The following is a 72,089-nucleotide window of genomic DNA, read 5'->3' as shown; positions in this document are numbered from 1 at the left end:
CCGACCTTGGTCTCAACAATTCTCTCTCATATAAACCCTCCTCATTCTCGCTAATTGGACTCCCAGAGATCCACCTGGGGCCTAGTCATGGATCTCTGCCTCCAGGTCCATCAGTAGTTGGATGAGGTTTCTAGCACGACAATTAGGGTGTTTGGCCATCCCATCACCAGAGTAGGTCAGTTCGGATTGTCGCTCGATCATTGCCAGCAGTCTGTTGTGGGGGTATCTTTGTGGATTTCTGTGGGCCTCTCTAGCACTTTGTTTCTTCCTATTCTCATGTGGTCTTCATTTACCATGGTCTCCTATTCCTTGTTCTCCCTCTCTGTTTTTGATCCAGCTGGGATCTCCCACTCACCCAAGCTCTCTTTCCCTCGACCCTCGCCCTTCACTACCCCCACTCCTGTCCAGGCTGTTCATGTAGATCTCATTCCATTTCTCTGTCGTTGGGCGATCCCTGTGTCTTTCTTGGGGTCCTGTTTTCCAGGTAGCCTGCCTGGTGATGTGAGTAGCAGTCCAGTCATCCTTGTTCCACATCTAGTATCCTGTTATGAGTGAGTACATACCATGTTTGTCTTTCTGAGTCTGGGATACCTCACTCAGGATGATTTTTTCTAGATCCATCCATTTGTCTGCAAACCTCATGATGTCATTGTTTTTCTCTGCTGAGTAGTATTCCATTGTGTATATGTACCACATTTTGTTTATCCATTCTTCAGTTGAAGGGCATCTAGGTTGTTTCCATGTTCTGGCTATTACAAACAACGCTGATATGAACATAGCTGAACAAGTGCTCTTGTGGTGTGGTTGAGCATTCCTTGGGTATATGCCCAAGAGTGGTATAGCTGGATCTTGGGGGAGATGGATTCCCAATTTTCTAAGAAATCGCCATATTGATTTCCAAAGTGGTTGTACAAGCTTGCATTCCCACCAGCAGTGGAGGAGAGTTCCCCTAGCTCCACATCCTCTCCAGCATAAGGTGTCTTCAGTGTTTTTGATCTTAGCCATTCTGACAGGCGTAAGGTGGTATCTCAGAGTTGTTTTGATTTGCATTTCCCTGATGATTAGGGATGTTGAGCAATTCCTTATATGTCTTTCAGCCATTTGAGTTTCCTCTGTTGAGAATTCTCTGTTTAGTTCTATAGCCCATTTCTTAATTGGACTGTTGGGCATTTTGATGTCTAATTTCTTGAGTTCCTTATATATTCTGGATATCAGTCCTCTGTCAGATGTGGGATTGGTGAAGATCTTTTCCCATTCTGTAGGCTGTCGCTTTGCTTTGTTGACCGTATCCTTTGCCCTACAAAAGCTTCTCAGTTTCAAGAGGTCCCATTGATTGATTGTTTCTCTCAGTGTCTGTGCTACTGGTGTTCTATTTAGAAAGTGGTCTCCTATGCCAATGTGTTCAAGACTACTTCCTACTTTCTCTTCTAGCAGGTTCAGAGTAGCTGGATTTATGTTGAGGTCCTTGATCCACTTGGACTTAAGTTTTGTGCACGGTGATAGATATGGATCTATTTGCAGCCTTCTACATGTTGATATCCAGTTTTGCCAGCACCATTTGTTGAAGATGCTTTCTTTTTTCCATTGTGCACTTTTGGCTTCTTTGTCAAAAATTATTTGTTCATAGGTGTGCGGATTAATATCAGAGTCTTCAATTCGATTCCATTGGTCCACATGTCGGTTTTTATGCCAGTACCAAGCTGTTTTTATTACTGTAGCTCTATAGTACAGCTTGAAGTCAGGGATCGTGATGCCTCCAGAGGTTGTTTTATTGTACAGGATTCTTTTGGCTATCCTGGGTTTTTTGTTTTTCCATATGAAGTTGAGTATTATTCTTTCCAGGTCTGTGAAGAATTGTGTTGGTATTTTGATGGGGATTGCATTGAATCTGTAGATTGCTTTTGGTAAGATTGCCATTTTTACTATGTTAGTTCTGCCTATCCATGAGCATGGGAGATCTTTCCATTTTCTGACATCTTCTTCAATTTCTTTTTTCAGGGACTTAAAGTTCTTGTCATATAGGTCCTTCACTTGCTTGGTTAGTATTACCCCAAGGTATTTTATGTCATTTGTGGCTATAGTAAAGGGTGATGTATCTCTGATTTCCTTCTCCGCTTTTTTGTCCATTGTATATAGGAGGGCTACTGATTTTTTGGAGTTGATCTTGTATCCTGCTATGTTGCTGAAGGTGTTTATAAGCTGTATCAGTTCCTTGGTGGAATCTTTGGGGTTGCTCAAGTATACTATCATGTCATCTGCAAATAGGGAAAGCTTGACTTCTTCCTTTCCAATTTGTATCCCCTTAATCTCCTTATGTTGTCTTATTGCTCTGGCTAGAACTTCAAGTACTATATTGAATAAGTATGGGGAGAGCGGACAGCCTTGCCTCGTTCCTGATTTTAGTGGAATTGCTTTGAGTTTCTCTCCATTTAATTTGATGTTGGCTGTTGGCTTGCTGTAAATTGCCTTTATTATGTTTAGGTATGTTCCCTGTATTCCTGATCGCTCCAAGGCCTTTATCATGAAGGGGTGTTGGATTTTGTCAAATGCCTTTTCAGCATCTAGTGAGATGATCATGTGGTTTTTTTCTTTGAGTTTGTTTATATGGTGTATCACATTGACAGACTTTCGTATGTTGAACCATCCTTGCATCCCTGGAATGAATCCTACTTGATCATGGTGGATAATTGTTTTGATGTGGTCTTGGAGTCTGTTTGCCAGTATTTTATTGAGTATTTTTGCATCAATGTTCATGAGGGAGATCGGTCTGTAGTTCTCTTTCTTTGTTGTATCCTTGTTTGGTTTGGGAATCAGGGTAATTGTAGCCTCATAGAAGGAGTTTGGTAATGTTCCTTCTGTTTCTATTGTATGGAACAATTTAGAGAGTATTGGTATTAACTCTTCTTTGAAGATCTGGTAGAATTCTGCACTGAAACCATCTGGTCCTGGGCTTTTTTTGGTTGGGAGACTTTTAATGACTGTTTCTATTTCGTTAGGGGTTATTGGACTATTTAAATAGTTTATCTGGTCTTGATTTAATTTAGGTATGTGGTACCTATCCAGAAAATTATCCATTTCTTTTAGGTTTTCCAGTTTTGTGGAATAGAGGTTTTTGAAGTATGACCTGATGATTCTCTGGATTTCCTCAATGTCTGTTGTTATGTCCCCCTTTTCATTTCTGATTTTGTTGATTTGGATGCTCTCTCTCTGTCTTTTGGTTAGTTTGGATAAGGGCTTGTCTATCTTGTTGATTTTCTCAAAGAACCAACTCTTTGTTTCATTAATTTTTTGTATTGTTCTCTTTGTTTCTATTTTATTGATTTCAGCTCTCACTTTGATAATTTCCTGGCATCTATTTTTCCTGGGAGACTTTGCTTCTTCCTGTTCTAGAACTTTCAGGTGTGCTGTTAAGTCACTAGTGTGAGATTTCTCCAGCTTATTTATGTGGGCGTTTAGTGCTATGAATTTCCCTCTTAGTACTGCTTTCATAGTGTCCCATAGGTTTGGATATGTGGTGTCTTCATTTTCGTTGATCTCTAGGAAGTCTTTAATTTCTTTCTTTATTTCTTCCTTAACCCATTGGTGATTCAGGTGGGTATTGTTCAGTTTCCATGAGATTGTAGGTTTTCTGTAGTTTTTGTTGTTGTTGAAATCCAACTTTAGACCATGGTGGTCTGATAGAACACAGGAGGTTATTCTAATTGTTTTGTATCTGTTGAGATTTGCTTTGTGACCAAGTATGTGGTCGATTTTAGAGAAGGTTCCATGGGGTGCTGAGAAGAAGGTATATTCTTTTTTGTTAGGATGGAATGTTCTGTAGATGTCGATTAAGTCCATTTGAGTCATGACATCAATTAAGTCCTTTATTTCTCTGTTAAGTTTCGATTTGGGGGATCTGTCCAGTGGTGAAAGTGGGGTGTTGAGGTCTCCCACTATTAATGTGTGGGGTTTTATATGTGATTTAAGCTTTAATAATGTTTCTTTTACATATGTGGGTGCCCTTGTGTTTGGGGCATAAATGTTCAGAATTGAGACTTCATCTTGGTGGATCTTTCCTGTGATGAGTATGTAATGCCCTTCTTGATCTCTTTTGATTGATTTTAGTTTGAAGTCTATTTTGCTGGATATCAGGATGGCTACACCCGCTTGTTTCTTAAGACCGTTTGATTGGAAAGTCTTTTCCCAGCCTTTTATTTTTAGGTAGTGTCTATCTTTGAATTTGAGATGTGTTTCTTGTATGCAGCAGAAAGATGGGTCCTGCTTTCGTATCCATTCTGTAAGCCTATGTCTTTTTATAGGTGAATTAAGTCCATTGATATTGAGGGATATTAATGTCCAGTGATTGTTCATTCCTGTTATTTTTTGGTGGTGATGTGTGTGTACTTTTCTTCGTTGGGGTCTACTGCTGTGGCTTTATCTATTGCCTGTGTTTTCGAGGTTGTATCTGACTTCCTTAGGTTGGAATTTTCCTTCTAGTGCTTTCTGTAGGGCTGGGTTTGTGGATAAATATTGTTTAAATCTGGCTTTGTCATGGAATGTCTTGTTCACTCCATCTATGACGATTGAAAGTTTTGCTGGGTATATTAGTCTAGGCTGACATCCATGGTCTCTTAATGTCTGCATTACATCTGTCCAGGACCTTCTGGCTTTCAAAGTCTCCATTGAGAAATCGGGTGTTATTCTGATAGGTTTGCCTTTATATGTCACTTGGCCTTTTTCCTTTGCTGCTCTTAATATTCTTTCTTTATTCTGTACGTTTAATTGTTTAATTATTATGTGGCGAGGGGACTTTTTTTGGGGGTCTAGTCTGTTTGGTGTTCTATAGGCTTCCTGTATCTTCATAGGCATTTCCTTCTTTAAGTTGGGAAAGTTTTCTTCTATGATCTTGTTGAATATATTTTCTGTGCCCTTGAGTTGGTATTCTTCTCCTTCTTCTACCCCTATTATTCGTAGGTTTGGTCTTTTCATGGTGTCCCAAATTTCTTGGACATTTTGGTTCATGACTTTGTTGACTTTAGTGTTTTCTTTGACTGATGAATCCATTTCTTCTATTGTATCTTCAATGCTAGAGATCCTCTCTTCCATCTCTTGCATTCTGTTGATTATACTTGCATCTGAAGTTCCCAATCGTTTTCTCAGATTTTCTATTTCCAGCATTCCCTCTGTTTGTGTCTTCTTCATTTTTTCTATTTCCCTTTTCAGGTCTTGGACTGTTTCCTTCATTTGTTTCATTGATTTTTCTTGATTTTCTTTCAGTATTTTATTGTTCTCTTCCAGGACTTTATTGATTTCTTCTAATTTGTTTGCCCTTTCCTCTAGTTGTTTACAGCGTTCTTCACATTTTTTTGTCTTTTCCTCTACACGAGACTCTAGCTTCTTCATGATGACATTCATAAGGCTATTTTCTTCTGCTTCTTCAAATTTCTGATGTTCAGGTCTAGGTGTTGGAGGAGGGCTAGGGCCTGGTGATGGTGTATTACTATTCATTTTGTTGTATGTGTTTCTGCCTTGACGTCTGCCCATCTCCTTGTGGTTCGTTCCTGGCCTTATTCGCACACTTGGTTCAGAGCTGACAGATTCAGGAAGTCTCTCTCTCTTGTCCAGATGGGAGCTCTCTTGTCCAAATTGGAAGTCCGGGACAGGATGGAAGCTCTTGTTCAGAAGGGAAGTCCGGGGGAGGATGGGTGCTCTCCTCTCTCTCTCTCTCTCTCTCTCTCTCTCTCTCTCTCTCTCCTCCAGATGGGAAATCCACGGCAAGATGGGAGCTGGGGGCCAGCCTCTAAGTCTCAAGAAGAGGCTTGGGGCTCAGGCGGATGGGCGTGGGGGCAGGGCGTGGAGACTGCAGGGTCTGCCAGGGGTCTTGGAGAAGGGGATCCTTCCCGGTGGGGCTAGAAGGGCACCTGCCCAGGGACCAGAACCTGGGGCCAAGTTGGGCAGGTCTTCCCTGGAGTTGCTGGTGCCCAGGGATGGGGTCCGGGGCAAGCTAGGGCACTCACCTGTGCTTCAGAAGGGAAGTCCTGGGCAAGATGGGAGCTGGGGGGCCTGGCCTCTAAGTCTCAGGAAGAGGCTTGGGGCTCAGGCGGATGGGCATGGGGGCAGGGCGTGGAGACTGCAGGGTCTGCCAGGGGTCTTGGAGAGGGGGATCCTTCCCAGTGGGGCTAGAAGGGCACCTGCCCGGGGAGCAGAACCTGGGCCCAAGTTGGGCAGGTCTTCCCCGGAGTGGCTGGTGCCCAGGGATGGGGTCGGGGGCAAGCTAGGGCACTCACCTGTGCTTCAGAAGGGAAGTCCTGGGCAAGATGGGAGCTGGGGGCCGGCCTCTAAGTCTCAGGAAGAGGCTTGGGGCTCAGGCAGATGGGCGTGGGGGCAGGGCGTGGAGACTGCAGGGTCTGCCAGGGGTCTTGGAGAAGGGGATCCTTCCCGGTTGGGGTAGAAGGGCACCTGCCCGGGGTCCAGAACCTGGGCCCAAGTTGGGCAGGTCTTCCCCGGAGTGGCTGGTGCCCAGGGATGGCTATATTATGCTTTTTAATTGTGCTATATTTTGTGGTTATCTCTTAGAAGCCTGTTCTTTCTAACGAGAGATAGAAAGGGTATATGGATCTGAATGGAAGGGGAGGTGGGGAGGAACTGGGAGGAGTAGAGTGAGGGGAAACTGATCATGATATATTGTATGAGAAAAGATTCTATTTTCAATAAAAATATATTCTAGATGGCTTAAAAGTAATAGTGCACATATAACATGTAAGCAATATTGGGCAAGGATAGTGGATAGGGAAATTACAGATAAAAATGTCTCTTAAAAGGCATACGTGGGGGGCTGGAGAGATGGCTCAGCAGTTAAAAGCACTGGATGTTCTTCCAGAGGTCCTGAGTTCAATTCCCAGCAACCACATGGTGGCTCACAACCATCTATAATGAGATATGGTGCCCTCTTCTGGCATGCAGGCAGAACACTGTATACATAATAAATAAAGGAATGAATGAATAAATAAATAAATCTTTTTGTAAAAGGCATATGTGAGAACAATAGCCTTTAAACCATGTGACATATTTTGACAAGAAATAATGATGGCAAGTTCAGACTTTCCTTTGTCTTTTGGTGGTATCTGTTACTCACCAAGTAGATTTCTCACACAACCAAACATATCCCATCATATTCTATCATTTAAGGCAACAGAATATGGTTGTGACTTGCTACCTATATTAGTCACTCTTCCTGTCGGTGTGATCCTGACAAAACAACATAAAGAAGGAAAGCTTTATTTGGCTCATAGTTCAAGTCCATCATGGCTGGGAAGATTTAGCTGCCTGAGGTTAAGGGACTGGTCACAGAGCATCCACAGTCATGACACAGACACATGACAGAGATCACTGGTTGCTGGATCTCAGCTCATTTTCTCCTTCTTAGTCAATTCAGGACTTTGACCTAGGAAATGGAGCTGCAGGCATTTAGATAATCCCTCAGAGGTGTGCCCAGAGGCTTGTCTCCTAAGTGATGCTCCATCTTATCAAGTTGACAATCAATATTAACCATTACACTACCTGAGTGACCTCAAACAGCTCACTGAATTTCAGTGTTCCTCAATTTTCTTGTCTATAATATATCATAGAACTGTTAAGGGAAATAAATTAGCTAATACCTTTTAAGGACTTGTAAGATCCTCCTATATAATAAGTAACATGGATGTTCCAAATTTTTTTTTAAAAAAAACAAGTCTTCCATGAAAGATTTAAAAAAGGAGCAGTGTGGTGGTTTGAATGAGAATGGCCCACTTAGCCTCATGTGTTTGAATGCTTGGTCACCAGTTAGTGGAGCTGTCTGGGAAGGATTAGGAGGTGTGGCTTTGTGGCAGTAAGTGTGGCATTGTTGGACGGCATGTGTCACTTGGAGGAGATTTGAAGATTTCAAAAGCCCATGCCATGCCTAGTTCCCCTCCCCCTTCTTCTGCTCCCCACCACACACACCCCGCCTGCTGCCAGCAGTTCAGGATGTAAAGCTCCAGCTACTTCTCCAGTACTGTGCTTCCCTCCTGCCATACTCCCCAACGTGATGATAATGGACTAACCCTCTGAAATTGTAAGCAAGCCCCCAATGCTTTAAATGATTTCTTTTATAAGAGTTACCTTGGTCATGGTGTCTCTTCACAGTAAGAAAACAATAAATCACACAAAAGGGAAGCTTATTTAAATCATAAGTTCATAAAGTTTAAAATATGTCACAAGCACTTTTCACACACACACAAATTCATATCCTTTTTTATGTGTATAGATGAGTGTTTCGCCTGCATGTACATTTGTGTGCCACATGCATGCAGTACCTGTAGAGGCCAGAAGAGGGCATCAGAATCCCTGGAACTGAAGTTACAGAAGCTTGCCAGTCTTCATGTCGGTGCTGGAAACCAAATCTTGGGACCACTGTAAGACCACTTCCTGCTCTTAACTGCTGAACATCCAGCCATTCATATCCTTTCTGGTATATTAATCAGACTTAAGACATTAAGATGGGCCGGGCAGTGGTGACGAATGCCTTTAATCCCAGCACTTGGGAGGCAGAGGCAGGTGGATCTCTGTGAGTTCAAGGCCAGCCTGGGTCTACAAAGCGAGATCAAGGACAGGCTCCAAAAAGCTACACAGAGAAACCCTGTCTCGAAAAACAAAAAAAAACAAAACAAAAAAAAAATTAAAGACATTAAGATGGTAGGCATCCTGAGGTATAAGTGGTTTGGGGACATCAACTTCAGGATAGATGACTAATTTTTAAAACATATTTATATACATTCCAGAGTAATTCAACTTGCTAGATTTGAAAATGTCTCGAGGCGGGAGGTGGTGATGTATGCCTTTAATCCCAGCACTCAGAAGGCAGAGACAGGCAGATCTCTGAGTTCAAAGCCAGCCTGGTCTAAAACAGAAGTTCCAGGACAGCCAGAGCTACAGAGAAAAAAAAACTGTCTGTAAAAAAGGGAGAGAGGGAGAGAGAGATGTAGTGGGTTCAGCTCACTATTTATACAGAATACATTACTTGCCAGCAGACAAGACAGGAAAAGCAAGCAGAAAGAAAGGAGGGAGGGAGGCAGGGAGGGAGAGGGGAGGGGAGGGGAAGGGGAAGGGAAGAGAGGAAGAAAGGAAGGAAGCAAAGAAGAAGAGAAAAGAAAAGGTCTCGAATCATTTTCTTACATACAGTGTGTGGGGTTTCAAACCAAAAGTTCCCTGCTTTTCTGAGCAGTTTTTCTCCCTTTCCTCAAAGAGTTTTCCCTTCTGAAAATCAGGCCATTTAATTTCTATCTGGTGCTGCACCAAAATAAATACCAGATGAATTAAAGATTAAAATATAATGGACTATAGTTTCAAGTGTATGAAATATACTGTTACTGTTATATAATCTCTGTGCTGTTAGTCTTACCAAGCATAGCCCCAAGCTCAGGAAATCCAAAGAAAAATTATTTGTTAGCTATAAATGTATATATTCTGTCAAAAATACCACAAATAAAACTTAAAACTGAAAAACAAGCTTGGGAAAATATTCACAATGTGATTATAAATGAATAATCTCCTCAATGTATAATCAACTCATAAAAATCAATAATAAAAGATAAATAGCCCAATAGAAAAATAAGCAAAGTCTATGAATAAGCAGTTACAAAAGAAGAAATGCACATGAGATAGAAAAGCCATGCTCTGGGCTGGAGAGATGGCTCAGAGGTTAAGAGCACTGGCTGCTATTTCAGAGGTCCTGAGTTCATGGAGTCTGTTTGCCAGTATTTTATTGAGTATTTTTGCATCAATGTTCATGAGGGAGATCGGTCTGTAGTTCTCTTCCTTTGTTGTATCCTTGTTTGGTTTAGGAATCAGGGTAATTGTAGCCTCATAGAAGGAGTTTGGTAATGTTCCTTCTGTTTCTATTGTGTGGAACAATTTAGAGAGTATTGGTATTAACTCTTCTTAGAAGATCTGGTAGCATTCTGCGCTGAAACCATCTGGTCCTGGGCTTTTTTTGGTTGGGAGACTTTTAATGACTGTTTCTATTTCCTTAGGGGTTATTGGACTATTTAAATAGTTTATCTGGTCTTTATTTAACTTAGGTATGTGGTACCTATCCAGAAAATTATCCATTTCTTTTAGATTTTCCAGTTTTGTAGAATAGAGGTTTTTGAAGTATGGAGGTCCTGAGTTCAATTCCCAGCAACCACATGGTGGCTCACGATCATCTACAATAAGATCTGGTGCCCTCTTCTGGTTTGTAGTCATATATGAAGACAGAACACTGTATACATAATAAATAAATAAGTAAATAAATAAATAGATAGATAGATAGATAGATAGATAAGTAAATAAATTTTTTAAAAAAGAAAAAGAAAAGCCCTGCTCTCTAACAATCACAAGTGAAAATTAAAGCAACAATAAGCATTATTTTTCTATATAAAATTACCAAATGTATTTATATGTCACAAGAGAATGTCAGAGTCAGGCACACTCATACCTTGCTAGTGGCCTGCCCCCACGCCCATCCGCCTGAGCCCCAAGCCTCTTCCTGAGACTTAGAGGCCGGCCCCCAGCTCCCATCTGGCCCCGGACTTCCCTTCTGAAGCACAGGTGAGTGCCCTAGCTTGCCCCCAACCCCATTCCTGGGCACCAGCCACTCCGGGGAAGACCTGCCCAACTTGGCCCCAGGTTCTGGTCACAGGGCAGGTGCCCTTCTAGCCCCACCGGGAAGGATCCCCTTCTCTAAGACCCCTGGCAAACCCTGCAGTTTCCACGCCCTGCCCCCACGCCCATCCGCCTGAGCCCCAAGCCTCTTCCTGAGACTTAGAGGCCGGCCCCCAGCTCCCATCTGGCCCAGGACTTCCCTTCTGAAGCACAGGTGAGTGCCCTAGCTTGCCCCCGACCCCATCCCTGGGCACCAGCCACTCCGGGGAAGACCTGCCCAACTTGGCCCCAGGTTCTGGTCACAGGGCAGGTTCCCTTCTAGCCCCACCGGGAAGGATCCCCTTCTCTAAGACCCCTGGCAGACCCTGCAGTCTCCACGCCCTGCCCCCACGCCCATCCGCCTGAGCCCCAAGCCTCTTCCTGAGACTTAGAGGCCGGCCCCCAGCTCCCAGCTCCCATCTTGCCCCGGACTTCCCTTCTGAAGCACAGCACAGCACAGCACAGAGAGCTCCCATCTGGATAAGAGAGAAAGACTTCCTGAATCTGTCAGCTCTGTCTGAACCAAGTGTGCGGATAAGGCCAAGAACGAACCACAAGGAGATGGGCAGACGTCAAGGCAGAAACACATACAACAAAATGAATAGCAATACACCATCACCAGGCCCTAGCCCTCCTCCAACACCTAGACCTGAACATCAGAAATTGGAAGAAGCAGAAGAAAATAGCCTTATGAATGTCATCATGAAGAAGCTAGAGGCTCGTGTAGAGGAAAAGACAAAGAAATGTGAAGAAAAATATGTAAAATTCTCACCTGCAATAAATCAATATACATATTGTTGGAAAACATATGATTAAATGATAGGAAGTTGTATAAGATGAACTATCAAATAAAAGCCAAGACTAATGGCTGAGATGTAGTTCAGTTAGCAGAGTGCTTATTTGCCTAGCATTCATAGGTACAGGGCCATGAATTCTATCCCCAGCACTTCACAAAACTACACATGATGTGGAGGTTCAGAAGTTCAATGTCATCCTCATCTAGATAGCAATTTCAAGGTGAATCTGGACTCCAGGAGACTGTCTCCAAACCAAATAAACAAAAACATTGACAACCAATTGCAGGACAGATCTTTTCAGACTCTTGCTTAAAACTGTTCAGTTCTTTTCCATTATTCTTAAACAAAGATTATAACTAAAACCCTGTAGCATCTGTCTGGGTCTGGCCTAATATTCAGCCTCACCGTTTCTCACATTCCTCTTTTCTTGTCACCTTCGCTTTGAGGTCTCAGAAAAAGTTTCAGCAAGCACCTTCTGTGAAAGAACAGAGAACAAATATTTTAGGTCTTCCAATAGGGCCATATGGTCTTTGTGGGCAGAGCTGAGCACTGCAAATTCTCAGCTCTGCAATTCCAGCACCAAAGCAACCAGATCATCAGTAGATGAATCAGCACAGTGTCATCAGATACAATTTCGTTTACAAAACCTAGAAATGTTCCGGTCAGAGTCTGTCACCCCTGTCCTCAATCATCCCATATCCTCTTCAGTAATATACTGTCACTTCTATTTAGAAAAATCTTTCCTCCTCACCTTCCTTTTCCCAATTGCTCCTTCCCAAGGTTGACCTGAACACTTCTTAATCATCTTTGATATTGCAATTCAAATGGCTGAGACAGTTCAAGGGAACTCACATCTCCCTGGGGCACTGGGCAGGTGGTGTGCACTGTTAGCACTGTTAAAATCATTATTAGCTTTTATGGTAAGTTCTTTATGTTTACACGGCAAGCACGCTTTGGAAAGCTTGCTTCCCTGTACACGATCAAAGACAATGGGGAAACGGAAATTTAACTGCCTAATGAGCAGCTGTTGGACTCTCTCTTTGCTGCCCGGGCAGCCTTAGCCAGCTGGACCACCATTATGCCAGCACCAGACCTCTGGAATACTCCAGGGATGCTTTGGGAAAACTGTAAGATGATCACAGCTGATTTCCCCAGCTCCTGAAGACAGTCTCAGCCAAGGCTGTTTGAAGCTATTTGGAGCATTTTTTTCTACTGCAAGGCTAAATAAACTTTAGATGACTGTGCAACATTTTCCACCTCAGCCAGAGCGGGAGCACTGTCCCTGATGATCTAGAAGAGGGACTATTGTGACTAGTACTAAAAGACAAGGCTGTGATTGGTCCAAAACACAAGTCTCCTCGGCTGTGATTAATGCTAAATGGCAAGATTAGGATTGACCTGAATAAATGGCCAATTGGTCCAAACACCCTTCTAGGACTATGCAGGTATGCTGCTTAGGTTCACACAATAAGTCAATGGGTTAGTTGGCTGAGAAACAGTCTCCTATGCTGCCATTCCAGATGTTGCAACATCAGGCTCCACAGTGACTTCTCTGGAGTAGTTGTTTCTTTTTACTTTTAGTAGTGTAAGCTGAGCTGGCAACATGGGAGAAGCAGGAGCAGAGACTGGCCGAGGCAGCAGAACAGCACAGGCATGAGGACGGAGGTGGTCATAGCTGAGCAGTTATCAGGCCACACTGTAAAAGTTGCAAAGCAGCCAACTGATTAACAGCTGAAGATAGTACATACACAGTTCAAAAGCAGCCAGAGCAGAAAGAGGGCAGAGAGATGAGGCTGCAGACACAAAGGCTGTGTGAAGAGAAAATTAAAGGTTCGGATGACCAGAAGCGTTTCAGAAACATATCATCAAGTCGTCAGACCCAAGGGTCTCAGGGCCCAGATTTAGAGCTCTAACACAGGCTTCTTATGGGAACCAAAGGTCACCACACCCAAGGCCTGCATGCAGAGTGTAACACTTGGAAGGCTGAGTGCCAGGATCTAAGGCCTACAAAGAGACTAGAACACGTGTCGGTGCCAGTTGTTACTGCTTCTGTCACCTACTGCCACCATCACTGCCGCCAAATACTAAACGACGGGAAAGCTGCTGGTGGCCAGCGCTGGAGAACTTCTCCTTGCCTACCGTGATCTCTAAGTAGAGTAAAAGAATCTTCAGCCAGATGATTAGTGAAAGTGCCTTGTCAGAAATGTCCTCCTTATATCTAGTGCCAGATTGGTTCACTTTCTTAAACATTCTTGTGGCAAAGCGTATCTTCGTGTCATAGCATGTAAAACAATTTGGCACTGCATGTTTAATTTTGTGATAATGGAAAAATCCTCGTTAGATTATAAGCTCCATGGACGCTGTTTTGTTTACTATTATACTTCCAAAGCTTACCCATGGGACAATAAATCATTGCTCAATGTATAGTTGATAAAAGAATGAATAAATGATATACACCAAAGGGTTACCTTTAAGGTTATGGGTGAATTGTTGCTGATTACTCCTCATTTGGCTTAAATGTGTTTTGTGTGTTATATTCATATTTCTTCAGTGGGAGTGGAAACAAACTTTTAAAGCAGCATAAAATCAATGCATTTGTTGTAGGGAACCTCGAAGTCAGCTCAAGACACCCCAAGACCAAGTTCTCAGCACAAAGGAAGTTTATCTGTCCCAGAGGGACAGAGGGCATGGATAAGGGACAAAGACAGGAGACAGAGGATGAGGGAGAGGGGGAGGGGAACAGGAGAGAGAGTAAAAAAGGGCAAGGGAGAGGGGGCAGGGCTATTTGTCCTGGAGGACAAAGGACTGGCCCTGGACAGGAAGGAGACAAACGTGGCAGATTATAAAGATACAAGGCTTTGAAACCCTGTTTTAGGATGAGGTGTCTAGTTTTAATTGGGTGAGCCAAATGGGGGGGGGGGAGTTGATTGCTGGACTTTAATATTTTGATAGCTAGAGCTTGGTAGTCAGCCTCAGGAGGAGGAACAGACCTTGAGGGTTAGCATTAGGAATGTAATCTAACAGTTTTTAGCAAGACAGAGAGAATGGGGGAGAAGGCCTACCAGATCCATGCTTGCCATGCTTGAGCTGGGTAGAGTCCCGTCATTAGTAAATGTACTGATGACAAGTAATAGGAACACTTGGAGTAAATGCAGAATCATAAAGGGTGGGGTTCCTGCTGAAAGGTTCCTTGGAAGTGGCTCCCAAATGAAATTTTCCAATGGATCACTATGTGCAAACAAGTGAAGAGGGAAAGGACATGGCAGGCAAAGTGAGTAAGTTCCATAAACTTGGGGTGGTCAGAAGCCACAAGCTCCTATATGGTTACATGAAATGCAAATGGTAAATCCTAAAGCCAAAAGAAAACCTTGACAGGCCCCAAAACAAACCATATAAACGAGGGTTCACAATGTGTTTCCACTGACCTCTTCCCCTTCTCTTCTCTTTCCCATCTTGCTCTTTTCAAAGTGTGAAAAAAAATGGAAAACCCCCAAAGCGTTCCTCATGTGCTTCCTATGGAATCTCTGATTGTTCACATTTCTAATCAAAACTTGAATGTTCTTGTTCAGCTGGACTCCACACAGGCATGTGTTCCCAGCTGAGTGACACACCAAATGAAGTTCCTTGCTAGAGGACCAGAAGTAATTAAGTTGTTCGTATTTTATAAAGAAGAAGTGGCTAAAATGCTTTTCTTAGGAATTATCTGTAGGCTCTCCTTAGCCCCTTCCATTTCAGTTCTTGCTCTGAACCTATCCAAAAAGTGACTCCCCAGCTATGAAGGTGCCAAACATTTTGACCAAGTACTTATCTGCACAGCCACAAAACCAATATCATCAGTTAGGGAAAAACAATTTCCTCTGGCAAGTAGAGACAGCCTAATTGCTTAATCCGACATATTATTAATGGTTCAAGCCAACCAAAAGCATAATGGATATTGATAACCAGTGGCAGGTTGGACATTTGATGCATACAGTATTGCTGGAAATTACTTACATCAAGGGTTGCAACTGACCGTTAGACTAAATTGCTCAATCTCCATGGGTTTCATTAAACAGTTCCATCAACTTGATAAAGTGGCAAGACAGAAAGTTAGCCCATTAACTATAGCTCTAAAAAAAAGGCTAACAGAGTGGAGGACATTTACAGTATTTATATTCTGTATCAATGTGAAAATATAAATCTCCTTAGTAATATTGCACTTTGGGTGTTGGGGACAGTTTTGCCCCCTCTCCACTTAAATGGTCTGGGAAACTGAACCTAAAACTGAGCTATTACCTGAGAATAAGTATGGCTTGGAGAAAGTTGATAGTGACATTGAGCTTGTGCTTCTGGATGTTCAGGGTATTATTCATCACTCACTGGCCTTTTCTTGAGAAAAAGCTGAGAGCCTCATCCAAGACGAGTTTCTTTTTTTCATGTCCTTTCCCATTTGCAGAGCTATTGGTAGAGGCTAACATACAGACAGAAACTGCAATTTTCCCAGACTCCTTTGCTTGGGTGAAGTTCTCGCCTCATTTGGGTTTTAAAAGAGCATGAGGAATCCAGGAATCACTTCTAAGTAACCACAGGGAAATTATTTATAGCACATTGGGAGTTCCAATCTATACCCTCCTCTCCCAGAAGTTAATAATACTCCTTCCATATGATAAGTAACAGAAGAGAGCCAAATCTTGAAGATTAATTTGGACTCAAGACTTAAAGTGAGAAATTACTCCATGGAATATAGAGAATAATGAAGACTAAAAACCAAAACAGCAAGACTAGTAGCAACCAAGAGAAGCCTTCAGAGCTGGGAGTATCAGTGCATTCCTATAATCCCAATCTGGAGGATGAGGCAGGAAGATAAGTAAGTCAAGGGCAGCCTGATCTACATAGTGAGTTCCAGTCTAGCCTTCATAGGAAAATATTGTCAATAAATAAATACGTAAAGTAAGTAAGGTTTTTTTTCTGGTAATGGGAAGGTCAAGGAGTTATTTCTCGGCATTGTTCTCAAAGCCAGGGGTGGCTACTGCTACAATACTACAGGTGAGAACTGTTATAAACCTGAACCAAAACAGTGGTGAAATCAGTACACGTTGACAATTGCCTATAAAGAATATTAATGAAGCAGAATCAATAGGACTTAGCCACTCATGAGGAAATAGGCACCAGGAGAAAAATCTAGGATGGGGATGCCAGCACACAATCCTTCAAATAAAATTAAATGAATTAATAACTATAAAGCACTGTGAATAGTGCAGAGCATGGGTACTTGCTATGAACATTATTGTCTTCCTAATGAAACTGGAGGAAGAAAATCCCACATTTGACAAAAACATTCTTTAAACATTTATTTATATCTTATTGTATGAGCATATGCCTATATGTATGTATATGCACTATTACATGCATCCCCAGTGCCTGTGGAGGCCAGAAGAAGGAAGGAAGGAAGGAAGGAAGGAAGGAAGGAAGGAAGAGAGAAAGAGAGAAAAAAAGAAAGAAAGGCAATAGGCAATTGAGGAAGGTTTCCTCATGTCAACCTCTGGCCTCTACAGACACTGCTCAGGTGTACACACAAGCATATGAACAAATACACACGTGTGTGCTCGCATGCTACTGACTCAAAAACAAATCACCAGGAACTGAAGTCCATTTTTACCACTTTGTAATCTTGAGAAGCCAGTTCACCTATAAGCCTCAAAATACCCCATTTGTAAAACGAAGCAATAACAGTACTTTCCTGAGAGGGTGTCCAGAGAATCAAAAGAGGTAATACACAGAATGCATTTGGCACAGAATCTATCCAGTACCTAAGAAAGGAGAATTACGCCTAGTATTATTTGAATGTTTGAAGCACAATCAACAGAAAGAAACTTAAGAGTACGGAAAGCAAAAATTAAGGTACAAAATTGTAGAGATTTCTTTGTCCTCCAAAAAGATGATTAAAACAGTGTGTGCAGAAAAATGGGAATTTCGCAGCATAGACCCAGTTCCAGGAGAGGAACAGAGCACTCAGAAGGTGAAGAGGAAAAGGTATGAGGGAAGAATCTCCCAAAATAGATCCAGAAACCCATCACTTGGCCTGGAAACCTGAAAACTCTGAAGTCAACTCCTCTGAATACTGTTTTCCAATTTGAGAATGTGAGCTCTGTTGCATTAGGATCAAAATACCCTGGCATGAGCTGCAAACATCTGGGCTCTTGCTATAAATTTCTGCCTGTGACCGAAGCATAATGAAGTTGGGACTTTTTGTGTGCATGTTTTAACCTGTGTAATAAAACTAGAGCTCCAGAAAACAAAAAATAGACTCCCTATTAGAGTCTATTTAAGTCTATTCAAAGCCAGAAACAGTAAGCACTTGCCAGTCAGAGCTAAATGTCTTCCCAGGCATCCCAGCTGAGCAGAAAAGAGAAGGCATAGAGATTCAATAAAAATGAGATCAAATATGTAAGAGACCAATTGTCTTCTCCGAACCCTAGGATGCATACAACCACCTTTCCGTGGTACTCTGAAGAGCCCTCCCGACAGCCACCTTCAGGGTGGCAGCTAAGTTTGGCACATGAAGGACAGCAGCAAGGTAAATGTCCCTTCCCCTGGCTCAGTGGCAGCTATTGGTGCCTGCCAAGATGGAGTTATTGATCATTTGCATACTCTCACCTGGTGTCCCCCTGGCTTATAAAGGAACTTGTACCAGAACATCAGAGATCTGAAGATGACCACAAACTTATTTCTGACCACAAAGGACTGGTATGTGGCTCTTGTTCTCAGGACATTCCAGGCACAAGTATGGTTTAGATACTGAAATTTAAAGGCAGAAAGTGCTGAGACATGGCCTGGCACAGGGAGGATAGAAAAAGGTGAGAACTTCGATTTGAAATATTACCGACTCTGCATACACAGCATCAACTTGAGTTTGGGGAGGGGTTTGAGCATGTGAGCCACCCAAAACCAATAGTCTGATGTGAAAGGCTGTTGTGCCAACTCACAAAATATTTTGTACAACAAGATACTGGCCCTGCTTTTCCTCATCTTACTGTGATTTATGAACATTGAATTTCCAAATACTTTGTGGTGTTAAAACTTTTTCCTCAGATCAGCATTGCTAACTGGCTATACTACTCTAATGCATGAATTATAAATGATTCCATACTAGTATTTATCCTTTTTATTATTCTCTAAGCCTGTAGTATGGCAAGGTAGTATACTATGCTAAGTTTATTAGGGTACACAATATTTTGGGGAAAACAATATATCACCACACTATGCTCCTTATAGAAATTCCCAGAACTTGCAGGGCTTTTAGGTATTAGAAACAATCCTTGGGAAACCTATGTTCAAATCTCCCCCCACCTCCATCCCCCACCCCCGCACATATGAGGTCTGTAACACTGACTCAGTTACATGACACCCCTGAATCCAGGTGGCCCTTGGACGAGAGAGATAATTTCATGAGGACTGGGAAATATTTCTAGAATTTAGAAGTATGAACTTGAGATTTAAGAAGCTACAAGAAACACGTGGACTGCCCTTGGAGCATCCATCTTATTCTATAAGGTAAAGGGTAGGGGACAAAATTATTTGTATCAAAACAATCTCAGAAATAGTATAAAGTGGAAATTTATCAAAGATGAGGTATGGAATTTCAATACAAATCTGTACGGATTTTAAGTGGCACACTGGAAAAGCACCAATTCCTATCAATTGTTCATTAACCTGCACTATGGTTCCCATGTGCCTTCTGCTCAAATAGAAACAATAAAAGCATACTGTTAATTAAACCTTATAATTGAAAGTTTCCTGTTTGATAAATTGTGGATAAATTGCCAGAAGTTGAGTACCACATCCACCTGACTTTGAACATGATCTGCATACTTTTGGTAATACGGGTAAATAGGTTTTTCCTTCATGGTCCCTGCTCACCTCACCAGCATCATCAATTCTGCTTTGGCAAACCCTAAGGCTCAGTATTGACAGAATTGTGTGCCTGCTAGGCAAGGTAGAACACACCTCTAATCTGAGCATCTGATGAGATAAGGTGTGTTCAGGGTACTATGGGTATAAACTAATGCCAACATCTGGCAAGAGGATTGTGAGCTCAACGCCAGCCTAGGCTATATACTGAGACTGTCTCAAAGAAGCAAAACAGAAGTCAGAAGAGAGACTAATAGTGTGAAGCCATCGTTTGTGTAGCTAGGTGACCCCAGAACTCTACATACGAAATACTCTTTCTGGTCCCAGTTTTCTTTGATTATTAGAACATGTGTTGAGACTAACAAGAGAGACCAAGGGGTAGTCGTACTACTGTGGGAGATCAGCTCTCACTTTTTCTCCCAGGGTACTCTTGAGGAGGGAGAAGTAAGCAATATTTAGATAGAAATATAGAGGGAGAAGCAAATAGAAATACAGGATAGCCTCCAGAGGGCCTGGTCAAAACCCACCAGCCCCTTCTGTCTCTGATAAATGGCTTTTAAAGGAATTCCAAGACGTTGAGCAAAAGACACCCCCCCCCAGCGCAGCCAAGTGCAGACCATCCCAAACACCTGATAACAATGCATGTGGTCAAGCCATCCCTTAATGCAGCCCTGCTGTGTAAAGCAAGCTCAGATCTCCCTAGGAAACCTCTGTAGGCTCCCACAGGTCCCTCCTCTTAATTTTTAAAGGGCTCCTTAGGCCCCTCAGATAGACTGAAGCCTGTCTTAGGTCATTCTCCCTGATTATTACTTCCATTACCCATCATAGATATATGCTTTCCATCAAGCATACTCTGTATTAGGTTGGAAGCCATCAGAAGAAAGTTGCCCATCTCTGGCTCTCAGCCTCTGGCGGGAGGGGATACTGAGCTTAACTCAGCTCTGGCCTAGGTTCCTATTGAGCTTACAACCATCCACAGCAATCACCATAGCTCCCACATCTCCCAGTACAGGAGTAGAGGATGATAAAGATTGCATATATTTTTTGAAATGGGTCTTAAGATGTCTATAACAACCTTAAGCTGTGCCAAGCTCTTTTCAAAACTCTTGATGCAAACCGCTTCAGATAAATTACATCAAACTTAAGGATTCCTTTAGCTTCACCAAACTCGGGTTCATTAACATCAACATAATTCTAGTATGAACATTACATATTTACAACTATCATGACTATTTACTATATGTATTTAGACTTCTTACAAACCTACAACACTATACATATTTAAACTTACATTCTATAGGACTACTTTATAAATTTTAGCAAACATCTAGAAGAAATCTCTGAACTGAAATATTATCACTATACATATTTACACCTTTTATTATACTTCTTAAAAACTTATATTCAAGAGCAAACTCTATTTTACAAACTTCAGCATATATCTAGAAGAGATTTCTTAACTAAACTATCAACAAGACAAGAAGTACTCAAATCATTTCTAAATGATTGAGTTCAGAGTTTATAGTAAAGTTCAGAGTTTATAGTCAGCTTTGATATCATTCTGAAAGTTCTCCTGACAGTTGTAACAGCCTAATTCATCAATAGCTCTCCCTCAACCCTGGGATTTACGGAGTGCTGTCACTATAGAGTTGTAACACTTGCTGCTAGGGGGCTGTAACACTCTCAGGACAATGCCACACCCCCAAAGTCACTTTCCCCACTGGCTCTTCTAGCTGTTCCAGAACAGCTAGTGCTAGGAGTGTGCACAATGCAGGTTGCCAATCAGGGTCTGTCCCTTTGCCAACTCATTGCAGCTCCCCTGAATGCTTCACTTAGTTACAGTAGAAGCCTCGCCTCAGGGTGAGGATAAAATTACCAGTTTGAGCTGCTGTAAAGTTCTTAGAAAAAACTCCCTGTGCTGCTATTAGGCACTATCTTTCTCTTAAAGGAGCCTGAATTGATTTGCCACTAGTCAGACAAAAGTGATGTGGCTCTGAGCTCCATTCTTTTCAGGTTTTCACTGGAGCTGACAATCCTCTGTTCCACAATCCTCACCAAACTCTCAGTCAGCAAGCTTTTAAGGGTACAAATTTCCCCCCTTTTTAATTTTTTAAAGCTTCTTTTTTGAGTTTACCATGATCATTTTTTAATGATGTCAGCGTTTCTCTCTTGAATCCTAAGCACAATTCAATCCTGTAAGTTTTTTTCACACCCAAAACAACTTCTCAGTGTAAGGACCATTTTCCCTTGTTTTCTAAAGGTTTTCAAAATGGCTTGTTGATAAACAAGAGGCAACTGTTTGGCTGTTCTTAGTTTTTGGAAGTAACTCTAAGCTTTCTAGCAGCACTTTGGGGGGGACTTCATTTTTAGCTGAAAAAACAGTGTTTTGGGGGAGTACCCCCATTTTGATCTGAAAAACTACATTTCCCATAGTGCATTTCTCTCTATCAGCCCACTGTTACGAATGACCTTATGGACTACATTTCCCATAATTCCTTTTGGGTCTGGGAGCAAAATTCTGGTTCCCTTTACAGGGTTTGTTTTTACATTTCTTTTGCTTTTTGCAACGGAAGATTTTTGAGTCAAGATTTTTGCTTTTTTTTTTACCATGGGAGATCGAGAGATTTCTGTTTTCCCTGAGCTGGCATTGATAGGTATTTTTCTTTCCTGATACTGCCCCCAGAGCTCAGTTGTACCTGTCCACTTGCTTGTATTCAAGCAGGCACTTTTGTGCCTGAAGCAAAATTCCTTCAGGACTCGTTCTTCTGCTTTTACTGGGTTAGTGAAAGAATGAAAACACTTAAAATGAAGCTTTTTTCACAGCCCTTTCAGAAAGATTCTTTCCCAGATTTTTGTCTTGTCCTGGCTTGTCTCCTCCCCAGACACAGAGTCCCTGATACTGCAGCTGCCACCACAGCCAGCAGCCCCTTCAGGTCAGGGAGGAGTCTGCCTCACTCCGCTCTTTGAAGCTCTCTGCCTGCACTTTCCTGAGTATCTATGGCTAGGTTCTAGCTGCAGGTGAATTTCTGGCTGCTCTTTTTCTAATATTAGCTTGAAAGAGACAGGGCTAGCAGAGAGGATTTGCCTAGTTCCAAGAGGTCTTTTTGTTTCTTAGATCAAACCACAAGTGATTTCCCATAGATGTTACTTCCAGGTGAATTAAATTTTGTCCTAACAGAAAGAGAAATTTGAGAAAGACCTGAAAAGCTTTTTTTTTTTTTAAGAGAGAGATTGCTAAGGTTTTTTTTTTCCCAAGAAAGCTTTCAGTTTTTGAGAGAGGAAGACTACCAAGTTTTTCCAAGACTTCTGTTCTCTAAACTTCTGACTTCAGGGCCAAGAGGAGACAGACCCTGTTTTGAATGGTGTTGTACAAGTTTCCTCGGGCACTACTGGAAGAGCAGAAGGTTTTGTCTCTCCTGCATCTGCCTCAGGGGAAATTGTTTCCTCTGCCACTTGGGACTGTCCCCAGGCCAAAAGCTTCCATAGGAATTTTTCCTGCCCATTTTTTTCTCCTCTTTGGTAGATTTTTTTTCCTCTGATTTTTCCCAGTTTGCATTCCTAGCCCCATAGTTAGAAAATTAAGGGCACAGTCCTCTGTCTTGTTGCTTATCTTATTCTACGTTTTCTTTATGTTATATTCCTACATTCTACTTTTCTAAGTTTTTTTACACTATATTCCTACACTATCTTACTTTTTTCTTAATTTGTATAGATAGAAATTTAAGAGAGAGAGAAAAAAAAAGAAACCTAGAAAGAGAGAAATATACACTGCAGCCTCACTGGGGCATCTTTCAGCCCCTTTCACTCCCGAAAATAGATTACTCCCACCTTAATTTCCATAATCAGGCATGCCCCAACTTCCCATGGGGACCTCTAACCCCCTTTCACCAAGTTCAGGTCCCTGTTCCAGTGCCATTTGTGGGAGACCAGCTCCCACTTTTTCTCCCAGGGTACTCTTGAGGAGGGAGCAGTGAGAGAGGGAGAGAGACAGAAATACAGAACAGCTTCAGGACAGCCTGGGTCAAAACCCACCGGCCCCTTCTGTCTCCTCTAAATGGCTTTTAAAGGAATGCCAAGGGGTGGAGCAAAAGACCTCCCCTCCAGCACAGCCAAGTGCAGAACATTCCAAACACCTGGTAACCAAGCACATGGTCAAGCCATCCCCTAGTGCAATCCTTCTGAGTAAAGCAAGCTCAGATCTCACTAGGAAACCTCTGTGGGCTCCCACATACTACTGTGCTTTTGAAATAATCTCTGAGAAGAAGCAAAAAAGCCTAGTTATTCCAGAATTTTCAGTAGCCTACAAGCGAACTTCCTCAGCACCCAGCTTCAACAGAAGCTTAATGGTCTGTCAAGGCTCCACAGAAAACTGAAGATCCATGTTAGATAAGATTCACCAAGAGAGGTTTGCTCCTGTGTTTGCAGGGCAGAGACTTTTGAGTTGCCTACCCTGGAGGATGTCAGGGAAACTCCATGATGTAACTTACCAAGTGTTTCAGAGGGAGTGGGGGATGGAAAGGGGAAAGGAAATGAGAGAGGATAAAAGGGAGAATAAGAGGGAAGGGGAGAAGAGAAGAAAGGAGAGGAAAATGGAGGAAAGGGAGGGGTAGGGTGGGTAGGAGAAAAGGAGGAGAGAAGAGGGGCAAAAAGATTATAGAGTGAACAGAATAGCAACCTCTTCCCCCCAAAATAAAACATAAAACAACATGTCCACTTCAAGCCTTATAATGTGGCTTTATTTAGACTAGGATGATTTTTAGAGATAATTTAGGTAAAGATCTCAAGAGGAAACCTTCCTGGAAGGCCTGCAAGTTAGCTCAGCAATGGATGACCTTGTTGCCAAGTCTAATGACCTGAGGATAATCCCTGAGAATGACATTGTGGAAGGTAAGAGCTGGCTTATTCCCAAAAGTTGTCCTCTGACCTCCACATATACAACATAGCACATGCATGCACATACACACACACACACACACACACACACACACACACACACACACACACAAACCTGAAAATATCTTCCTGGATTAGGATGGGCTTTAAACCCAATGACAAGCATCCTTATAAGAGAACAAAAGGAAGACAATGTACAGAGAAGGGACACAGAGAACAGCCTCATAATGATGGAGGCAAACTAGAGTGCACCTGCCAGAGACATGGAACACCTGGACCACCAGAAGTTAGAAGAAGCAAGAATATATTCTCCAGACCCTCCAGAGAAACAACACTGCTAATACTTAGATTTCAGACTTTGGCTCTCCAAAGATGTTATAATTTTCTGTGTTTCAGGACACTCACTAATGTTATTTTATTATAGAAGTCTTAAGAAGTAAACACACCCAGGGAAGGTCTCCCCAAGCAGTTTCATTTTAAACTGAACCTTGAATCATGCAAAGTTGTCAGCCATGGGAAGACTGGATTGAAGAGAATACTCAAACAAAGAACAGCATGTCTAAAGGTCCTGAGGCAGAGGTAGCTTGAGTTCACAGAACAGGAATAGAAGAAGCAGGATACCTGGAGTGGGGGAGAAAATGAAGAAAGGTTTGTGAGAAGGAACATTATTCACTAGCATTATTCTACTTTCACTCACTATTTTCAGTAAGTGAGGATGTTCCCTTCTTCAGAGTCTGTATTCTCTGAGTCCCCTACCCTGGAATGATCTTGAATACCTTTGATTGCCTGGCTCTTTCAAATCGTATTTGGGTGTCAGTTCACATATCTCCTTTATTTGTGCCTGGCATTAACATCCTATTTTTAGCATTAGCATATATTCATTGTACAAAATAACGGGTTTTATTATGACATTTTCATGTAAGTATTCATGTACTTTGATCATAGCCCGAATTTTGTCCCTTCCTTTCACCGCTCTGCCTCATGACTAGTCTCCTTCATCTTCAGAATTACTGGAGTATATAATAAAAGAGTGAAGTCTGGGACGATGGCTCAGTGGTGGTCAGTTCTCAGAATACATGTTGGGTGGCTGACAACCAACTATAACTCCAACTTCTCAGGAAGGATGGTTTCTTATAGACTCTGCAGGCACTTTCACTCTCATATGCATATTCCCACACAAAACACACACATAAACACAATTTAAATAAATAAATGGGTAAGATGAAGGAGATGAGAAGTGATGGGAAATTAAGCAGTTATGGTTGTATTATGTATTGTGATCTGTATGTGCTACATACACATATATACATATGTGCACACATACACAGAGACCAAAGGTCTTCCTCATTCTCTCTGTGCCTTATTGCCTTGAGATAGGGACTCTCACTCTTTTGCTGGAGTAACAGAGCAGGTCCACTGTACCTAATGCTGGTGTTACAGGGACATGGATTTGTACCTAGCATTTTACTTGGGTCCTGGGGATTCAATCTCTGGTACTAACTGAGCCATCTCTCTGCCTGACTCCTAGAGGTTACATCTTTTTAAAATATTACTTTCACTATTAATTTACTGTGTCCCAACAATGTAAGATAAAAAATTATCCACTCATGTATTGATTTATTAATTAATCACCCATTAGGAGGCAGGCATTGTTTAGGATGTTTCAGGAAGCAAAACAGACAGGGTTGTTGTCCTCTTGGAGGCTGCAGTGTATCTAATGAAGCTCTGTTGTGGTGTGGTTGAGAAGATAATGAAGGCCCAGGGAAAGCAGGGGGCAGTGCAGGGAAACAAATCTAGCTGCATTTGTGATGGGCTTTGAAAGGAGAGATGCTTTGCTCAGCCTTGATGCAGGGGCGAGGGGCTTGGTCCTGCCTCAACTGAACTTACCAGGCTTTGCAGACTCCCCATGGGAGGCCTTACCATTTTGGAGGAATGGATAGGGGGTTGGACAGAGTGGGGAGGCAGGGGAAGAGGGAGGAGGGATGGGAGGGGGATCTGTGGTTGGTATGTAAAATGAAAAAAAATTTAAATAAATAAAAAAAGAAAGGAAGAGAGGTTAATGAAACTCAGAATAGTATGCACTAGAAATCACTTTTCCAAGACCAAGGATGTAGATCTGCAGTTAAGCGCCTGGAATGCCTGAAATGCCCAAGGCTCTGGGTTCAATCTGCAGCACTTTGTAAAGTAGATGGGGTGACACATGCCTGTAATACCTCAGGAGGTGGAGGCAGGAGGCACAGAAGTTCAAAGTTACCCTTAGCTACATAAGCGAGTTTGGAGACAGCTTTGGATACTTGAAACTCTGTCTCAAAAAGAAGCCCTGGTGCTGGAGAGCTGGCTCAGCAGTTAAGAGGACTTGCAGGAGACCTGGAGGCAGCTCCATGACTCCACTTCTAAGGGATCTGGTGCCCTCCAGTGCCCTCTCCTGGCCCTTGCTGGTACCAGCCATTCACACAGTGCACTTCTATACATGGTAGGAAACATTAATAAACACAAAATAAAAATAAATCGTTCATTTCCCCCACAGAAGTAAATGTCCTAATGAAAGCCATTATTATATATAATTAATATTTACTGACAAAATAAATAAAATTAAAAAGAAGAAAAATAAATCACTTCTTCCACCAAGTATTCTGAGTTTTCCCAAATCTTGGATTAGCACCTCCTCAAGATTTCCTCAATCTTGTCACAGCACCTCATGTGGGTCCTATTGGAACACACCCTGTACTGTATTCATGCCCTTGTCTTTTTCCTGTCTCCTCAACACACCATACCAAAGTCAAAGGTACGATGCAAAGCAGAGAGCAGGTACCCTGTACATTTATTAAATAAACTTACTTATCTTAGTCACCTCTCAGTGTTCATGGAGTATTGGTTCCAGGGCTTCTTGCAAATACCACACTATTTTAATTCCAACGTCCCTTATATAATATGGTGTAGTAGTCACATATAACTTTGCTTGTTTTTCCACAGACTTTAAATCATTGTTATATTAATTAGGATATCTAATGCATTGTAAAAACTACATAAATAATTGTTATACTGCATTGTATAGAAAATGTTGACAACAAAATGTTTGGGTGGGAGCTCCATCTCAACCCCTGGCACCCTGGCATCCCTATACCCAAAGAGTCTGGAATGTTTGGAAGGAGTCTGATGGAAAATCCACCTCAACTCCCCTCCCCTATCTCTTTCCCTAAACCTGCCCCTTCAAAGCCTGCCAAACACAGCTCCTCCTCAAATCTGCCCCTTCAAAGTCCACCAAACACAGCTCCTCCCCCAGAGAGGAGCAAGACCACTCGCACAGGGTATATAAGCTGCATCCCAGAAAACAGACACGTGGTTCTTACGGTCTCTTGGGCTCATCTCCTCTCTGAGGGGCTCGAAATCACCTGAGAACACTTTACCCATTAAACCTGGGCTTTTCCAATTCGGTCTGATTCGGTTTGCTGCATCGGCGGAGAGGCCTTCAGGGTGCAAACAACTTATCAAAAATGTCTATACAGGCTCAGTATATATGCAATTATTTTCCAAATATTATGATCCCAAGTTTGTTGGAATTTGTGAATTTGGGATATACAAATAAGGAGGTGCACTGAGCGGTGGTGGCACATGCCTTTAATCGCAGCACTCAGGAGGCAGATGCAGGCAGATCTCCAAGTTTGAGGCCAGCCTAGTCTACAGAACAAGTTCCAGGACAGCCAGAGCTACACAGAGAAATGCTATCTCAGTAAATAGATAGATAGATAGATAGATAGATAGATAGATAGATAGATAGATAGATAGATAAAGTGAATAAGGAGGATGAACTATATTGCTGATTGTTATCATATTTATTATTGTGTAAATTTACTAATTATATAAACCAGGTTCCTTATCAGGATAGTATTTATCTACCATCCTGTGGAAATTTCTTTGTTTTAATCTGCTGAAACTTCAATCCGGTCTCGTATTGATGAAATTTTTTTCCTTTCTAGATTGCCATAGGGTCCTCTATTTAAACCATAAAAACATTTGTGCAAATACTGGAAAATTGTATTGTATTATTGTGACAGTTTAGTCTGATTAAATATTGCACAGTGTCATGAAAGTAAAAAGTTGGAGATTATAAATATACTGTCAGAGAGATATTAATAAGGAACAAAATATCCATTCAGGCTCCCATCACACTTTATCAGCAGCCAGAAGCATGGCACATCTTTAGATAATTGTCACCACAGTCATATTGTGCAAGCACAGCTAAGAAAATATCCTAGAAATGAAACTCTCTGATCATTTCATTTATTGTTATTGTGGGCGGGCAGTGTCCCAGTGTGTGGTGGGAGATGAGTTCTCCCCCTCCACAGTGGGTTCCAGGAATGAATTGAGATCATTCAGTCGTATGGAAAGCACTTCTACCTGATGAGCCCTCTCACCAGCCTGGAATTAAGTTTTAATAGATTGGTAATTTACATTATCTAAAACTGAACAACCAAATTGAACGTGAAATAAATCAAAATGTCACATGCAGCCAAATACCAGCACCTTTCTAGCACTGACTGGTGCTGTTACTTTAAAAACCATCTTTCCATATCCCCAAAACATCTACTACTATAGAATTTCTCCAATTACACCCTAAAAGGTTAAATCTTTGTTATCAGTGACTGAAATTATGTGACTGGTTTCAAGTCTTCAAGTCCATTACAAGTTAATGTATATAGATGTTTGTGAGTTGTCTAGCACTTACTTGTAAGTTAGCAATCAGAAGGATATGCAAACATGGTAGGCTGATTCTAGTGGATTTCCTGTCCTGAAAGGAGTCAGTTCAATTAGGCAGCCCAGTGACTGTGGTTCCCCCTCCTTCTCTAGCCAGATCTTCCTAAAGCATCTCCTTCCCTTATGAATGACCATCATTTTCCACATTATACAATCAACAAAGCAACTGCCTAGTTATCCCCTAAGGTCACACAGCAATTACATCAAAACCCTAAAGCCTCAGCATCTGATATGCAAAAACTGATTAGAATAAACAGCCCCAGAGAGTCCACAACCCAAAACTTCACATCCCTGGCCCCAAATTCCACCTTGCCTCATCTCAAATATCTTCCACCCTCCACACAACATTCACACAACTGATCAAGGGGCAGTGGGTGGCTTCTCGAGCTCCTTTGTCTTATACCATAACTAAAATTCCATGAACCCACAGAGAATGTGACATTATTTACATTTGTAGTTTTCCACATTAATTATTCTGAAAATCTACCTGTCAACACCTGTTGTCCAAACAAAGAGGCATTAGGTACAAAGAAAAGCATATAACACTTGTTATCCTGGAATTAGGGAAGCTGAGGCAGGAGGATTGCAGTAAATTCCAGGCCAGACAAAGCAAAGCAACAGTGTAAGACTCTAATATATATATATGTATAGGGGCTGTAGAGATGTCTCAGCAATTAAGAGTACTAGAGCTCTTGCAAAGGACCGGGATTCAATTCCCAGGACCCACTTGGCAGCTCATAACCACTTGTAATGCCAAGTCCAGGGGATTCAGTGCCCTCTTATGGTTTCTTTGGGCCCTGCATGCATGAGGTGCACTGATGTACATGCAGGCAAAACACCCATATGCATAAAATAAAAATAAATCATATATGGGTGTATATTGTGTATCTTTTATATATGTTATAATAGCAATAATATTAACAGCAGATGAACAGAATGACACTTCTGTCATACTCTTGTCTACAATGAATAATATAAACCTAATCATGAGTATACATCAGTCAACAATCAGTTTACATTATCTAAAATGAACAACCAAATTGAACGTGAAATAAATCAAAATGTCACATGCAGCCAAATACCAGCATCTTTCTAGCACTGACTGGTGCTGTCACTTTAAAAACCATCTTTCCATATCCCCAAAACATCTACTACTATAGAATTTCTCCAGTCTTACAAAAAATTCGTTGACAGTCTCACAAAAAGATACTTAGCCAGTAGCATTTTATATTTCATTGTTTTATTGCCCCCTCTTTAATATCTCTTTTTTCCTTCTCATGGCCCTGTTTCTAGTTTGATCTGCAAGAAAATTCTTAGCCAAGATTTTACAGTAGTGAGAATGAAATCTCAAGACAGTAGTTTTCAAAAGTCTGGTGAATGTAAAGATAACCCATTATTTTAAATATGAAAAGCTGAAGTTATTTTAATATTTTATTTTATGTGTATGTGTGCTTTGCCTGCATGTATGTCTGCATACTATGAGAATGCCTGGTATCTACAGAGACTGAAAGAGGGTGTCACATCCCCTGAGACTGGAGTTACCAATGCTTGTGATCCACCATGTGGGTGTGAATGGAACCTAAGTCCTCTGGAAGAACAGCCAGCGCTCTTAACAACTTCGCCATCTCTCCTGAATCTTTTGAAATGTCATGGTTATGAAAGAAGATTTTAGATTAAAGAAGGGTCAGAGAGACCTAACAATTGTGTGTATATAAAAATTTTCAAATAATAAATAAAATTTCATTAAACTTTAATAAAAAGAGACATAACAAAGGGAGATATAACTTACCCTTAGAACACTTGCACAGATTGTATGAGTCTCTGAAGCCCTGTGTTCATCCTCAGCATGCAAAGAGAGAGGTGGGCAGTGAATGATGCTAGACCAGACCTTCTTATATCCATGAAGAAGACCTTAGAGAGACAATTTAGAAATTTGAGTAAAGTCTGCAGATTAGAAAAGAGTAGTGTTAACATTCCATTTTGCATAATTGTGCTGTAGTTTTATAAGTCTATGTCCTTGTTTATGAAAAATACACACTAATTTAAGGATAAAGGAGAACTTATTCTCAAACAGATAAAATATACACATGTATAATTAGATATAATTATAAAGTAAACGTGATGATGTTAAAATGAGGAGAATCCATGCAAAGCTTATCATGGAAATTGTTTTCACTACCTACAATTATTCACAAGTTAGGTTCAAAATATCTATGATCATCCCTCCTTGTTCTTCTAGATGTCTGCTCCACTTATCTTAAAGAGAGCACACAATAAGATTTAAATCAAAAAAGTAACTTCACTGTGATTCCAAAAATAAACCTGACAAGATTCTTCAAAGGCTGCTACCCCAAACATCTTAAGGACCAATGCCCTGTTTTGAGGTATCCGTAAAACATGCCTACTTCCATCGGAAGTCATCACCAGGTCGGGTGCTGTGGTACACACTCACCTCCCAACACTCAAGCAGGCGGATTTCTGGGAGTTTGAGGCCAGCCTGGTTTACAAATCGAATTCCAGGACAGCCAGGACGGTTAACACGGTTATCACAGAGAAACCCTGTCTCGGGGCGGGAGCGGGGGGGGGGGGGGGGTGGGGGGGGGGTGCGGCAGGGGGATCATTTCTGCAGGATGCAATTTGGCCACATGAGGGCGCGCTAAAATTACTTTTTTTTTTTCTAACAACGAATTTCCAGCACCCCCTTGGAGGAAGATGTGGGGGAGTTGCGCCACTGAGATATCTATCTTCAGGTTTCTCCTCAGCTTCCTGATGGGACAAAAGGAAAAGACTTAGCAAAGCGCAGGGTGGTGGTGATGTAGGCCTTTAATCCCAGCACTCCAGAGTCAGAGACAGGCGGATCTCTGAACGAGTTCCAGGACAGCAAGGGCTATTACACAGAGAAATTCTGTCTCGAAAAATATAAAGGAAGGAAGGAAGGAAGGAAGGAAGGAAGGAAGGAAGGAAGGAAGGAAGGAAGGAAGGAAGGAAGGAAGGAAGGAAGGAAGGAAGGAAGGAAGGAAGGAAGGAAGGAAGGAAGGAAGGAAGGAAGGGAGAAAGCGCCAGGTGGTGGTAGCGCAGGCCTTTAATCCCTGCACTCCGGAGGCAGAGACAGGCGGATCTCCGAGTTTGGGGCAGCCTGGTCTACACAGTGAGTCCCAGGATAGCCAGGGCTGTTACACAGAGAAACCTTGTCATAAATAAATAAATAGATAGATAGATAGATAGATAGATAGATAGATAGATAAATAAATAAATAAAAAGACTTAGCAAAGCTAGAAAGTCTTCAAAAATCCAGCTTCAGTGTGAGCTACATGCATTACCAGCCCCCTTTGCCCTGAAGTGCATTAAACTCCCCCACACCTCTTGTTCTTGTTGACCTCTGTCCCTTCCCCCAACACCTTGGCCCAAAACAGGGTTTCCCACTCATGGGTAAGACTGATGTCAGTCATAATCACAGCAGCAGAATATGGCAGTGCAATGAGGCTGAAGAGATGAGTCAGTGGTTAAGAGCACTGGCTGCCTTTCCAGAGAAGCTGGGTTCAGTTCCCAACACCCACATAGCAGCTCACAACTGTCGGTAACTCCAGCCCCAGGGGATCTGATGCACTCTTTTGGCCTCCTCCAGCACCAGGCACACACACGTGGTGCTCAGGGAAAACACGAAATATTTGCATAAGTAAATAAAATACATGACCATGGCAGTGCAAGAACCCGATAGTGGTGAGAATCATGCTGGCAGAATGTCACCTCCCTCAAGGAAAATTTGAATACTAACAGGAATCTGTGCCTTACCAAGCTGCTGAAGGAGGTTACAGAAACCTTCATCACTCCTGAAATCACACCACAAGTGTCATGGGAGCCTGGTCTCCCCCAGTATGGCAAGGAAACAGAGTGAGTAGGAGTTGGGGGGATGTGTATTTCAGAGCTAAATACTACAGTTTAGAAAACCACTGAAAGGTACCAGCTGAGAAGGAGATGGCAGAAAAGAGATCATACACCTCGGGGGCTTGGCAAGTCACTGGGGTTATCACAGCCTAAGAAGAAGTTTAATAAAGCAGGGGTTGTGTGTGCACATCTATAATCCCAGTACTTCGAAAGTTGGCCGGTCCAAACTCAAGGACCACCTGGACTACACAGTGAACTCAAGGCCAGTCAGGAACAGACAGTGAAACCCTGTCTCAAAAGAAAGTAAAACGTTAACACAATTGAAAAGCAATTTGCTTACTCTTTGTAACTGCCTTTATTCCATCTCCCCAAAGCATACTCCTCCTTATTTTAAAGCATAAAGAAAAAATGGGTTAGGACTCCTGGGACAATTAGTACTATCAGAAGGTCAAAATCTACTAAAGAAAAATTAATCTTTCAGAATAATACAATTAAAGTATCAGGTGCCCACCATTTATTTGAAGAGAAATTGACTGCTGATGTGATTACAAAATCACTATTTTTTTTCCTGTGAGCTCCATGTAATAGTAAACACCAGTAACTGGGGGTGGAGGTCAAATGTTCTAGGTCACAAACACCTGGAGGGTTAGGAATGTGTGTCTTTCATCCAGGAGCCTGTATCAACTGTCATTTGGCTACCTGGTATTTGCACATTTCTAGCATCATGTGCTCTGAATGAGTAAGTTCATAATTAATTATGAGTTGGGAGTTAGTCTGAATGTTTTTTAAAGTAATATGCCACTTCAAACTGACAAACACCAATCATGCACTCGACTCTGTAATTCAAAATCATTATTTAATCCCAATTAAAACCATATTCCTTAAAATATAGGAAGACAAATAGCCACAAACAGTACACAAAGACAGTCTTTGTGAATGAATGAACTTTCTTCTACACTAATATTTGACTTATCATACAGCGTGTCCTTTAATTAACTTGAAAGACCTCAGTCTATAAGAAATACACTATAGGTATTGGTTCATGCAGAGAAGTGGTGTGATGTAACAAACAGAAACATCCATGTATTGCCAAAATTATCACAATGGTTTTTTATACCTAAGCCACGTTGTGCAGTTCTTGTCCACTAGGACATCAGCTTGTTTTTCAAGACTAAACCTGAGGGTTCCATTCCCTGTGACACTTTTCTCTTTAGAGACACACTCCTGTATTCCAGTAGATCCTTCCAGTATTTCTCTCTGTCTCGCCCCCTGCTGTGCCACTACAGACATGAACCACATCTAGAGCATCCATTTGTCTGCTCCCTTATTCACCACTCTCTTCTACAAAAGATCCTGGCTGTATTTGACCTTTTGGCTCCGGATTTGATAGCCTAACATCCTTTGGCACCGTCTGTATATTTTCCCTACTTGTGTGTTATGTTTGTCCACTTGCTGCTCCTTTTCACTGTAGCCTTGCAGCTGATTCTCCAATGGAAGTTAAAGCCCTGTCAATCTTAGAACCAAGGCAGACGCTTGAAGCCTGGTTGTCCAGTAGAGGGAGCTCCTAATCAGTGCAGGGTGAGTCTCGCTGCTAACTTCCCCAAAATGCGGGCCGGCACTCAGCTAGCTGGAATACTACCCCTTACTTCTCAAGAAAACCTGTCTTTTGTCCAGGCCAGCTCAAGTAACTGGATACAACCGGTGATGGACAGGTGCTCAGCTACAGATGTCCTTCCAACAAGATACATGTTCAGTTCATAATCTAAGATGCAGAAAGGATAGGACGATAGTAGCTCCTGCAGCACGCATTAAATGAGGTGCCCAAATGCCTCCAAAATAGAAATTCTTGTTCTAATTATAGAAAACTGGATGTGCCAGGCGGTGGTGGTGCACGTCTTTAATCCCAGCACTCGGAAGGCAGAGGTAGACGGATCTCTGTGAGTTCGAGGCCAGCCTGGTCTACAGAGTGAGTCCCAGGACAGCTAGGGCTGTCACACAGAGAAACCCTGTCAAGAAAGAAAGAAAGAAAGAAAGAAAGAAAGAAAGAAAGAAAGAAAGAAAGAAAGAAAGAAAGAAAGAAAGAAAGAAAGAAAGAAAGAAAGAAAGAAAGGAAGGAAGGAAGGAAGGAAGGAAGGAGAAAGAAAACTGGATGTGAGCTCTATGCCGAGTGCTCTACCTTTGCTTTAACTTTCTAAACAGTCTGTGATGTAGAAGCCATTATTTTCCCCTCTTCACAGATAAGGAGCCTGAAGTTCAAAGAGACTGATAAAATTTTCCTATTCACATAGGAAATAAAGATGCAAAATCTATCTTAGTTGATTCAGAGCCCTATACCTGTTTACTGTGCTCTACTGCTTTTTGTATAGAAACGCCAACAGCCATTCTCCAAGGATGAGGATAGTAAATAGGACTCACAGGATTGCTTACTGGATATAAAGTCTAGCCGCCTTCCATCCCCAAGACCCACACAGTGGAAGGAGAGACCTCTGTCCTGCAAAGCATGGTAGTGTATGCCTATAATGAGAACATTTTTGAGGGACAAAGAGATGGGATCAGCAGGTAAAGGTGCCTGCCACCAAATCTATCAGAGTTGGATCCCCAGGATGCGCATGGTAGAAGGAGAGACTGACTCCTGAACATTGTCCTCTGACCTCTCTACTTATGTGCCAGGACACAATCACATACACAGAGAGGCAGAGAGGAACAGACAGACAGACAAGACATGAACGTAGTTTAATTAAAAAAAAAAAAAAAAAAAAAAAAAAAGGAAATGTGACCCACATAACAAGAGGGAAACCAGGACTGGTATTGGAAACCCAGAGCTGGTGAAGTCATGGACCTTGGAGGAGTACTTACAACCAAACCACTATTGTCTCTAACTACAATCTAAATATTTGTCCTTATTTCCACAGATAAGTGGAGACCTCACCTCTCATTCAAAGAAAGTTTAATTTGCAACAGATGGAGACTATGACAGAAAAAAAAGAAAAACCAACAATCAATCAAAATGTGGAGTTGTGGAGCCCAGGCTTAATAGATAGATATCTCTACAAAACAACTCCTGCACTGCCCCTAGTGAGTCAGGAGTAACTGCTACACCTGCCTATGACCTGCCCCTGGGGCATGGCCTCTTTGGACCCTTAAGACCCGAGAGGCATATGTGCTGGCTCTCTTGGCTACCTTGTGATCCTGGATGCTGGATTGCAGACCAAGTCAGAGTTCTCCAGAGAACCACGTTGGACTGCACCTCACCTCTCCCGTATCCTGTAAACAGTCCCTCTACTGGTTGTAAGTCATCCCAAAATAAACCTCTTTTAACTATCAGATAAACTACGTGGAATTGCCTCGTTAATTGCCCCCCCCCTCTCTCTCTCTCTCTCTCTCTCTCTCTCTCTCTCTCTCTCTCTCTCTGTGTGTGTATGTGTGTGCATGTGTTCGTGTGTGTGTTCAGAGGAGGACGTCAGATGTCCTGCTCTACTGCTTTCTGCCTCATTCCCTTGAAATGCTGACCTCTCACTGAACCTGAAGCTCGCCATTTGGGCCAGGCTGGCTGGCCAGTGATCTCATAGGATCCACCTGCCTCCACCCTACAGTGCTGGGATTACAGGAACATACGGCCATTGCAGATTTTTGTGTGGTTGCTAGGTATTCAAACTCACATACTCATACATGCAGAGCAATCACTCTTACCCACTGAACTATCCCCTCAATCCTTGAAATTATAGGTCAAAGACAGTATTTGTTCATAGATCATTGCATCTTTTGACCTTAATCTGTGAAGCTTTAATTTGCAGTGGATGATAATTAACACAGAGACTCACAACTGGCCAAGATGCAGAGAATAAGAGACTGTAGAATACTCAGCCCTAAGGGGAATATGTATCACTGCTCCACCCAAGGCCCTGAGATCATTGCAGAAGATGGAACAGAAAGATTATATGCTGTGGATGATTGATTGATAAATAAAACACTGATTGGCCAGTAGCCCAGGCAGGAAGTACAGGCGGGACTAGCAGAGAGGAGAATTGGGAGAACAGGAAGGTGGAGTAGGAGATGCTGCCAGCCACCACGATGAGGAACAGGGTGTAAAGTACCGGTAAGCCACAAGCCATGTGGCAAAGTATAGATTAATAAAAATGGGTTAATTCAAGATTAAAAAAAACCTAGATAACAAAAAGCCTGCCACAGTCATACAGTTTGTAAGCAATGTAAGTCTCTGTGTGTTTACTCGGTTGGGTCTAAGCGGCTGCAGGACTGGTGGATGAGAGAGATTTGTCCTGACCGTAGGCCAGGCAGGACTGGAGAAAACTTCAGCTACAATTATATGGTCCAGAGGCAGAGAATAACTATAAGGAAAAATCTTTGGCACATATCAGGGTGACTGTATATATAAACTAACAGTGGCTATGACAGCCTGCACAAAACATTTGCAATCCCAGGCCAGGCCAAATCCCAGCAAGGAGAAGAGAGTTGGGCACACAGTTCCACACATAACCATGGAGAAGTTGGTGGTTGTAACTGATGGCAAGGGATGGGTTCATTTTCTCTGAGACTGTGGCCCCTGGTAGGTCAAGCTTGCTCCACTGAAAGACTACACATACAAGCATATTTGGGGCAGCACAAGTTGGTCGTGAGGGTTTTTTTAGGACACAGAGTTGGCTGGATAGGGAAGGACATTGAATCTGAAAATAAATATATGTTACTTTTTAAAAGACAGTCTTTGTGGTATAAACTTGTAACTCCAGCACTAGGAAGACTGAAGCAAGATCATGAGCTGTTTAGTGAAACCCTGTCAACTAAAATAAAATAGCCAGAGAAGACAGAACTGTTCCTTCCATCTGATTCACTAAATTAGCCTGAGCAGCCTGTGTATATAGCCTGAAAAAGGTGTTTAGACCCATCACCATAGTTTCTTTTAAATCCACCACAGCCTTGCCTCTAAGCACCAATCCCAGTCATCAAGGCTTATTTTGGACCAGTTACAGCCTTACTCTTACACTAGTTACTGCCATGTAAAGTTTGTGTTTAAATCAGTTACAGTCTTGTTTTTTGTTTTGTTTTGTTTTCTAGGACAGGGTTTCTCTGTGTAGACCAGGCTGTCCTGGAACTCAGAGATCCACCTGCCTCTGCCTCCCAAGTACTGGCCTTAAAGGCATGCACCACCACACCCAGCTACAGTCTTGTTTCTTAGTGTCTGTCACAGCAATCACTCTGTTAGGCAACCAGGGCAAGTGCTTCTCTCCACCCAAGGTGGAAATACTTGCAGGGTCATGTAGAATTCACTGAGGCTCAGGATGGCCAGAAGTCTGGTACAAATAGTCTTAGCTAAATATGCTTGCATACTTGTCTCAAGGCATCCATGGAGTATTCAAGACAGCTGTTGATAGCGTAAAGGTAGTCTGGCTGGCTGTTTAGACTAACAGTCCTTTTGCTCAGACAGCCAGGTCGGGAAGATAAAATCTAACAGCTATTAATTAGAGAGCCACATTGCCCTATTCCCACAACATCTTTACTTGTTTATGGGAAAATTGACACCAAGAGTGCTTACAGATATCAGTTTAAAGAACTATCATTACTATATAGTAGTGAGAACCTTTACAGTTGCTTGGGGGCAGGGACAGTGAGATGGCTTAGTGAGTAAAGCCGCTTGAGGCCAAGCTTGGCAACCTGAGTTCCATCCCTAGGACTCACATGGCGGAAGAAGAGAAGCAGTTCCTGTAAGTTGTCCTCTGACCACACATGTGCCTTGGCTCGTGTACACACACGTACACATGTACACAAACACACAAATGAGTGAATCAGAAAGGTTTGCAATCAAATTATTGCAGGTCTCAAAGGCTAAAACCCTGGGTCCCGCTTCTGACCATGAGAGCCACTCAGATGTCTCTAAGCTCGACTCTCTCTCTCTCTCTCTCTCTCTCTCTCTCTCTCTCTCTCTCTCTCTCTCTCTCTCGTGTGTGTGTGTGCGCACATGAGCATGTGCACACCTTCAAGTTTTTATTCTGTTTCAAATTTGTGTTTTAATTTACTCTTCTCTCATACAATACATCCCAACCACAGCCCACCCCGCACTTCTCCTCAGTTTTCTAAGGAAGCAAAATGTCATAGTTTTGCCTGCCCGAGAGCACTTGTCATGGCCCTATTGCTTTCATGTGCAAGTTATCTAGTTAGCCTCCAAGGGTAACTAACTGCACTGGTATATCTGCCACCCCTGGGATGTCTGAATCACATTCACCGTCAATTCTTTATGGAGAGAAGGAAAGCCAATGAGAAGAGCCTTCCATGTTCCTAAGCAAGGCCCGCATGAAGGCATTTTGCAAGTCTCACAAACCCATTCCCGCAGAATAGGAAGTCACAAGTGGAGGCTTTTGCCAGCCCAACCAAGATCAGGGCTGGTTTTGCAGATGGTGTAACTCTTGGTCTCCACCTCATTTCTGAGTGGAGCTTGATATAAAATTTACACAGCAAACCTAGCCTAGGAGTGCGTATTTCAGAGGCTCCTTACCTATGGCTATTGAAGAAAATGAGAGGGCTTCAGTGAGGCTGCATGCCAAGCTCACTGCTTCTGCTTGGGAGGCTATCCTAAAAAGCTCAGGTTTTTTGTTTGTTTGTTTGTTTGTTTGTTTGTTTTCCGAGACAAGGTTTCTCTGTGTAGTTTTGGAGCCTGTCCTGGAACTCACTCTGTACACCAGGCTGGCCTCAACCTCACAGAGATCCACCTGGCTCTGCCTCCCCAGTGCTGGGATTAAAAGCATGCCACCACTGCCTGGCAAAAGCTAAGTTTTAAGGAATCCTGGGACACTAAACAAAAGTAAAACTGGCACTGCAAACTGTGATGCCATGTATTTGCGTTAGTACAGGGGGCAATTAAAAGATAACTCTCATGATATTTCCCCCTTCCACATTAGCATGTCTATTGGTATTGTTATTATGCAGGTCTTGTTTAGGCAGCTATATTGTTGAGGTATTCATGGATGTTGCTTCCCTGTCATTTGTAGGAGACACAATCTTGAAGCAGACTTAGTGGTCCTTTGGCTCTTACAATCTTTCCACTCCCTCCTTTCTGCAGACCCCGACTGCAGCAAGACCATGAACCCAGACATGGCCCTCAGCAGCAGCTTGGATGTAGATGACATCCTGGCTCTGGGTGGAAACACAGGCCACGAAGATCAGGATGGCTCTGGTTACCCCAGGGCCCCCAGGCACCAACAAGGCCACAGGTTGTAGCCCCAACCCCAGGCTTCCGTGTAACCTTTGGCAGCAGCACAGACTCTGGCTGCGGTGGGATCACGGACCCAGACATGGTCCTCGACAGGAGCCGGGTCTGGATATCACCATTGTCCCAGGTAGCAGTGCAGACCACTCAGATCAGCACGGCCCCAGTGGCAGCATGGCCCTGGGACATTAATGTGACTCTTGATAGTAACAGGAACCTGGGACATCAACACAGACCCTGGCTGCAGAAGGGCCATAGAGCCAGACATAGCCCTTAGCTGCAGTTCTGGCCCAGACGTCACCATGACATCGTAGCAGGGCAGGCCACTCAGATCTGCATGGCCCCAGATGCAGGCTGTCTGTCAGCCACAAATATGGACTCGGGTGTCTGACCTGACCTCGGACATCCACACAGCCCTCAGTGGCAACATGGGCCGTGGCCTTCAACACAGACCCTGGCTGCAGAAGGGCCATAGAGCCAGACATAGCCCTTAGCTGCAGTTCTGGCCCAGACGTCACCATGACATCGTAGCAGGGCAGGCCACTCAGATCTGCATGGCCCCAGATGCAGGCTGTCTGTCAGCCACAAATATGGACTCGGGTGTCTGACCTGACCTCGGACATCCACACAGCCCTCAGTGGCAACATGGGCCGTGGCCTTCAACACAGACCCTGGCTGCAGTAGGACCACGGACCCAGACAAGGTCCTCCGTAGCAGCCCCGGTACGGACGTCACCATGGCCCCAGGTAGCAGCACAGACCACCCAGAGTGGCAGCACAGACCACTCAGACAGGCATGGCAGCTCAGCCCTCAGACACCAACGGGGCTCCAGGTGGCAGCCCAGACCCCAGGCCTCTGAATGGCCCCTGGTGGCCACTTGGAGCACTGACTTCAGCACGGACCTAGACATAGTCTTTTGCAGCAGCCCGGGCCTAGATATCACCATGGCCCCAAGTGGTGGGCAAAGGTCACCCAGATCAGCATGGTCCCAGCAGTAGCCTGGCCCTTGGACAGAGAAATATCTTTGATGAGGACTGAAAGATACATTTATCTGTGGACATAAGGATAATGTTCAGAATACAGTTAGAAATTATATATAGTAAAGTGGGCCCGACCCCTAAACATCTACAAGCAAATAATGACTGTTAAGAGAGGAAGAAGTACTCTTCCCCAGGGATGATACCCCTAGTTGATTATTCAGTATCAAATGGTCAGCCCTGAAATAGTATACACACAAGCAACACTAAATGGACTCAGAAGGTTGTATGTATATATTTACACATATATATGTATAGCAATAATACTATAAAGGAGACCATGAATTTGAAAGAGAGTGGGGACATGGAAGGGACTAAAGGGGAGAGAGGGATGGGAATGATATAATTTTAAAAATTGTAAAAAAGGAAAATCACATGGTACCCCAAAACAGTGTACAATGTTTTATATATTGGTTAAAAGTGAAATTAAAGAAAATATAAACTACATTTTTTTTTAATTTTTAAAGTTCCAAAAAATTATACAGGTATGGATATTCTGATTGCATGTATGTCTAACACCACATGCATGTCTGGTGCCTGCAGAAACCGGAAGAGGTTGTCGGAACCCCTAGGAATGAAGTTACAGAAGGTTGTAAGCCACCATTTAGATGATGGGAATCAAATCTGGGTCCTCTGGTAACTGCTGAGTCATCTCTTAAACCCCTAAACTAAACTAAAGAGAGAGAAGTGGGGGGAATGATTCTCTGCTAAACTGAAAAGAAAATATTTATTAAAAGATGATATTACAGTGTTTAGAATGGTAAAAAGGGAAAACAAAAAAATCTTGGACCAGCAATATGGTTCAAAAGATAAATGCGCTTGTTGCCAAGCCTGATGACCTGAGTTCAATCCCCAGTACTCATATGGTGGAGATAAATGACTTCCACAAATTGTCCTTTGACCTATACACACACACACATACACACACACACACACACACACACACACACACACACACACACACTGGATAAATAAATAAATTCTTGAAAAGAAAAAGCCCTGGGGAAGGTCCTCGTGAAAATCATATTTAGAACCTTGTCACTCCTAGAGGAGAATATTACCAGTGGGAATTCTAGACGCAGAAAGCTTAGTCATTAGGGTGGTGGGGAGTGGACTCAGTACCCTTCACTTCCTCAGAATCAGTCTCTCCTGCCTGTAAATGAAGGAGAATATTGCACACTATTCAAAGAGGGAGAGAGTTCACACTTACTATGGTATCAGGGTCAAAGTCTGCTCCGACCTGACAGAAACCTGAGGTTGGCTTTTTCTCTTTCAGCCCACCCTCATTCACACATTGAAGGAAATCTTTATTTTCTTCTTGCCCTTTCCCTCAATTTTCTTTTTCAAATCCATGAAACTTTCAGACCTTATTAAGCCAACCAGATACTGTATTTGAATTAGCATTAGGGGACTCCTGAATTCAGAAAACAAATGCTTATAGGAAATAAAATTGCCTAGTTAGTTTAGAAAACATAGTCTTTTTTTCTCCTTATTATATATTTATTATAGAAAAATTCATAATCCAATCATATATTATCACTGAAAACATAGTCTTTTTCTCCTTATTACACGTTTATTATGAAAAATTCAAAATCCAGTCATATATATATATATATATATATATATATATCTCACTGCAAACATAGTCTTTTTCTCCTTATTACATATTTATTATAGAAAAATTCATAATCCAATCATATATATATTATCACTGATAATCTTCATTCAGGTGCTTTACTTTTTTCCTGTGTATGTACTGTTGTCATCATATTATATAAACAAATGATATCCTGATATCTGTTTATATTCATTTTTGAATAATAAATCATATTACTAGTATATCTTTAACAATCATCTAACTTTAAGTTTTTTTTAAAGATAGGTAGAAGATATGATTTTAAAATCTGTGCTTCCTTGTGCCTTGCAGTCAGAAATGGTGTTCTTTTTTTAAAAGTATTTATATTTTGTGTGAATGAGTATTTGCCTGTATTTACATATGTATGTGTACCACATGCATGCCTGGTGTTCTCCAAGGCCTGAAGATGGCACCATATACCCCTGGAACTGGAGTTACAATTGTGAGCTGTGATGTGGGTGCTGGTAACTGAACTTGGGTCCTCTGCAAGAGCAGCAAGTGTTCTTAACCTCTGAGTCATCTCTATAGTATAGAAACTGTGTTCTTTAATGTGATGTGTAAAACATTGCAAATGTGGAGAGAAGATGCTTTTTTATTAACCTCACCCATAAGACTACCTTTTTTTCAGCACAAGGGATTATTGAGCCCAGTGTGTTGGGAATGCAAGGCAATCACTCTATCACTGAGTGACATCCTTATCCCAAGACTGCCTTATATTTTATCGGCAATTTCATACATGCACAAAATGTGTTTGGAACAAACCCACCCTCATTCCCTATCTTTCAATTTCCGGCCTTAACAAGGTAGAAGGAAAGAACCAACCCCCAAAAGTCTTCTGACCTTCATACATGCACCTACTCTTATACATGCAAATTAATTAATTAACTAATTAATTAATTAATAGAATGTGAAGAAATCACCCTCCCTTCAAAAGGGCTAGCAGATGGCTCATCAGGGAAAAACATTAGCCTTGCAAGCCTGGTGACCTGAGTTTCATCCTCAGAACCTACAGTGAAAGGAGAAAACCAATTCTGACCTCCACACCCAGGCCATGGGACAACACACACACACACACACACACACACACACACACACACATACACACACACAAATACACACTAATAATAATAATAATTTTTTAAAGAATCCTTTATCAATACTGCTTCTGCTGTTGCTGCTTGTTTTATTTTTGCTATGTAGAGCCCATGCTGGATTTGAATTTGTAGCATCCTCCTGCCCATGTCTCAAGTGTTGTGATTATAGATATGTACTGTTACATTAGACACTAATTGTTTTAGGTTGGGGTTTATTAATTTTTTATTTTATGTGTATGGATATTTTGCCTGTGTGAATGTTCTTGTACCACCTGCATGTCTGGTGCCTGAAGAGGCCAGAAGACAGTATTGGATCCCCAGGAATGGGAAATGCAGGGGGGGGTGTTGCAAGAGGGTGAGCCACCACACAGGTGCTGGGAATTGAAGCTCTGATCTGCTCCAAGAGCAGCCAGTGCTCTTAGCCACTATCTTTCCAGCCCCTGGTTTGAGTATTTTAATGTTTGGTTTGATTCATCAGGCAGGTAGTTGTACTGAGGTACATCCCCATCACTGCTAATGAGGATGTGAAATGTTACAGGTGCTATGCAAAACAGTCTAGCAATTTCTTAAATAAAAAGAATTATCAGATAAACCAGAACTTGTATATTATGCAAATTAATTGCAAACAAGTGTTGAAACAAAGCTTCTGCATAAATGTTCATAGCAGTCCCATTTAAAATCACTGAAAGGTGAAAACAAATCAAATATACTTCAACCAGTATGTGGGTAAGCAAAATATAGCTTATCTGTACAATGGAATTTTATTCAGTCAATGAAAGGAAGGATTTACTGATAAATACTACAACATGAACACATGCTGAGCAAAAGATGTCACTTAGAAAATCACAGGCACAGAGAATCACATATTGCATGATTCCATTTACACTTTGCTCCACCTTATCCTCATGGGATATGTTATAAAACATCTCCTCTAAAACAAAGGATGCCTGAAACTTCATATAGTACCAAATCATATATATATATATATATATATATATATGTATGTATATATATATATACATACTATTTTCTAAATACACACATGAACCTATAATATACACACATACCCTAATAGGTTAATAATAATAAAATAATTATGGCATTATGTAAATAAGAGTTATGTAAATATGGTTTCTCTCTTTCAAAATTTATTAATGTGGGCTCATGTTTATGATTTTATAGCAATTGAAGTCTCACTTTGAATGGTATTTTTTTTCTCCTTAAAATCTTTTTTTTTCCATGAATGGTTTTGTTTTTATTCCTTGCATATATTCAGACTATTTTCCAAACACCAAAACAAAAGGTTGCAAATCTGTAGGTGATCTATTCCCCAAGATCTCATTAGAATCCTGTTACATCTGTATTTTTAATGTTTACTCAGTAGGTTTAAGTGGTTTTTTTTTATTTATATTTCACTTCCATTGCTTACTGATGAGGTTAATATTTCTCAGTTGTTTACTTACTGGAGTTCTTTTTTTATTTATTTTGCAATACAATTCAGTTCTTTTTAATATTTATTTTATGTATTTATTATTGTTTATATGTGTATGATGTGCTTAAGGGGGCACCAATAAGCCACAGCACATCTGTGGAGGTCAGAGAACCAATTTTTGGAGTCAGTTCTTTGCTTCTACCTTGGGACATGGGGCTATAACTCAGATCACCAGACCTGAGCAGCATTGCTGTTTACCCACCACCTTGCCGGTCTTCAATCAAGTTCTTCAACTCTGAATATGGAGACAGGCCAGAATATGGCACTGTCTTCATCAACAGCTCCTCCCGGTATTTCATTAATACTTTGCAGTAGAAATCTATTTCTGAATCTAGGTACCTATCCTTTGTCTTATGCCATGTGCTTTCCATATGCAAGCTTAATTCCAGTTCCATCCCACTTGTCACACTCTTTGGCTGGGACATTTACAGTTGGAGTGGCGACAATAAAACGAGTGTGGATTCCTGTTTTCTTCTGCACACTTTCCTAGAAAATGAATTCTCAGCCTCTTTCTCGGCAGCTTGAGCCCCTTTACCACAAAGTCTTTTTCTTAGTTCAGGATTCGTCACCAGGGTGTGAGAAAAATGGCCCAGGGGTTAAGGGCACTTAAGAGTGCTTCCATTGTGCCTGGGTTAGATTCCCAGCACTCACATCGTGGCTCTGATAGGATGTAACTCATCCTAGAGGATCTGATGCCATCTTTTGGTCTCTGTGGGCACCAGGCATGTAAGTGGTGTACAGACATACATACAGGCAAAACACACATATGCAGAAAATAAAATTAAGATTAAACTATTTTCACCTTTTGGTGTTCAAAAATAGTGGGATATATTTATACTCAGTGGAGTTTTGAAAACTATTGCCTTGAGAGTCCACCCTCCCTCAGTACTCAATATCTAAAACCTTGGCTAAGAACTTTCACGCAGCTAAAATCAGAAATCAGACCGTGAGAGGAAAAGACAGAGAGCTTAAAGAGAGGGAGAGGATAATAAAATACATGAGATGTGAACACGGAGGTGGTAATTGGAGGAGAGAAGGGAGTGAGCAGTTCTTTCCTTCCACCTTGGGATCAGCAGATCAAATTGAAGGGATTGGGCGGGGGGGGGGGGGGGGGGGGGTATAAAGAAGGGAGTGTGGGTGCAGCCAAAATAAAAAGCACATCTGAAAATTCCAAAATGAGAACCAGGATCTTGTACGCTAATTAAAAGAATCATTTTTAAAGTGGAAGAAGTGTCACCTGGCGATAGTGGCTCCCACCTTTAATCTCTGTGAGTTCCAGGCCAGCCTGGTCTACAGAGAGAGTTCCCGGACAGCCAGGGCTACACAAAGAAACTCTGTCCCCGGCATAAAAAAAAAAAAAAAAATGTGGATGTCTCCCATAGGGCTGGGCAGTTTGGCTCGTACCTATAATTTCAGCCCCTAGAGCACCTAGGAGATTGAGGCAGAATGATTGTGCGAGTTCCTGGACAGGCTGACAGCCTGCATTACAGCGTGAGATCCTTTCTTAACAACAAAAATATTCTGGGACAATCTGTAACTCCAGCACTCAGAAGGCTGAGTTGAGGCCGTCTACATAGTGAGTTCCAGGCCAGGAGGGGCCACAGAATGAGATCCTGGTTCAAAAAAATTTTTTTTTCATATACTACCCTTCTTTTGAAGGGATCCAACATTAGTAAAGACAGAAGGGACCATTGAAATGTAAAGTAGGAAAACAAAGTTCTTTCGATTTCCATATAAACCTGGATGTTAATACACGGAGTCCGCAGGAAAGAAAATGGGCTGGGGAAACGGCTGAGGCTTCAGCAGCCCAGGGAAGTTGCTAATATCTCTTGCCTTGGGCACTCCAAAGGAAAATCACCCTCAGGACTAAGCGACTTACTAGTGTAGGCTGTACAGTTCTCACGCAGCGTCTACTTCACCCTTTGAACCAGAGGCAGCTGGCAGCGGTTTAAAAGAAAAATCTAGGTTCAGAGAGATTCCTCTGGGTTGAGTTCCAGTTTGTGGTCGAAACTGAGAATCCCAAGCTGCACAGATGCATAAACAAAATCAGCGAACCTTTTTTTCTTCCTTCCTTTCTTTTTTTCCCTTTCTCTCCCTCTCTCTCTCTCTCTCTCTCTCTCTCTCTCTCTCTCTCTCTCTCTCTCTCTCTCTCTCGCTCGCGCGCGCGCTTTCTTTCGATAAACTGGCAGCAGAGTACGTGTAAAGAAATATTTAATGCTCCCAAGAATGTTCATATTACAGGAACCCGTTGTTTTCCAGTACTTGACACATTTGAGGAGCAAGGTTATGACTCCTTACCTTCGTAGAAGTTCGCTCCACAGGCACAAAGGGCCCACCGAACAATTTCTGGGTCTTATCTCCAAATGCCCCTAGAATTGCCTCCCTCAGCACCACTTCCTTTTCTGGGATCATTTGCCTGCCGGCTTTCTCCCTCCACAGGTTTCCTAAGGAAACTGAACGGCCGCACACATAGGAAACTTCTGCAGCGGTGCTTTAACTATCTTGTGAAAGGTTTTGTACAGAAAAGTAAAATTTCCATTTCTGAGTGTGTAACTTGAAGTCAAAGCGATCTGATTTTTTTTAAATATAATTTAAGGACTGTGGAGTTAGGGAATTAGAAGTTTCTTTTTTTTCTTTTTTCTTTTTTTAAAGAGAGGATCTCATGAAGCACAAGCCTTGAACCCACTATGTAGCTGAGGCTGGCCTTGAACTAGGGAATCTCCTGCCTCTGCCTCTCAAACATTGGAATTACAGATATTCACTACCTCACCACACCAACTCTCAGAAGACTTGTGAATAGGCTTCTTCAGATCCAAGTATCTAAATGTCTGGGGAAATTTATAGCTAAATTTCATTTGTGTATATAATCTAAAAGTGTAATAAATATATTTGTCATTTTAAAAAGGAATTTTTAGCTAAACGGTGTATTTTAGGGATTCTGTTTAGTATATGAGAACTGCCAACATCACTCCTTTTGTTCGCTGGGACCATTATTTAGTATAGTAAAGGTTACTTCAACATAAGCACTGAATTATCACAACAGTCTCATAAAACGACTACTACTCATCCAGTGCACAGGTAGCTTACAGGGACCTGTTCCACGAGAAGATAATTTACATCCCAAGACGGGTGGCCAGGAGCGGTGCAAAGTGTTCTCGCAATACTCTGAGTAGCACAGAAATTTTAACTCGTGAATTGTTTTAGGAATTTCAACAGAATGTGTCCCTGCTGGAGATGACCAAAGGTAACCAAAGCCAGCCAGAAACAGACACAGGGGGTCAGAGGGACACGATGCAGTAGCTTAGAAACCCAGCACTGCTTGATCCCAAACCTCCGGTTGGAAGAGATTCAGATAAAGCTCTGGTGCAAAGGGAAGGGACCTAGGGACCGAAGCAGAGCCTCAGATCCAGGTTTGAAGTCCCCTTACAACACACACACTGCCTGGAACATCCTTATTTACACCTTTGAATTAAGGCATAAGTTATAAAGTGAAGACTTTGTAGTGAAACTTCAAAGTTGCCTGGCCTCCTGTGAACGAAGGGCTCTCGTTTGTGTTTAAGAAAAAAAAAGTGAGGTTGTTAATAGAAGTGACTGTAAAAGTAGGACAGATCGTGTGGTGACAAACACAGGGACTACAATTATAAAATATTTTAATAGTAAGAATATTAACACACCGTGAAGCACTTGCGCACATCTTTTGGAAAATTTTACAGCCCTTTTAAATTTGACCCGCCATTTTCTAGACGGGGGAAAACGGAAAAATAGTCCCAGAAAGGGGCGGGGGGCAGAGCACTCTCCCGCCTTTAAAGTTACTCCGGAATTCAAATTAGGCGCGCTTTCGGTGTAAGCGAAAAACACAGAGCAAGTTTCTGCAAAGCACCCTACACTAAGAGCAAGCAACCCAGGCAAAGGTGCAAAACGCCAGGAACCGAAGGAAGGGTCCCGCAAACCTTCTTTGGCGCGTTAAGAATTTGGCAGATTTCTTAATGTACTCTGGCGCCGGTTAATTCCTAAAAAAAAAAAAATAAAAATAAAAAATACGAAGCTCTGGGAGCATTTTAAGGGGCGCACAGGGTTTCTTGCAAGGTGTCTCTGACCTAAGCGCACCAACCAGCGCCACCCAGGAATTCGCTGCAAGTTCTTCTGCAGAGGAAACTCGCTACGCTCTGGGAAAGCTTCGTGAACTCTGATTTTTAAATCCACCTCAGACAGCCTCCTGCCTAAACATAGGTCCAATTCAGACTCTAGGTGAGAGCAGTACGAAACCAAACGTCCTCCAAAGCCAGAAAACTGGCCCATTTTGTTAGGATGCCGGTTCCCAGTCCCTGTTTCAATGTCTTTTCCTTGTGGGAAGTAGATGACAAGGGGCCAGTGCGTGCTTCAGAACATTGGAAATGGAGTTAGGAACATGGGGTAAATACTTCGGGTTTTACGAGCTGATGCGAACTCGTAGCCACTAAATGGGGATTCACAACCCTGTGCAGCCCGGTCTTGCCGCTAGGGCACCCGGACGGAGTCCAGAAGTCAGTTAACTAGTTGCGAATGGAAGCAGATCTCTGCGCGCAGTGAGCTCAAAGTCTAACCGGCACTAACGCCGGCTGGCGCCTGATCCCGCGCACCCCCTACAGGTCCCACCCACTCCAAATTGACAGACTCCTATTTCTTACACGGGGCGTCCAGCGGAAGCACACCACGTAAAATCTGAGCCCTACGTGCCAGCGACACTATAAAAGGGGCGTGACTCCTAGCGGAGAGCCACTCCGGACCGGGAACGGCTGCTGGCAGCACCTCTAGCCTACGTCTCCGCAGTGTCTCAGACGCCGGGAAGGAAATGGCAGAAGCCAGCGACGCAGCCCACAGCGCTTCAACCCACAGCGCTCAAACTGTGGAATATCTCAAGTGCAGCTGCACCTTTTGCACTGACTTCAACAACTTGGGAGGACCAGGACCAGGACCAGTGAAGGAGGAATCATTTCAGGGTCAGTGCCTCGAGGAGAACTTGGGAAGGAAACTTTTTTTTTTTTTTTTTGGCGCGCGCGCCTCCCTGCCGCGACACCTCCCCCTCCCCCGCGCGCACCATCCAGGAGTCCGCTAAGCCCGAAGTAAGTTCCCTCCGCGGCGCGCAGCGCGCAGCGCGCAGCGCGCAGCGCACGGCGCGCGCGCGCCAAACCAAGGAAGCACCGCAAAGCCGAGGAAGCACCGCAAAGCTCGACGACCTTCATGGTCGCCATGGCTCCTTTAGAGCAGCCCTCACTCTTCCTGTCCTAGCACCCTGGGCTCCAACGCCCCGGTTTTTCTTTTTTGCTTTCTCCCTTCTCCAGATTCACAACCTAGCTTGAGCTCGACGATTTTGGCTGGCGCAGACTTCGGGGAAAATACAGAATTCGATTCAACTTACTTCTCCAACTTTGGAGCTGGCCAGAAGGAGGAAGACTTGGGTAGATACCACTGCGAACTCCTAGAGGGAACTTAATTCGGGCTTAGCAGACGCAGGGGAGGTGCGCGCGGGGGAGGGGGAGGTGTCGTGGCAGGGAGGCGTGCAACAGGTGCAGTCACCGCCACCCCTCTAGAGGGAGTCCCTCACCTTCCCCTTCCCGCGCGCAGTTTGAGCGCCAACGCGCTGGTCTTTTTGTTTGTGCTTTTCCCCTTCCCCAGACACTCAGATCACCTTGGCCTCGACATTTCTGGAAGGAACAAACTACCAGGAAAACGCGGGATTCGAACCCGCTAATGGAGAAGCAACTGCCCCTGTTGCTGAAGCACCCCAAGCCTGGGAGGGTGTCGAAAATCTTGAGCTTGGAGGCAGCTTCCCGAAGCCCAACATTCAGCAGGAGAAGGAGGCTGTTGCCCCCATGCAGCAGCCCCCGCCGGAGTCCATGCCGCAGCCTCCTCTGCAGCCCCGGGTGCTGAGGCCCCGGGTGCAAGCCCCGATGCCCAGGGTGCAGGCCCCAGTACAGCCTCCGCTGCCCCCTATGCAGCCTGCGGTGCATCCTCCGATGCATCCGCCCACGCAGCCCCTGCCTCAACCAAAGCCCCGCCGCTACCGTATCTCCTTCACTCAGCTTCAACTGCAGGAGCTGGAGGCATATTTCCAGCGCATCCAATACCCGGACCTGTTTGCTAGGTGAGCGGGGTTTTTTTTTTTTTTCTTTTTTCTTTTTTTTTTCCTGCGGGTGGCGCCTAGTTCGCTGGCGGGCTCGGAGCTTTGCTGGGTTCTCCAGAGGCGGGAACCAGCTAGGGGATGCCAAGAGCCTGGGATCCATCTTAGAGTGCGCACCCGCCAGAATTGGCGGCAGGGCGGTGGGGGGGTGGGGGGTGGGGGGTGGGGGGTGGGGGTGGGTGGGGGGGATGCAGCTCCGGGGTGGGACGACAGGGGGCGGGGGGGAGGGAACTGGGGGGAACTGGGGGGCGGGCTAGGGCGGGGGGAGGGGAGGGGGGAAAGGCGGGGGCGGGGGGAGGGACGGGGAGAATGGGGAGGGACATAGCTCTGGGGTGGGACGACAGGGGGCGGGGGGGGGGGGGGAGCTGGGGGGCGGGGGGAGCTGGGGGGGCGGGGGGAGGGGCGGGGGGAAAGGCGGGGGCTGGGGGAGGGACGCCTCCTTGTTTGTGGTGGAGACTGAACCCGCTTTACTTAAAATGTTGGTTGGGGGCGGGGAGGAGAACACGTTGAGCCAGAAGCTCGAGGTGGAGCTGGAACCCGCTTTACTTAAAATGTAGGTGGTGCGTTCAGTATAAGTTTTTTCTTTTCTTTTTTTTTTTTTTTTTGCAGTTTGGCATTTTTTAAATATTATAGGAAAAAATTACTTTCCGCATTTAGTGAATTTTAAAACCCTTTGATTTTTGCGCGCTAGACGAGCACCACATTGGGTGCCAGTAAGGCGCAGCTACACCTGGCGCTCATCTCCCACCTTGCCCTGCAAAGTGCTGAAATTTCCTAAGTCTTTGATGCGCTGTTGGGGGAAGAGCCTACTCATTCTAGCCCGGGTGAAATGAGGGACTGGCTGGTGTACTAATGAAATCAGAGCGCCTCTCTGACTTCGAGGCAGCACTCAGCCTTCAGATTGGGAACAGAAAAGAACAATTTCCATTGGTCACACTTGGGCCTAAGTAGTTTTCTTTGAGAGTTTACCTAGCCCTCTTAGATTAAACAGAAATATTCAGGTCCAAAGCACCTCTTGAGGGTTGAGAATTTAGCTTAGTGTTAAAAGAGTTCTTGCCTAGGAAGCTCAAAGTCCGGAGTTGAGTCCCAAGCAGCAAGACCCTGGTAGGAGGGGTAGGAGGTGGGGAAGTGAAAGTAGCACTTTATGGGTAACTTGGCATTTTGATTTTTGTACAGAAGAACTTCTCAAGAAAAAGATTATTCTCGAGGATTATTCGCATGTTGTTTCACAAACAGAAAGTCATATTTAGTTAACTAACTACCAGATATTCCCTCTTTTTTAAATTTTAAATTGAAGACATAACTTGTGAATAGGAAGCCACCGGCTAAATCAAGTCTCTATGTATTATAGAAAACTGCACTGGGAGGTGGAGTTAGATTTAATGTGCATCCATATCTTTCTTTTTAGCCACAACTCCAATACTAACCATTACTTATTTTCTCCCATCAGAATGAATCTTGCCCAACGCCTGGGTTTGCCTGAATCCAGAGTGCAGGTTAGTAGATTTTTGAAAAACAATTAAGTAAGATGGGTATTCTAAAACACATTTTAGATTTTAGGTTATGTTTTGTCCTGGGCATTCTCAAGTTGGTGTTTTCCTGTTGTCTTTTCTGGTTTTGGCAAAAGAATTCTATATTTTGACTGTGTGTGTGTGTGTGTGTGTGTGTGTGTGTGTGTGTGTGTGTGATGCTGAGGATCGAAGAGGATTGAATGCTGGGCCTCCCAAATGCTGCAGAGCCTGCCTACCAAGCTACATCCATGGCATTTTCCTAGCATATGTAAGGGTCAGGGCTCATCCCGAGCCCTGCAAGCAAACAAAACCAGAATTAACAATTTTATATTGTTTCACTAACCTTTGAAGGATAGAAAAGTTATAAATATGTAGTCTGAGATAGGTATCTTTGTAGATTATGAACTTCAACGTTATGAAACTACAAATAAAGTTCAAGTAACTTTTCTATTCAGAATTTTTTTCACATTTAAAGAGCAAATTTTATTTTTTAAATTGACAGAAAAACTATTAGAAGTCCATATGATGTGCCTGTTTTATTTTACTGTGATGATCATTATATTTAATGGTAACCTAATTGATCACATGGTCAAGGGTTCCAGAAATGGTATTGAAGTAAGCATCTGGTTATTTGGAGTCCAAAGGGCAAAGACAATTTTTTATATCTAAGATTTTGTTTTCTTTTTTGGTGGTATTTTTTAATGTAAGTTTTCTGTAATCTGACTGGAAAGTGCTCTCAGGCTTCTTATCTGTGTTAATGTGAAATACCTTTTCCATTTATTGGGGTGTTTATAAATTTTCTATCATGAAATAAAAAAGGTAATGTAAAATAAAAATATATAGAGTTATGGGGAAAATGTTTAAAACATAATTGTATCAAATAAGTATTTAGTAGAAAATCTGGATAGGCTCCTTTTGTTATAGAGTGGGTATGTGGTGAAAATAGCTGCGTATCTGTTTGGGGGACATATAGAAAACTGCCCCCAACAAAGCTGGCCACTGAATTAGGGCATCTAGCTCAGGTTGAGAGGCCAACAAAACAGATTTCGGGGAAAAGCTACACCTCCATCTAAGGCCCAGAAAATAGTTAAAGAATATTAAAGGGGGAGAAGAGAAATTCAGCAATATTTCAAACTATACACCAGGCTTAGTTTGCTAGTTCTAATTCCAGTGGCAGGTAGGGTTTTTTCCTATTATGACATTACTTGTCCAATGTCCTAAACAAATCTTTTTCCCTCTGATTGAAGGTTTGGTTTCAGAACAGAAGGGCCAAGTGGAGACAACTTCAGCGGACACATATATACAGAAACATGATTCCAGTTGCCATGAGTCCCCCCGTGGGCTTATACATTGATGATAATTATGGTCCCATCCCTATTGTGGAGGTTATTTGGAAATATCACCCTGTGCTGCCACAGCCCATGGATCCTCTTATTCTGCCTCTTCCACCCATGCACCCTCCACCATTCAGGGTTCCTGAACCACCTAGGCCATTCCATCCACCTCCATTTCCCTGGCCACATGTGCCACCTAATGTTCAAATGCCCAATGCAGCTATGGGATATGACCCTGCCCGCAATGGCCAGTTTGCAGGTCATACACACTGAAGTCTACATCAGTTTTTCCAAACTGTTTTCCAATGGGATTTATATTGTTTACAGACATTGTTAAGCATAACTCAGCGAGCACTTATTAAATGAAATAGTGTCCAAAGTTAGTGCCTTATTTTCTGTAAAGTTGCAAGTTTATGTTCAATAAAGTTTGGTTTAGCAGCATATTGGCTTTGAGAGTTATATCGGGTTATGGGTATGGGTGTAAATTGCTAAGGGAATGAAATTTAAGCAGAATAATGAAGAGCCTCTTTTTATAAGATGGTATCCCTAGGTTACTATTTCAATAGGACATGTTTATCATGAAATTTTCCAAGTGCCCAAAGCAAGTATACATGGAGTAACACATTTTGTTTCTCTGAACATCTAACCCTCTCCATTTACATTACTATTTTGCCCAGGTGAGAGTACATGCATGTGCCAGATGGTTTGGGAGTGTTTCTGAAAAGAAAGCAGTTATTTCTAAGCAGGGTTGTGTTGCCATCAATCAAAGGAACTCACAACAAACCCTGGACTCTGGAGACATTCTAGAAAGTTCCTCACCACTCTTTGGAGGGGTGGGGGGGGGAGTATCAGCCAATCATCGACCAGTGTCCAAATTTTGTAAATTAATGCTTTCTAACTTGTGGAGGGAGTGGCAAATGGAGTCATTCTGGCTCTATAGCTCTGTCATTTTAGAAAAATGAAAGCTAGCTCTCCAAGACTGGAAAGGGGGCCCAGAGAAATAGATCAGAAGGTAAAAGCACTTGAGATGCAAGCCTGACCACCTAAATTCGATCCCTGGAACTCACAACAGAAGGAAAAAAACTAGCTCACCAGATTTGTCCTCTGACCTCCACACATGCACTGTGGCACTCGGTGCACATCACACACACATAAATAAAAATTTAAAACGTCATAAAAAGAACATAGGCTGGGAGTAGTGGCTCATATCTTCAATTCCAGACACTTCAAAAGCAGAATCAGGCAGTTCTCTGATTTCCACGCCAGCCTAGTCTATACAATGAGTACCAGGCCAGCCAGAGAAACATACACAGATCCTGTTTATTTTTTAAATAAAATAAATTTAAGAACCGTAAGATGATATTGCTCACTTTCCTTACTCATAGGCAGGAGAGCTGGTTGCTATAGACTTCCCAGGTAAAAAGCAGAAATTTCACCATATATATATATATATATATATATATATATATATATATATATATATATATATATAAAACATTAAACCACCTAGACAGAATCCCAGTCCTAGGGTGAAACACTGAAAGGAAATCTGTTGGTTTAATGCTGCTCCCATCAAAGGATAGTACCCTGGGTAATGTTTTAGAATAATTCTTGCAAGGCAGCACAGGCACATCTAGAGTAATAAAAAGAAAGTGCATGAGATCATAGGTTCTCTTCTCAGAACTGAAACTCAAAAATTATCAGAATGCTGTTTTATTTATACTGTCTTTATGACAGTCTACCCAGGAAGAAAATAGCCAAAACCATTGTAGCATGGAGGAAGGGGACCAGACTCATAATTTTTAAAACGTTAAAATTTTAAAGTAAGAGGTTTAAATGTGAATGATTGCCAATTATTTTATGAGCATGATTGTACTATAAAATTATTGTAGGTCCTTCAGATAAAATTGTTGTATCTATACCAGACTTTCCACTTACAGGACCTAGAGACTATCACCAATCACTAATGTGGCGCAGTGGTGCACACGTGTGTGACCAGCATTTAGGGACCTGCAGAGGCAACACAGTGAGCATAGTGAGACTCAATCTCAAAACTAGAGAGAAAAAAAGAAAAGGGAGATAAAGACAGCGAGAGAAAGTCAGATAGAAGGGGGTTATTTGTTCAGGGAAACATACAGTTCAGTGTTTTAAATTTGTATTACATTTTACTTATTTATTCATCTCTCTCTCTCTCTCTCTCTCTCTCTCTCTCTCTCTCTCTCACACACACACACACACACACACACACACACACACACACACACACACCATGGCACTCAGTGGAGGTCAGAGGACAAGTTGTGGGAATCAGCTCTCTCATTTCACTACCTGGGACCTTCATCTGCTGAGGCTCACCCAATACTTTTCATTCCTTTTTCCCCCTCCACATCTGTGGATTTCAAACATTATCCAAAGCAGTTGTCTATGTAATGGGAAACTTTCCAGCAAGGACAGCATCACTGCACCATAGGCTCCATCCCACTTCGAGGAAGGAACATCCAGGCATACCCATGTATACCCAATGTTGTCCTTTCCCAGAGATTTTGAAATCCAATCATTCTAACTTGTTGTTTCCCCTCTGAACCATGGGGTTTTTGTACAAATAAAAGTTTCAGGACCCCATCATGCCTTGATACCTTCAGGCTCAAAGCCAAACAGTATCCAACAAAAAATTCCCACACTTGGCCTGAAGAGATGGCTCAGAGGTTAAGAATACTGGCTGCTCTTCCAGAGGACCCGGATCAATTCCCAGGCCCCACGTGGCAACCCACAGTTATCTATAACTATAGTCCCAGGGAATTGTACATCCTCTTCTGAGCTCTGAAAAAACCAAGTACATATGTGATACACAAATATACATGCAGGCAAAACATCCACACACATAAAAAGAAATAAAAAATTAAATTCTCATAATTGACTCTCACATCCAGTCTGACACACATGAACATTGAAGTTATTTCTTCTCCTTGGTAGCTTGGTAGCTGGGAAAGTAAAAATGTGAATACTCTTTCATATAATGTATGAGGGCTTCGAGAGACATGTACACTATTTTTAAAAATCATACAGATCTCAGCAGATTAATGCTTTCTTCAGTCTAGGTTTTAAATGTTTATTATTATCATTATTGTTATTAGTGTGTGTGTGTGCTACAGCACATACATGGAGCTTAAAGGTTAACTTGGACTCAGGTTATTAGATTTGGCATCAAGTACCTTTATCTGCTGAGCCATCTCACTGGCCTCAAACAAGGTTGCTTTTTTTTTTTTTTTTTTTTTTGCAAGACAGCGTTTTTCTGTGTAACAATCCTGCTGTGCTGGAACTCGATCTGTAGACCAGGCTGGCCTCGAACTATCTGCCTGCTTCTGCCTCCCAAGTGCTGGCATTAGGCCACCACAGCCTGTCTTTCAAACTAGGTTTTAACAGAGAGATATTGTGCCAGGCATGGTGGCACAGTGCTGTAATCCCAGCATCCAGTAAACAGAGGCAGTTGTATCACAGATTTGAGACTAGTCTGTTCTACATAGTGAGTTCTAAGTCTTCTTTTTTCCAAAAGAAGGGTTGGGGGAAAGTGTCCTAAAATAACCTCATATAAAACCTTCCTCTTAAAAAGTACAGAGACAGCCAGCCAAACTAGTGGAAACCCATGAACCTCCAATAGCTGAGGAGCCCCCATGGTACTGGACTAGGCCCTCTGGATAAGTGAGACAGTTGATTATTAGCTTGAACTGCTTAGGAGGCCCCCAGGCAGTGAGACCTGGACCTGTCCCTAGTGCATGAGCCGGCTTTTTGGAGCCTAGTGCCTATCGTGAGACACTTTGTGCTGCCTTGGTGCAGGGAGGAGGGTCTTGGACCTGCCTCAGCTGAATGTACCAGGCTCTGCTGACTCCCCATGGGAGACCTTGCCTTGAAGGAGGTTTGAATGGGGGGTGGGTTGGGGGGAAAGGCGGGGATGGGGTGGGAGGAGGGAGGACAGAGGAATCTGTGGTTGATATGTAAAATGAATAGAAAATCTCTTAATAAAAAAGGAGGAAAAAAAAACTTCCTCTTAAAGTGCATTTCAAATTTCCACAAGGCAGAGATCAGAAATACATCATCCTAATATAAGGAAATTAATTTTTCATTGCTTAGAAACTAACCAACTTACATTTACCAGTACCAAGTGATTTGCAGGTATTAGTTTGGACTGAAAAGTTACAAACACGAAGTCAGGAGACTTGGTAATTATACTGTCGTCTTGTAATTCTGAACGTGCTCTTGTCCTCTAAAATTGTTTCACACTGAAGGACACAGGCTGGGAAACGCTCAACAACAGTAATTGTCATCTTCAAATTATTCAAACAGAAGGCAGGAAGTATTTGACTAGGAATAACAAGCTTTTACTTATTAAATTTAGATGTATATAACCTGGAAAATTTTCCAAACCGAAGTAATCAGAACTTTGGAGATCCTAATCTGAAAGTGATTGAGAATCAAAATTTTAAGCCATCGTTTGAACTGCAAGTACTTAGGAAAGAGGACAAAGAAGGAAGAACCAAGAAATAATTAATTACCTAAGAACAAAAGATTTGCAGGCTGGCAGGATGGCTCACCAGGTAAACAAACATCCTTACTAACAAGCCTGACAACCTGAGCTCCTGACAATCCCCAGGAGCTGCATGGCGAAAGAATTCCTGCAAGTTGTTCTCTGATGTCCACATATGAGCTATGGCATGCGCGCGCGCGCACGCGCACACACGCGAGCACACACACACACACACACACACACACACACACACACACGGGGAGGGGGGCGCCCGTGCGTGCACACCCACATGCTAAATAAATAAATCATAAATAAATGTTAAAAAAGAATAAAAGTGAAGTACTTCCCTTGAAACAGGCGGGAAGATTATTATTTAACCAAGGAGGAAAATTACTATAAATATATACAAAACAGAGGAGCAGACCTTGTTTTGAATTGTTTTCAAAGAACAGACATTTGCCTTGTGCAGCATGGTACCTAATATTGGGAATGCTGTGGGCACAAGCGGATCTGTCGGGGATTTTTTTTTTTTTCCTTCAGGAGCATGTTTATTGTGTTTGAGATGATACATCAGTGGTCTCCGAGCGACAACGGGTAAAAGGAAATCCTCCCATCACAAACTGACAAAAGTAAAACATTTTCACGACAGCATGAACCACATACTCAGAAACAGATCTGGGCTTAATACAAATGACATGATTTCTAGTCATCTACAGCTCCTTTTATAACTCCATACAGATAATGAAGTAGGCTAAAATGCACTATAATATTTGGTACACTTCAGGACCAGTATCCTTAGTACATCACAAAATACATTTTGATATCCCGAAGATGCAAAACTTACAAGTAGGCATTTTAAACGTAATTAATCTACAGTTACGAAGTTCTACTCCTGATAGCATTTACCTTTTGGGGGAGTCTCCCAGTCTCCAAAGGATAAAGGCAGAGAGTAGAAACAGATACACGGAAGTCCGTATTAGGGTATAAAGATCCGCACCACCATGGGAAGAGGCCTTCTGCTCCTTTACACTGCATACAAACGTGAGAATTATGTTGTGTGTCTCTTGGTCCACTGTCTATCCTGTCGTGTTCTGCTCTATTGGTCAAATACTGAGTGGCTATGCTTCCAACCAGAGGATCCGCAGGGTTGCAGTCTGTCAAAAGGGAACAAATAGAGAGCAAAACCTTTGAGATAGTCAAAGCAGGACTCTGGTTGTCTTTTAGAATATCCAGGCAGTTGATTCCCTGACTGTTGATGGGGCAGTGATAGATTCTGGTGCGGAAGGTAACCTTTGGTGGCTTAAATGGATAATCTGAAGAAAACGTGATATCCAGGGGGAAAAAAATCACCTTCATATAAAGAACCTGGCGGATCTCCATTCATAAATGTTATCTCCTTTAGGCCCAGGACTGCAGTTGGGAGGAGGATCAAGGGTGATTTCAGCTGGCTCCTTCTGAATTCTTTTAGCCCTAGTGGATAACTTAGCAGTCGTTTTGCTAGAAAATTTGGTGTTTTTCTTCTGCTGGGTGGCAGGTTTTCTTTCTTCCTGTTCCTCAGGCTCTGGAGCTGCAGGGTCTCGCTGCTCCGCATCTGAACTGCGACTGCTGGGGCTGGGGCTCTCATCAGCAGACCTTTGCCTATCACGGGGCATCTTGGGGAAGTTATATCTGGAAAAACTTCTCGGATGGACGCCTGGCCGGCCGGCCGGCTCGTGCGCCGCGGGGAGGGAGAGGGCGGAGGAGCCTTATGTTGAGGAAATGGAGGCAGCTGGGGGGCGGGGGGACGGGAAAAAAGCTGCCGCCGCCGCCCCCTAGGCTCTGGCCCAGGAGTGTGGAACGCGGGAGTCGCAGGCGGCCTTGCAGAGCCACCCCGCGCTCAGGAACCACAGCAGGGTGAGCGCTCCGCCTGCCTGCGAGCTCTGCAGGGACCGGGAGCTTCCCCACCCACAACCCGCTCGCGCGATTAGCCACCCGCCGCCCGGCTCGGCTGGGCTCGGCTCGGCTCCTCCCGCCTGTTAGGGATTTTCATCCAAACTTTTAGGCCTGGTTCGATTACTTTCACAGTTGTTGAAGGCCTCAAAGTAAAGTACAGTGTCCAGACAAAGCCCTTAACTGTGCTTCCTGATTGATAATTCAAGTCGGTCTCACTTTAATTGTAGCCCAGGACCTTCGGTTGCTAGAAGAGGAAAAGTTGGTACTAACTGGCCCATACAGTTTGGCCAGGAGTTCTCAAACCTTGAGTGGACAAACCCACTGGAGGAAACTGCTATCTTGATACAAATCTCATCATAAACCTCCTTTCCCGAAAACAGTGCAAGATATTTCAGGAGGGAGGATTTATTTGAGACCTCCGTACTGTTCTTCTCAATTTTTCAAGGTAGTTGGAAGCCAGCAAGAGAATGAGCCCTTAGCCCAGTATCTCTTTCCTAACAAATATGTTTGTGGTGTCTTTTGAGGTACCTTCACACAACATTACCTTAATTTCCCATATGAGACAGATAGATGTTCCCCAGTCTCTTAGGGAAAGGTTGAGAACTGGATTCCAGCCCTATTTTTTCACGCCACTCTTCCAAGAATTGCATTTTTTTTCTGCTGAGAGACATCTGATTTAAAGGAAGGATGGGGGAGGGCGCTTTCAGTCACCCTGTACCCTCCCTTCATCTTGCACAGGAGACAGCAGGGGGCAGGGACAGTGCAATGACCTGTCTAACCAGAAAGAGCCAGCCTCTGTGTAATCATGTGCTTCCCTGGGGCCAAAGACTGCCCAAAGAGGAACAGCACACAGCAGCCCAGGTACAGCTCAGTGCTTATCCAGTGTATCTGCCCAGAATGCTGTCTTTAAAAACAGACTGGAATCTCTTCCTCAAGCTTAGGCACCAGGCCACTTCACCTCTAGGAAAAGTAAGCGATTTCTCTGGAGGACATGTAGTATCTTGGTGTCCATTCACCAGCTCTGAACAACAGCGGCTTGAGAGAGTGATGCAGTTTGTACCCCCTCACAAAAGGCCGAGTGTGTTCTCACTTCCCCTGATCCCCTTGGAAAGCTGTCTGCCGGCTGGCACCACAACACATAAGCAGCAGCCAGCTCTGGGCTTGTGTTGTATTAACTTTTTTTTTTTTAAGTAGGCAAGTAGTTTGGAAACTGTCATTATACAATTTGTATTTACTTTGAAATGTTGTTTATGCTTTGCCTTGATCAATGCCAGGCTTCTCAGATGTCAGTGCGGTGTTGTGGAGCCGGGACTTAAAGTAAAATTGGTCAAAATATAACTTTCAACGGCACTCCAACGGTCTGTATGGCTCCCCATGCAAAGGAGACTGGATTCCCAACATTTACGGGCAAATATTTTTAGACTCCAGGAATGCAAAAAGGTTTCTGAAAGCACACTCTGTTGTGCTTCACAAACAAAGGGACACAAGTGATTGACGAGGTGGCATACAGACATGGGTAGCATAAATGATACACCTGGTCCCTTCAGAAACATAGCCACCACAGAAAGCCAGGGCTTCTGAGGAATGTAGTGCTCAAACATAATTTTCCATTTCAGGTCTAAGAATCTTGGATCTTGGTTTAGATAAAATAGAAACTACTAAAAAAAAGTCTATCCAGTTATCCTTGTACACGAGATACAAATAAATAGAGCAGAAGAGATTTTGACAGCCAGAGTAGAAAATCGGATTGTAGTGATCCACCAGAGAACGAAATCCTTGTTTGTGGCTGGGTTTAGGGAGCTCTGTGGTGAATGAGCATTGTCACATGGTTGCCGTCTCTTGGAGGTAGACAGTGCAGGCCAGGGAGGTAGTTCTGGCTATCTGGACTTAACAAAAGAAAAGAAAAATGGGAGCGGCCTCAGCGGCCTCGGAAGCCACAGCAGCGGAGCAGCCTGGTCCCTTTAAACCGCCCGCTGGCGCCCCCCGCGCCCGCTCCCGCCCCGGCCGGCGCCAGGCAGGCGGCCCGCGACCTCGCCCTGCGGCCCCCGCTGCCGGCCCGGAAATGGCAGCCAACATGTGCAAGGTCTGAGACGATGTCTACTTTGAGAACTCCTCCAGCAACCCGCACCTGATCCGCAGGATTGAAGAGCTCACTAAGAGCCAACTCGGGAATATGGAGGGGAGGCCAAGGTAGTGTGTTTCTACAGAAGGCCGGACATTTCCAGCAGTCTCATCGCCCTGGCTGACAAGCATGCAACCCTGTCAGTCTGCTATAGAGCCGGACCCGGGTGGGGGGCGGACACCAGCGAGACTTAAGCATCAGCTGCAGCATCGGGAGCTATTCCTCTCTCAGCAGTTGGAGTCACTGCCTGCCACCCACATCAGGGGCAAAGGCAGTGTTACCCTGCTCAATGAGACTGAGTCACTCAAATCCTACCTGGAGCGTGAGGATTTCTTCTTCTATTCTCTAGTCTACGACCCACAGCAGAAGACCCTCCTGGCTGACAAAGGGGAGATCCAAGTAGGAAACCGGTACCAGGCTGTCATCACTGACTTGCTGAAAGAAGGTGAGGAGGATGGCTGTGATCAGTCGAAACTGGAGACCAAGGTGTGAGAAGCCCATAATCCGCTTGTGGATAAGCAGATTGACCAGTTTCTTATAGTGGCCCGCTCCGTGGGCCCTGGATTGCAGCAGCTCGGGGCAGCAGCCTAGCCTGCACATGAGTGCCATAGCAGCCTCCCGAGACATTACCCTGTTCCATGCTACTGCACAAGAACATCTACGACACCTCCAAGGCTATCTCAGCCCTCGTGCCTCAGGGTAGGCCGGATGCTCTGCAGGGATGAGATGGAGGAGTGGTCAGCATCAGAAGCCAACCTTTTTGAGGAAGCTCTGGAAAAATACGGGAGAAATTTCACAGACATTTAACAAGATTTTCTCCCATGGAAATCGCTCACCAGCATCACTGAATATTACTACATATGGAAGACCACCAACAGATACGTCCAGCAGTGTCGCCTCTGTGCATCTTGCTGGACATACTGGAAGAAATATGGTGGCTTGGAAATGCCAACCCAGTTAGATGAAGAGAGGCCGGGACCAAACCGCAATAACGTGAGTCCCCCTGGCATCCCAGCCCAGAGCAGTGGGAGCCCCAAGTTTGCCATGAAGACAAGGCAGGCCTTCTACCTGCATACTACCAAGTTGACACGCATTGCCCGGCGCTTGTGCCGTGAGATGCTACGCCCATGACATGCCGCACGCCACCCCTACATGCCCATCAACAGCGCAGCTGCCTGAAGCTCCCCAGAGCCCACTGGCGCTGAAGCAGGTAGTGCGGAAGCCCCTGGAGGCTGTGCTGCGGTACCTTGAGACCCATCCCTGCCCCCCCTAAGCCTGACCCTGTGAAGAGTTCATCCAGTGTGCTCAGCAGTCTGACCCCTGCTAAGTCAGCCCCTGTTATCAACAATGGCTCCCCCACCATCTTGGGCTAGAGGAGCTACGAGCAGCACAATGGGGTGGGTGGCAACAGGAAGACGCGCCTCTTGATGCCCAGTAGGGGTCTGGCAAACCTTGGACAGACCAGGCACAAGGGACCAAGTAGGAATCTCCTGCTCAATGGGAAGTCCTACCCCACTAAAGTGTGCCTAATCCTTGGTGGCTCCCTGCCTCCCGTCAAGCGGCGGCGAATGAACTGGATTGACGTCACGTATTTTACATGGCCACTGAGGAGACGAGGAAAATCCGCAAGCTGCTCTCGTCTTCAGAAACCAAGCATGCTGCCCGCTGGCCCTACAAGCCCATTGCCCTGCGCCACAGCCAGGCCTTGCCGCTGCGGCCACTCCCACCTGCACTAGTCAAGGATGAGCCCATTGTTATTGAGGACTAGGCGGCCACCTACAGTGTGGCCTGCCTGGGCCCCTCCATCAGCCCAAGAGTATCCAGTGAGGCCTGCAGAGGCCAAGTGGCCTCCCTCCCCCACCAGACTGCTGCGCACCCCACCCTCTGTTTCCATAGTGCCCCAAGTCCCGCCCTCACATGCAGAGACACTGCTCCTCTGGTGGACATGCGGGGGAAGAAGTGTGGTCGAACTTATTCCAAGACACCGAGGAGTCTTTTTTAGCTTTGTGTTTACTTTCTGGCTGGATCAGAGAGAAGGAATGCCCGGGCCCTGTGCTGCAGAGCTTCTCACCCGGGGGTGAGCTCTAAGGTTTTGTTGTGTTCTGTTGAAGGTGCCATTTTAAATTTTATTTTTATTACTTTTTTTGTAGATGAACTTGAGCTCTGTAACTTACACCTGGAATGTTAGGATTTGTGCAGCCAGCAGCGGCCAAGCTGCCTGGCGGGGTTGGTCCCTTTTCTTTTCAAGTAATTTTCATATTAAACAAAAACAAAGAAAAAAATCTCATAAAAAGGAAAAAGAAAAGAAAAGAAAAATGACCCAGGTTCATATACAGACCAATCCTTAGTTCGTCATCCTCCAGACCCTATCAGAAGGTGGCTCTAGGTGATATAAATGTACAGGGCTGCTATGTTATATGTAATCCACCACTGATTAAACTGTCATCGTGTGGTGTGTAATGTAATATCAGACTTCAATATGTCAATTAAGTAGAATCACACTTGTCAAGAACACAGGCTCATCTGGATTGTACACGTATTCTTTTTTTAAAAAAGGAAAAGCACCAGGAGATTCTGCTGTTCCTATTTGTCTTTTTACATTTTAATTTCCATTTATTTGCTTTGGCTGCTCTTTACACTGTTTTGAACTTAGTACCACCATTTAGACAGGAGTTAGCTCACTTCATTCAGACTAACTGCCTATATCTTTTTCATCTATTGTACTAGCAAGGAATCTGTAACCAGCCTGACTCTGCAGCACTACTGTGTCATCATAATAGATACCCAAGTTATGCTCATTTCTGACCCGTATTTTGCTTGTGCTATTCTATCCTTGGTCTTCCTCTAGCTGAATTATTCAGGGACTGCCCTTTCTTTCACACTCCCCTCCTCCTTTTTTCATTTATCAAGCTCACTTACCCAGGCAGAAAATTTCCTTTCTCCCATTTTGCCAGAAAGACACTGAAATTACAGATGGAAGCTACTACAGTTTACTTTACGTGGTCTCTGGGGGTTCAAACATATTACCCACTGAGCCATCTCCCCAGCCCCAGTATCCAAGTTTTTCACTGCTTATTTATCACCCAGTGTTTCCAGCTGAGTGTCTAATCTTTTCTGATCCCCCATTGTTGGAGCCCACTAGGTTTCTTAGTGGCTGTACCCAGCAGGACTGCACGGGAGGGTGATTGGACCGCGGGCCTGGGTGCCAGGTGTTTGCAAGGCTCTAACTAGCAAGGGGGAGATCTTTTGCTCCACCCCTTGGCATTGTTATAAATAGCCCTTTGGAATAAAGCTCTGGGCAGGTGGATAAGGATCCAGGCCCACCCAAGTCTGTCCCGTGTTTTCTCTCTGTTTCTCTCCTCCCTATTGCTAACTAAGTCTCTTATCCCTCAATCCCTGGGGTAAATAAGTGTGGGGGCAGGTCCCCCACAGATGGCACCGGAACAGGGACAAAGAAAAAAGATAAAAAAGAAAAAAACATCCTTAGGGCTCGGCAAAAGGATTGCAGGGGGCGTTGCGAGTGTAGGCATGCCGCTAAGGAATTGAAAAATGAAGGCAACTGTATTTTATTCTGGGGTGTATAGGGAAGGCAGTGAAATGCCACGAGGCCGCAGTGTTAGAATTCTCTCTCTCTCTCTCTCTCTCTCTCTCTCTCTCTCTCTCTCTCTCTCTCTCTATTTATAAAAGGTAAGGAAGGTAGAGTGTAGCAATATAGTGCAGGACCTATTAAATGTGACTAAGACTTAGGTAAGGTTTAGGCTTAAGTGAGACTTAGGTAAGGTTTATAAATATAGGTTTACGGTAGCCCTATAGAGAGTTTGCTAAGAGATTCTTCCTAATGTAAGTTAGTTAAGAGTAAGAAGTAATATATCTCTTTTAGATATTTGCTAAGTTAGAAAAAGTACTAGAGTAGTCCTATAAAATGTAAGTTTATTATGTAGGCTTGAATGATAGAATATAGACTTAAATAGGTCATAGATTTAATATAAAATGAGTAAGAAAAAATGTAGGTTTAGAATATATAGGCCTTAGGTTTAAGGATATGGTTAAAAAGGTAATTTAGAGTAGGCTTTCCCAACTTGGGACTCGGAGAGCAGTGTCCGTGGTGGACTGTGTGAACGTGGCAGTTCCAGAAAGCCACCAATAACAACAAGAAATAGCTCCAAAGACTGCCAGCTTCAGAAAATAGCAGCCAGAAAGTCTCGGAAGCTGAAATCCTCAAGGCATCAATGTCGTGCAGATGGCAGATGCACGAGGGTCTACAAGCTTTCTACCGAAAGAAAGCCGCAGTGAAAAACGAACAAACAAAGCTACGAGAGAGGCTACTGACAAGCAACAGTTTGGAAAGCCCTGCAGAGATGCTGCGCTGTGGGAAAGGTGAACAGCAAGATTCTGCAACCTTTGAGACGCTACACTTCGAGAAAGGTGAATGGCAGAGAAAGCCCAGCGATTTGCGTCGCCTCGGGAAGATGAGCAGTGAGCAGAGCAGCAGTGAACAGCAGAGATGGCAGAGACCAAACTGCTTCCAGGACGGAAAAGCGGTGTCAGTGCTGGACAAACAGTTGAGACACACGGAAACTGCTGCGTGCTCCAGGCTGAACAGCCAAACCAAAACTGCAAAAACTGCGAGACACGGGGGAACTGCTGCGTGCTCCAGGCTGAACAGCCAAACCAAAACTGCAAAAACTGCGAGACACGGGGGAACTGCTGCGTGCTCCAGGCTGAACAGCCAAACCAAAACTGCAAAAACTGCTGACTGCTACGGAGGATTCCAGCCCAGGTTTGCTGAGCACTTGGACTGTCAGCGGTGCAGGTAATGGATCTTTCCTCGGAAAGCTGGGGTTGCTGTGGGAAGGCCACAGTTTCAGCTCACGGCAGCTAAAGGAGCCTTGAGCCTGTGTGGCTCTAGCCTGGTCCGGGACTGGTTCAGGAAGGCTACAGACTGCAAAGCACAACGGTAGCTGAAATCCGAGGTTTTAGAGAGACTTGCTTGAACTGAGACGTTTTGATTGTGGGACTTCTATTTGGAACTGTTTGCTTCAGTCATTACGACTCTGACAGCTATACACAGACTTAAGGGCAGCTGACAAGCCAGGCCCTGACTGTGAGCACTCAAAGGAACTTTTAGAAATGGTACCAGAACTCTTTTTGAACTTTTGAACTTAAAAAAATAAAATGGACAGTAATGATTTCATTACAATGGGACAGTTTGAATTTACTTATGCATCTATACTCTATCAACAGTGATGACTTATGAACTGCTTATGGAACTGTCTATGTGAAAACGGAACTGTTTAAATAGAGAAGTTTTTTAAGCAAAGGGAATGTTAATATTCTTTAGTATATTTAATTTAAAAAATATTTTCGTGTTACTTGAGTGAATTAATGTTATGTTTTGTATAGTTCTAAATTGTAAGTTGAGAGTAGGCTTGTAGAAATTATGTTAACCTATTGATATTGATGCACCATGGTTTGGTGAAGTTAAGAAAGTATTTAAGTTTAAGATGTATACATCAGAAGTTTATCCTATGTTTTGTTAGCAAGAAATATTGAGTTTGCTTTAAGATGTAAGATTGAGAAAATTGTAACTATGCATAGCAATATTTATATTAGAATTATGTTAACCTGTTTGTCTTTAAGTTTGATGCACTTGCACCAAGAATTTTTTCTTTTAAAATATAAAGAAGAGGGAACTGTTGGAGCCCACTAAGTTTCCTAGTGGCTGTACCCAGCAGAACTGCACGGGAGGTTGATTGGACCACGGGCTTGTATACCAGGTGTTTGTGGCATAAAGCCCTGGGCCGGTGGATAAGGATCCAGACCACCCCAGTCTATCCTGTGTTTTCTCTCTGTTTCTCCCTCCATATTTCTTTTTTTTTACCTTTTTTTTTTTTCTGGAGCTGAGGACCGAACCCAGGGCCTTGCGCTTGCTAGGCAAGTGCTCTACCACTGAGCTAAATCCCCAACCCTCCCTCCATATTTCTAACTAAGTCTCTTATCCCTCAATCCTCAAGAGTTCCTGGGGTAAATAAGTGTGGGGACTGGTCCCCCACACCCCATTGCACCTATAATTAACAATAATAATGATACTGGTAACATTTTTTTCTGAAGGCTTACAACATTCCAAATACTGTACTAGGCAGTTTGCATGAATTATGATTACCACTGTTTTGTGACTGAGGAAACGAAGATTCCAAGAGGTTAAATAAATGGGCCAAACCACAGCTGAGACAAGTGACTCTGATAGACCCCAAACCAGACTTTGTCACCTCAATTTATACATAATCTTTGAATCAAGCATTTCATTCAGTTTTCTAGACTTCTTAAATTTGAGAGGAAAATGGACTAATGAATGTTTTCACAATTTTCACCAAAAAGATGGAAATAAACAAAAACATGGATTTCTTGCTGATTTTCAGTTCATCAGAGAATTCCAGTAAAAATAATCCATTTTTTAGCCACCCTGATGTATTAAGAATCTAACTTACTATCCCATCATGCAGTATTTCTGAGTGCCATTTAAGTATGTAAAAATCAATGGATGTAAACTTAAGGATTTTGCTCCTTTTATCCTTTTTACTTTTGAAAGCCTTCATACAAATGACATTTTTCATACATTTATAACATTATGCTGGTTGTCACTCACTTCCCTCCGCTCCCCCCTTCCTCCTTTCCTTCTGTCTCCTTCCTCCCACCAAGTGGTGTTTTCTGGTCCCATGTATTCCATCACCCTCCTTATTCTTTTCTTCCCTTCTTCCTCCCTTTATATCAATAGCTCCTTTCTCTTTTTGTATTCTACAAATATATATATATATATATATATATATATATATATACCAACATAAAAATTTGAATATACAATCCATATATAAGAGATATCATTCATATCTGTCTTTCTGATTGTGGCTTAGTTTGCTGAACGTAATGATTTCTAGTCTCATTCATTATCCTGAAAATGTCATGGTTACTCATTCAACTTTACATCTATGTCCTTTATCATGTGACTTTGTAGTCTGCCATGTGTATTTCTTTCCCCACTCTTTGACTTTTATCTCAGCCATATGACTTGCTTTACACTTAAATTACAAGAAATGGTAGCATACCAATCTCAAAGCTAGACTTTAAGAGGCAATGCGTGTTTCTGCATTTGAGATATAATTTATATAAAATACAATTCACCAATGTACAAAATGCTTCTCTCTTCTCTCCCCTCTCTTCACTTCTGTCTCTCCCTCTTCTCTACCCCACCCCAACTGGCTTTTGCTATGTACTCCAGGTTATAATTCCAATTGCTAGGATTACAGGTTTGCACCACCATACCAGGCCTCACAGCATGATTTCTTAAAGTGACCAAACTATTTGACATTGCTACAGTAATTTATTTTTTCACATCTTCATCAACACTCATTATTCTTTTTAAAGCTATAGTAATGCTAGTGTGTGCAGGATGATATTTCAGTGTGGGTTTGCATTTAATTTCTCTAAGACTTAATAATATTAAGCTGTTTTTTTCATCTTTATTGACCATATTATCTTTTGAGAACTATCTATAGAGATCCACTCTTCACTTCCCTCTTGTGCTTCTGCTATGGTCATCAGAAGGACTTTCCCTGAAAATACAGTTCTTCTTTATCCTGTGCCCAGAGTAAACATACCTAGAGAAAATCTGAACCCATCAGCAGCAGTAAAGGAACTCCATACATAGCTTGGAGCACAGTCTCCTAACCTAAGTGCCTTGATCAAACAGCCATTAATTAATGTTTAAAAAACAAATGCTAATTGTTGTGACCAGTTGAATTTTGTACTTTATTGTTATTCAGTATTAGTTGACTAATATTAGAAAGAAGGGAAGTAGGTGATATTACTCATTATAGAATACAATATCTGTATAGAAATTCTTTCCCTCCTACTTCCCCTCCACCGACAGGTACACATTCTCTGCAATTAGGGACACATCTCATCATGCCCTGAGTACCTTTAGAATAATCTCATCACATAGTTGTTAGGACATTACTATCATTTCTTTCCCTGACACCACACACACACAAAAATAATAGTAAGGGGGTGAGAAAGAGTAATGGAATACATATGACATGAAAGCAAGAGGGAGACTACCTGGGGAAAAGGAAGGGAAGGAGCAAGAAGGGGCAGTGGGTATGGGGAGGGCAGTGGGGGTTGAGAAGAATTAGAACAAAGTATAATATGGCACATAGGAACGAAAATACCATAACAACACCCATTACTTTATATGTTCATTTAAAATTAATTTTTTAAAGTTTAAACATGTTCAAAGAAAGAAGTTCCTAAACAATAAAAATCTAAAAATTCAGTAAGGGAGTTAAAAGTAATTTACTAAACTAAGCATGTTGGCTCACACCTATATTCCAGCTCTCAGGACACTGAGTCAAATGAGTTCAAGGTCAGTATGAGCTACATAGTAGTAATTCCATGCCAGTCTTGGCTACAGAGTAAGACCTTGTCTTAAAGGACAACTAAACACACAAAAGAGTAATTTACTGAGAGATCATTTCTTTGGTCCCTAAGATCACCTGCTTCTTAGAGCACAGATAAATCTGACAGAAAATGGGGACGACAATAGCATCTAGAAGCAGTTAATAAAACCAAAATACAATCAGCATGCATTACAAGGTGTATAGTAAACATTTTCCCAGAGCCTGTTTTTAAATTTCCCCAAGCCTTCACAGAGTCTCAGTTTCTGTCAATATAAGGAATGTTGCCAGGTATAGTGGGTCACCCCTGTAATCCCAGTATTTGGGAGACGGAGTTAGGAATGCCTTGCCCACGAGGCCCACCTGAGCTACATAGTGAGTTCCAGACCAGCCAGGCCTAGTGTGAAACTCTGTTTGAAAACAAAACAGAATATGGAATATTACTCCTTAAAAATTAACAACAAAACAAAGCATGTCTTTAACTTTAAGATGACTCTCAATAAAAAAGTCAGATTCAAAGCAAAGCTGGTTTCTGGTTTCTCCGCTTGAGTCTATCTCATGTAAACTTCTGAGCTGCTGAGGAACAAGGGTGAAGCACTCAAAATTCAGTGAAACTACCAAATTAACAGGCAAAAAAAAAATCCACAAAAAAGCCAGGTGAGGTGGTACACACCTTTAAT

The 72,089-nt window shown here is 43.0% G+C and overlaps 1 protein-coding gene and 2 pseudogenes across 1 annotated transcript; 2 read left to right on the top strand and 1 right to left on the bottom strand.

The window, feature by feature from the left end:
• Positions 1–50,149: 50,149 nt before the first annotated feature.
• Esx1 (ESX homeobox 1) lies at positions 50,150–54,824 on the top strand. The gene is made up of 5 exons (XM_059250666.1): positions 50,150–50,357; positions 50,700–50,816; positions 51,034–51,502; positions 52,989–53,034; positions 54,297–54,824. Exons 1-5 carry the CDS (start codon positions 50,210–50,212, stop codon positions 54,654–54,656), a joined length of 1,140 nt encoding a protein of 379 aa, XP_059106649.1. The 5' UTR covers positions 50,150–50,209; the 3' UTR covers positions 54,657–54,824.
• Positions 54,825–59,953: 5,129 nt separating this feature from the next.
• LOC131899702 (ubiquitin-conjugating enzyme E2 E3-like) lies at positions 59,954–60,557 on the bottom strand (annotated as a pseudogene).
• Positions 60,558–62,899: 2,342 nt separating this feature from the next.
• On the top strand, positions 62,900–64,114 carry LOC131899297 (metastasis-associated protein MTA1-like; annotated as a pseudogene).
• The last annotated feature ends 7,975 nt before the right edge of the window (positions 64,115–72,089 follow it).

Source organism: Peromyscus eremicus, chromosome X (genome assembly GCF_949786415.1).
Source record: "Peromyscus eremicus chromosome X, PerEre_H2_v1, whole genome shotgun sequence".
NCBI classification, from domain to species: domain Eukaryota; kingdom Metazoa; phylum Chordata; class Mammalia; order Rodentia; family Cricetidae; genus Peromyscus; species Peromyscus eremicus.
Note: the sequence above shows the minus strand (reverse complement) of the source record. Positions and strands in the feature narration are given on the sequence as shown.

What these genes read in the sequence shown, in the direction of transcription:
- Esx1 (XM_059250666.1), top strand. Translation starts at nt 50,210, where the DNA reads ATGGCAGAAGCCAGCGACGCAGCCCACAGCGCTTCAACCCACAGCGCT. An exon ending in GAAGGAGGAATCATTTCAGG is followed by an intron (nt 50,358 to 50,699) that starts GTCAGTGCCTCG and finishes TCCCTTCTCCAG; the next exon opens with ATTCACAACCTAGCTTGAGC. An exon ending in CCAGAAGGAGGAAGACTTGG is followed by an intron (nt 50,817 to 51,033) that starts GTAGATACCACT and finishes CCCCTTCCCCAG; the next exon opens with ACACTCAGATCACCTTGGCC.